Source organism: Lepidochelys kempii, chromosome 18 (assembly GCF_965140265.1).
Source record: "Lepidochelys kempii isolate rLepKem1 chromosome 18, rLepKem1.hap2, whole genome shotgun sequence".
NCBI lineage: Eukaryota > Metazoa > Chordata > Testudines > Cheloniidae > Lepidochelys > Lepidochelys kempii.
The window spans coordinates 7374358-7443550 of record NC_133273.1 but is presented as its reverse complement, the minus strand read 5'-3'; the positions used below and the strand labels follow the sequence as shown (position 1 = coordinate 7443550).

General features: G+C 58.1%; 1 protein-coding gene across 1 annotated transcript; it reads left to right on the top strand.

Annotated features, from left to right (window-relative positions):
- Positions 1-29364: 29364 nt before the first annotated feature.
- EPHA2 (EPH receptor A2) lies at positions 29365-66818 on the top strand. The gene is made up of 17 exons (XM_073316537.1): positions 29365-29550; positions 38700-38767; positions 42040-42700; positions 51797-51952; positions 52831-53163; positions 53758-53882; positions 54301-54460; positions 54906-55005; positions 55651-55706; positions 56416-56541; positions 56777-56959; positions 57538-57599; positions 58528-58737; positions 59932-60081; positions 61084-61277; positions 62628-62783; positions 65464-66818. Exons 1-17 carry the CDS (start codon positions 29466-29468, stop codon positions 65567-65569), a joined length of 2931 nt encoding a protein of 976 aa, XP_073172638.1. The 5' UTR covers positions 29365-29465; the 3' UTR covers positions 65570-66818.
- Positions 66819-69193: the final 2375 nt, after the last annotated feature.

The following is a 69193-nucleotide window of genomic DNA, read 5'->3' as shown; positions in this document are numbered from 1 at the left end:
GGATGTGCTGCCGGCAGTGTAGGGGTCACCCTCCACCCCGGGGGGGCGAGCGCTTCAAGCCAGACGGCACCCAGGCTCCGTGTGGCGATCTATACGCCATCCCCGCTGGGCAGAGCTCAGCACAAACCTGGGCAAAAGGGCTCGGCATGGCCGGAGCAGCGGTGCGCCTCTGGAGCTGGGCCGTGTGCCTCGTGTCTAGTTAGTAAACACGGGTATGTCGGTCCCACTGGGATTATGTTTGTTGTGTAAAGAGCAAAAAAAGCCAACACCTGAATTGCCAAGCAGCCGTCGGGTGCTGGCCTTGGGGAGAGCTGGGAAGGTTCCCCAAGAGAGGAGACTGGGCCCCGGTTTTGTGTAATGACTTCTTTATCAGCTACCCCGTGGTTATGAGATCACAGAGCTGACGGCGAAGGTCTGCACGGTGCGACCGTCCCTGGGGCATTGGGCTCAGATCTGGGCACCTCCTGGCCTGCAAAACGTTGGAGAGAGCTGAGAGGAGGGCAACAAAAAACGAGCGGTGGGCTGGAGGGAGGGACTCAGGCCTTGTCTGCATGGGGAAATTTACCAGCATTACTGTAGCGGGATAGTTACACCGGATTAAATAGTCTTGTAACTCTCCTTTGGAAGAAAAGTGGCCTTAATCCAGTTTAGAATTATGGCTGCTTTTATTCCAAATGAGAGCGGGCAGGAGACTGATGCAGTTCAGCAGGTGCCCCTGGGGATCGCTGGAGAGGGACTAACTGGCCGCTGCAGGTGCGGAGTCAAGGGAAAGACCCGTTTGTTCGCATTTCGTCCATCGCCCGCGGGCCAGGGGGACTTTATTCCCTCCTGTGATTGGCTCAGTCCAGTTTCAGTGACCAAGCTACCGGGCTCCCACCCTTCCTCCACGCTCGAACAGATCTCACTGCCAGCGGGTCTTTCCAGCCCACAGTTTGCTTTTCTGACAGGGTCGGGGGAGATTCATCCCATGCCGCCTCATTACATCCCCTAGGACCACTCAGTGCCATCCTATTTGTAGACTCAGAGCATTCTCGGGCCAGAGGACCTGGCTAGGGAGTGACCTTCCAGAGAAGACCAGGAGACGCCAGAGTCTGTAGGAAATGCTTTAAAACCTTCCTCTTCGAAAAGATCATTCGTCAATGCCATGGCACTCCCATCCCTGACCCCATCCCCCCCTACACCGCAGTACTGGCATTAGCCCTTTCGGCCCAGCATTGCACTGAGAGTTCTTGTTTGGCTGATTATCCACTACAACCCCCAAATCTTTTTCAGTGTCACTGCTTCTTAGGATAGAGTCCCCAATCCTGCCCCTAAACCCCAACACTGATACCCCCTCCTATCCCTACCCTCCTACCAACCAACCGGAAACCTTCCCCCAACTGAAGACCCCCCCCAAAGGGAGACATGTCAGAGACTCCAGGAATCCCACTGGGCACTTTGCTATTGCTATAAATTTTTCTTAAAAGATGCCCAGATACTGCGGTGATGGGCAGCAGGACAAAACCATTAGCTAGATTAGATGGATGGGCACGTATAGGGATAGATAGCTCATTCCGTGTCTCCCCTAGGTCATTGCTTCGATCCTTAGTTCCTTCCATTGTAAGTAAATCCATGCAGCACCTTAGCTGCCTGATCGGGATGATGGGGAAGCCGAGTCTTTGCTGGAATCTCACACCAAGCAGAGGGAAACCAGCGCTCGTTTTCTATTGCTCCTTCTACAAATCCTTGGGCCACACCCCCCACCACGCCACACCTTGTGTCCTCATTCCCGGTCCCTCAGTGCTACGTGAGTGTAACACGCTGCCCTATCAGACCGGGAATGTTTTACACCTCTTTGCACCGGTGTCAATGGAGCCACAAGGTGCACGGCCTGAGAGAGTTGGACCCTGGGACTGTTAGGGAGCAATGGGATAATGGTGCTGCAGGGCGGTTGCAAGGTGGGCCCCAGGACTGTTAGGGGTGCAGTGGGATAATGGTGCAGCAGGGCGGTTGCAGGGTGGGCCCCAGGACTGTTAGGGGTGCAGTGGGATAATGGTGCAGCAGGGTGGTTGCACGGTGGTTCCCTGGGATTGTTAGGGGTGCAGTGGGATAATGGTGCTGCAGGGCGGTTGCAGGGTGGGCCCCAGGACTGTTAGGGGTGCAGTGGGATAATGGTGCAGCAGGGTGGTTGCATGGTGGTTCCCTGGGATTGTTAGGGGTGCAGTGGGATAATGGTGCTGCAGGGCGGTTGCAGGGTGGGCCCCAGGACTGTTAGGGGTGCAGTGGGATAATGGTGCAGCAGGGTGGTTGCACGGTGGTTCCCTGGGATTGTTAGGGGAGCAATGGGATAATGGTGCTGCAGGGCAGTTGCAAGGTGGGCCCCAGGACTGTTAGGGGTGCAGTGGGATAATGGTGCAGCAGGGTGGTTGCACGGTGGTTCCCTGGGATTGTTAGGGGTGCAGTGGGATAATGGTGCTGCAGGGCGGTTGCAAGGTGGGCCCCAGGACTGTTAGGGGTGCAGTGGGATAATGGTGCAGCAGGGTGGTTGCACGGTGGTTCCCTGGGACTGTTAGGGGTGCAGCAGGGTGGATGCAGGGCTGGTGGCACAGAGCACTGTCATGGCCTCCTTCAATCCCAGCCTTCCCTGGCAGGAATGGCTTTAGCCAAAGGCTGTGCCCACTCCTGCCTGGGGGTACGGTGCCACTGACGACCCCCTGGAGCCTCACCATTCCCCGGAGGCTTTGAGATCGCCTGCTCCTCCTGCTGCGTGGGACATTTCCATTGCTGCTTTGGTGTCCGGCGGCTCAGTGCCGCTGTTAGCAACCCGGGCCTTCAGCCAGTAACCCTGCTGGTCTGAGCAGCCCGGATATTAGCCTCTTCCATTTGCAGGTGGTTTCGGTTGCTAATTGCTCACTGAGCAATTTACTCACTGAGTAAACTGAGCAATTGCTCACTGAGTAAGGAGCCTCAGGGAATGTTCCTTATGCAACAGCCTCCATCAGGAGAGGAGGAGGAAGTGAGAAAAAGGTCATTGCACTTAAGACCTATTGACCTCCTTTGGAGTTCCTCTGCCCAGGAGCAGGGCCTGGCCGGGGTGTGGACAGAGCACGGGGCAGCCACTCCCTGGCTGCAGGGAGGGCACGAGGACACCTGGCAGCAGGTCAGAGCTGTGTGTGCATCTCCCCTTTGGGCCCTTGAATGCCCCCGGTGATGTTGAGCCCTAGGCACAGAGCCATGGCTGCCTGCTGGCTGCAGCCTGGCTGTCTCTGGCCTGGGCCGTCACCCCGCCAGCAGGCAGGGACTGAGAGCAGCAGGAAGGACATGAGTTTGGGGGTGAAATAGGAAGGAGCTGCCCGGGGGAGAGCAGCGGGGACACAGAGCTGGGCTTGGCAGGATTCAATTTCTCTTGTTTATAATTCTGACCAGTACCAGGCAGGTTTACAATGGTGCCAGTGGGGCCTGGCCCACATTCAGAGGGGGCCCCCCCCACGCTGCCTGTGCTCTGCCTGAGGCCCTGCCCACTGCTTGCTCCTCTCCACCCCCCCCCCACGTGAGCGGCAGGCAGGGCCTTGGGGGGAAGAGGCTGAGTGGGGGTGGGGCCTCGGTGCAGAGTGTGGGCAGAGCAGGGGCGGGGCCACGGTCCGGGGGGGGGGGGCCCACAAACGATTCATCCAGCCCTGATTCCCACAGATAACATCACTGTCTATTTGATAAATCCGGCCCTGATTCCCACAGATAACATCACTGTCTGTTTGAAAGCATTTTTAATTGTTTCTAATCCATGTCAATGATTATTTAATGACAGTCACTGTTGAGATTCAAAAAGTCAGAGCTTCCTCACACAACTTCGCCATGTCACATGCCAACAGATACACGGCAAAATATCCTTACATCAAACTCTACCGAGCTCTCAGGCAGCACCTCTCTCACTTGCCGAGCGGCATGTTTCCATTCGCGATGGCAGCATGTTGCCCTGGGTTTGGGTGTGCCTGCTGAAAGTGACCTTTACGGATAAAAATCGAATCCTGCCAAGCCTAATTATGACGAGGCGAGGAGGAAATGGCGCCACCTCGAGGTGATTCTTGCCTCGCTCCTGAAATGATGCAAGGCCAGCATTGTGCTGTGGCCATACCAGCAGGAAGGGGAGCTGAGCAGAGCAAGAGTCTCCAGGCTGGGACGGTGGAAAGAGTCCAGCAGCCCTGGCCCCTGGGTTCAATCCTTGCTCAGTGCAGTCAGAAAGGGGGCACCAGGACGGCTGCAAGAAATGGGGCATTTCATGGTAATTTTGCCCCGAAAGCATTTCAGGGAGTGAAAATCTTTCTAGCTCCCCTGCCCCCGCTGCCCAGTGTGCGTGTCCTTCTGGTGCTGACCCATTACAAGGCCTCTGTTTGGCCTGGTGGTGACGCAAGGTGGCAGGGTGGCGGCACCCCCATCCGGCTGCGCTTGGCAGCGCCAGCTCCTGGGCTATATTTAACCTGCCACTGGCGTGACCCTGGACTCTTGCTGCAATTTCACCTGCTTGGGCTTCCCTGCGTGTTTCATTAGCTGGGCTGATCTGGCTGCCTGTCTCCTGCTGTCTCTTCCCGCCCACTGTCCCATTGTGCCTCTGGGCATCCCAAGTGAGGAATCCCGCTGGGTCCCTTCCCCCTGCCAGCTGCTTCCCAGTCCTGCTCCCTGTGTCAGTGGCACCAAGAGAGAGCCGCCCCCACGCAAAAGGCCAGACACCGCAGCAAATGGCCAGCTCTGCCCCCTTACTGGGAATGGATCTGCCCCCGTGCCCCAGCCTCCTCCCAAGAGCTCTCACGCTCCCTCTTTGCCAAGGTTTGGATTTGAGCTCCCCCTTTATTCCACCAGTGCTGCTGTGCCCCAAAATGTTTCTTGGCTTGGTGCTCGCACCCCAGCTGGCGTCTGTGGCATCCACAAGGTCGCTTTCCGAGCAGTTCCTGCCAGGCAACATTCATGGTGTCGGCGTGGTGGCTGGCGGGGCCTGCCCAGCTCTTCTGTGTACCTGAACCCGTACCATCCTGCTGCCCTCCTGCCAACACCACTTGGAGGGACCGATTGGCCGTGGGTGTCACTGACAGAAGGGAGGTGGGTCTGGGGCCAGAGGCACCAACCTCCTTGGCTTCATGCCACCAGGGGTCGTGCCTGCCCCATGGGCACTAACCCAGAACGGTCTAGGTAGCAGTGGGGTGCCTGACGTGCAATTTGCTCTGTGCCACTTGGGTCTGCAGCATCAAGGTGAGAGCGTAAAGGGACCAGGCTCCCTTCCCCTCCATGGTGGTCACGTCTGGGGCCTGGTGAGGATTTCTTCCTTTTGCCAAGCTGGGTCACCACCCTAGAGAGAACCAGGGGGCGTACCCTGTCTGAGGTTAGAGCAGGAAGACGGGAGGAAGGACCAATCTCCCCTGGTTCAGCCCCTCCCGCTGCGTGACCTTGGGCCTCGGTGGGCTCTTTTCATGGAACGCTCCGTGTAGATGCAGTGGCCACGCTCATGGCCAACCCAGCGGCGATTGAACCAGGGACCTCCAGCGCTAAGCCCGTGAGCTGCAGCACCGCAGCTGGGAGCCGTGCCCACTCACATCCCCTGCAGAGCAGCGTGGAGAGGGACCCACAGCACACAGTCCCCAGTGGGTTACATAGACCCGGCCTTGGTTCTGGACCAATTCGAGTGGGTATGGCCCGGGGGGAGCACCCACCCGTGCCTTGGTCCATCAGCTTGCAAAGGTCCAAAGAGCCCACGTGGCAGCCCTCCAGCTGCAGAGCCCGGGGCACAGCATAGCTGGTTCCTGTCCCAGCTTGCCGCATGGCGGGGACCTGCCGTGGAGATGACAGAGCGGAGCAGTGCACGGGCATATGTGCTGAGGAGGCATGTCGTGGCGCAGCAAAAGCCAGGCATGGAGGGGCAATAATCCGAGAAGCAAGTGGGAGGCAAAATGGCTCCCAGAGGAAAATGAGGGGTGTCCTGAAAATCAGGGGTGTCCCAGAGGAAAATGAGGAGGCTGCTTGTGTCCGCGTGTGCCCAACCCCTGCAGCCTGCCTGATGCTCCCGACATCTCTCTCCCCCGCGCCCCAGCGAAGAGTGTTGAGTTGACACCTTCAGTTATTGCCACAGGCTGAGGCTGGATCAACTCAGCCCCTGCACGGCTGCCTGGGGCTCGCTCCTCATTTAAAGGCAGGCATGCAGCTGGCTGGGATCTGGCCGGGCTGCGTGCAGCTGGCTGGGATCTGGCCAGGCTGCGTGCACCTGGCTGGGATCTGGCCGGGCTGCGTGCACCCGGCTGGGATCTGGCAGCGTTGCGTGCACCTGGCTGGGATCTGGCAGCGCTGCGTGCACCTGGCTGGGATCTGGCAGTGTTGCGTGCACCCGGCTGGGATCTGGCTGGGCTGCGTGCAGCTGGCTGGGATCTGGCAGCGCTGCGTGCACCTGGCTGGGATCTGGCCGGGCTGCGTGCACCTGGCTGGGATCTGGCAGCGTTGCGTGCACCTGGCTGGGATCTGGCTAGGTTTATGTGGCTGTCGCTGGGATCTAGTGGGGTCTGGCTGCAAAGGGCCCAGGGTGACGAGTGCTATTGACAGGTAAGAGGCTGCCCCTCACACCCCTGGCATCCCCTCCTCCCCTGCCAGCTAATCCCTGGCCTCCGCCAGCAACCTCTGAACTTCCTGTTTGTGTTGCTAAGGCCGTCGCCAGGGCCGGCTGAAAAGGAAGTGTCAGCCTCATCAGGTCTGGGGGATAATGCGGCCTGGCTACAGACTGCCGGCCTTGGCCCGGGACCGCGCTGGGAACCAGCTCCCCTATTCAGCGCCTGAGCCCCGGGGCTTTGCGCGCTTTGTCCGCCTAACAAAACACAGGAGATCGGCTCATCCCAGGCTGCTTTGTGCTGCCAGCCCCTCTCGCTGCGGGCGGGCGGCTCGCAGGGCGGATCTCGCTCCCCCCGCCCCTGGTTCGGCTGCGCTCAGCCCTTGGGGAGGCGGTGGCACAAGGCCCTGGGGCTCTGCTCCCCCTGCAAAGGGCCCCACAGAGGTGGGCGCAGGACAGCCAAACAAAACCAGACCCCCCCCATGGCACGGCGAGGCCGTGCGGCGTCACACTCGGTTCCTCCCGGCGACAGCCTCGGCACGGCTCCCGCTGGGTGCAATGTCTCCAGTGGCGCTCCAGGCCCCTGGTCTGAGGCCGTGCAAAGGGGCCACGCTCTGCAGTTATCGCTGCTCTTGGGGCCTCCTAGGATCGTAACGGATGTGTGGGTACCTAGGACTCCCCCAGTGGTCACGGCTAGAACTCAGTCCATCCTGTGCCAACAGCACCCACCCCTGCCTCTTGAGCTAAAGGAGAATCCCCACGAGCGGTCAGCAGTACAAGGCCAGGACAGGCAGTGGAGCAGTTCTGATCCCTTGCAGCAGAGGGCAGTGGTGCACACAATATTGCTAGCTGACCGAAGACCCCATTGCTTGGTTTCCACGCGTCGCCCTTTCTCTTGCAGTGGCCACATCTCCTCCTGCCCACTGGGCTGAAGCTGCTGCCCCTTTAAAGAAGTGACACCTCTTGCCCTTTACTCCCATGCTGGGATCCAGCCGAGGGGCCGAGCCACTGGCATGTACCTCCCATGAAATGCCTGGGTCCCCGAGGGGGAAAACATCCCCCCCTCCCAGCCAGAGCTTCCACGGATCCTGCGGCACCTTTCCCAGCCTGTGCCGACAGCCCCGTCCGTGCCAACGCGTGCAGAGAAACAGCAGAGATGGGGCCAGGGTGTCTGAAGGGTGAGGCATGCAGGCAGCAAGGGGTTAAAGACGACAGGCGAGGGAACGTTTGCCATTACTCACTGAGAGCCCTGCGAGCAGATTCCTAAAGTGTGATGAGCGGAGCTGGGCTCTGCTGAGTCATTGCCAGGCATGCTCCGGAATGGGGCAGTGCAGTGCCAGGCAGAGAGCTGGGTGAACTGCCCCAGTGCATGGTGGGCAGAGAGGGACCCCAGCCGTAGGATTCACACCCCCAGTGTTTGGATCTGGGGCTCTGGCCCGTCTCTAACAGCAAGAGAAGGTTTCATGAGCATCGGGTGTTGGAAGCAGCTACCCAGCTGGAGGGATTAATGGGGCAAGCCAGCTCCCAACTCCCCCCAGCAGGAGAGAGATGCATGGGATGCCAGCACTGTCCCCACGCAGCAGCCCCGAGGGGCAGCAGGGCTCGCCTCACTTGGGGACGTCCCAGCCAAGCCTGGTGCAATGAACAGAGGCTACCTGCAAAGGGGACTGTACCAGAGCCGTGCGGGGAGGGGCAGAATAGACGTCTCGGCCCTTTGGGGTCTCTCATACCCCTCCCTGGGTTTCCCCCTTCCCGCTCTGCACTGCGAGCACCCGTCCTTCCTCCCACGTGCAGTGGGCCTGGAATGCCGGCTGCATTTCTCCCGGGGGCGTGTCCCGCTGCGGCTCCTCTGGGGTGGGAAGGCGGGCTGTGTTTGTGGAGGCCAGTTGCTAAGCAGAGCGTGGCCCTGCGCTGTGGGGGCGGTGGGGGGCCATGGGCTCCTCGGCCTGGCGTGAGTCAGCGGGAGGAGCCACTCTGTCACCTGCAGGAAATCCTGGTGGCTCAGCCAGGGCAGGGGAGGAATTTCAGGCCATATATAGAGCAAGGCTGGGCTCTTGGCCCGCAGAGGGGGGGTAAATCTGGAGCAGCGGCTCTGCGTTTACACCACTGGGACCCATGGCAAGCGCTGCCACCTTGTCTGCACTTGGCCTTGGCATCAGATTTGCCCCCATTGCTGCACCCATGGGAGCCCTAGCGGAGACAGAGGGCGGAGAGGAAGCCGGGCCGCCTCCCCTGCCCAGGCGCTGTGGGAACCCCTGGCACTGCTCAACCCAGCCGAGGGGCTGCCCTATGTTGAGCCCCTGCTGCAGTGGTCCCTAGGGGGTGCTGCATGGGTGCAGACCCACCCACACTGGCCAGGAGCTAGTGATCCACCCCATCCTGCCTCCAGCCCTGCCCCTGCTCTGCCCAGAGCCTGCCCTCAAACGGCCCTGGGCCAGGGAGGTGGCATCCAGAGGGCAACGCTGGCTCTGTGCCTGGCGCAGGGACCTTCTGCCCCAGGGGCATTCCCTGTGCTGTGGCACCTTTGCCCCGACCTGGCTGGCACAGACAGGCCGTGGCACATTGATGAACCAGGCGTGTGATGGGAACCACTCCCACAATCCCCTGGAGCGCAGGGTGCAGGCAGCCATGGCAGCTGCCCCATTATGGCCCAGCTGTGCTGTATGGCTGGCGTGGCTCCTTTCTCCGTGGGCTGGCATGGAAATTCCTCGCTCGCCTTGTGCACTGGCCTGTGGCACCCTTTCCCCCACATCCCTGCTGCTTGCCTCCTGCCGCCAGACATGTATTTGCTTTAGATCAGGCCCTTTCCCCCATTTCTTTTATCTTCCCCAGCTTTGATCTTCCCATCAGCGGCTTCCATCCCTCTTCATATTTCCTTTATCTTTATTGTTCCCCTCCCAGCTCTGCCCTCCCAGCTGCAGGGTTCCTGGATTCACAGGCCTGTCTCCTCTGGTTGGCGCATCAGGAGGGGAGCCCCGATCAGGGGGGTGTAGCCATGCCAGGCTCAGCAACGGGAAGAGGAGGGGGCCCCAGCATGCACTCAGCCCTCCCCTAAGGCCTCCGTGGAGACCCCATTCCAGTGGTGTGGGTGGAGGGGAGCAGCTGGATCACTCAGCAGTGAGGTGATAGGAGGGGCCAGTACCCGTGGCGGGGGGGGGGGCGGGGCAGCAGCGGCAGGGTGTAAGTGGCACAAATCTGGTATCTGGTGTAAAAGGGCTGTAATGCACATGCAGAGGGGAAAAAGAGGGGGAAAGATTGAGGCTTCTGGATTAATGTCCCGGTATACCACTCTGACAGCCCCCATTACGTGTCCCCCTCCCTTTGCAGCCCCCACCTGCCAGATCCCCGCCATCTCAACGTTCCAGCCATTGCACCCCTTTTCTGATCAACCCGCCGGCCAATTCATCATTGGCCGGCGGCTCAACTGCCAGGCTGGTGCAAAGGGCCCACATGGGCCAGTGTAAACCCCCAAGACTGGAGGGCAGCAGCAGGGGCAGATTGGGGGGTGCGGCTAGGGCAGAACGGCACGGGCTCCCCGCATCTGTGGTATTAGGAGCCAAGCTAAGGTAACCGTCAGGGCTTCCCACACCACCCGGCTGCCTCCCAGCTGTCCTGCCCCAGGGTGATCCAGGCCCCTGCTGTGTAACTTATCCCCTCTCTCTTCATCGCAGCTGATTGGTTCATATGGAAGGGGGCTCCCCCATCTGGCAGATTCCAGGGAGCTGCTCCCCTGCCTGAGAGCCCCAGGGTCCCCTGCAGGAGCAGGAGCAATTGCTCCTCTCACCCCATGGCACGCTCCATGTCGCCAGCCCGGGGCTCACACTGACACCTGGAGATCCACCTCTGCCCTCCTTGGTGCCAGGGTTGATGCCAGTGCAGTTACTCCAGATTTATGCCAGCATAACCGAGATCAGAATCTGCCTCTTAGGGGCTTTAATTTACTCCAGAAAGCCACAGACCAGGGGTCAGTGCCCAGCGCTCCCGCAGCCGCCCACTGTGGCTTTGGGAAAGTCCCCTGCCCTCTCGGGGGCACAGCTCCCCATCGGTGCAGTGGGGCTAACGTCCCGGCCTAGGGGTGTCAGAGCGAGCTCCGTTACAGGGTGTGAGGTGCTCAGATCCTCCAGTCCATGGGGTCTGTGTGCACCCCTCAACAGACAGAACTGGCCCCAGTGCTCCACTTTCCCCAGCGCTGAATGGGGGGGGGCCTGCAGAATGAGTCACCATGACGAAGCCCAAGAGGGGACTGCTTTTCTGTTTGTGCCCCCCCACCCCCCTGCAAAGCTGGAGGGGTCCCTACAGCCCTTTCACTGTGGCACTTCTCTGCCTTGCTAATTCCGCCGGCCCTTCCTTGCGTTCATTTCCTGGGGGCTCTTTGTTGGGATGATCCAGGCGGTTCACAGCTTGGCAGCCTCAGCTCTAAGCTCTTCCAATCCTCCTGTGCGATTCTCGGGGTCCTGCCCTGTCGGTCACCCCGCTGGGCGGCAGAGCACACACAGTAATGCAGCGGGTGAGCAACGGGCTGCTCAGCCTGGCTCCAGGACCCCGGGGTTCCCTGCCCGTTTCCACAGTGGCTCTAGCCCTTCTCACGGGCTTACCCCATGGCATGTGGCTGTCCCCAGAACACTGTTTCTTAAAGCTCCCTGACCCGCTCTCCAACTCGGGATCTCTCTGGGGCCGCTGTTCTCCTCCAGCATCGCTCCTCCACCCCTAAATCTGTGATCACAGGCAGAGAGGGGACGGGCCCAGATTCCCAGATTGTGACACCCTGGGAATTTCCAGGGAGCCACGTTTCACGCTTCGGCCCTCTCTGATCTCCCATCCCGTGGGTGCTGGCAGTGGTGGGCTAGGAGCCGTGAAGCCCTGGCTGAGGGACCTACAGCATGCAGCCTGCCCAGATGTGCCTTGGACCAGCCTGCCTCTCGGATCCCGCCCGGGGAATCCAGGCGACCAGAAGGAAGCACCTGTTTCGCTCCCCGGGCGACAGCTGGCGAGCTGCAGGCTCTGCTCCTGCACCCGGGCTATTGTGTATTGTGCTACACAGCCGCTTCCTCCCCCACTGCAGTGCACACAGGAACTGCTGGGGAAAGCTCCCCCACCCCCATGCTCCCTCTCTGGGCCCCTCCCGGGCTGTGGGATTTCACGTTGGCTAGGCCTGAGTCCTCCCCGCACCCTATCCCTTTGTCCTCCCGGCTCTTGGCTGCAAATCTGATCAGGGCTGAATTCCAGCCAGGGAAGGGTCAGAAGCTGCTTCTCGCAAGGGCAGAGACAGGGTTTGGGGGAGTCAGGGAAGCACTTAAAGCCCCTGGGCTACGCCCATTGAAGACCGGCAGGCTCTTCTGTGCCATGAGAGGAGCCCCTGGCACTGCCCATGGGCCAGTCTGAGAGCAGGAGCTACAGGGCCTTATCGCACTCCCCCACCACAGCAGCTGAGGGCCTCCCTGTCAGACATTAAGCGAGACGGTTGACATCTGTCATGTGGGGTTTGGTCGCTCCCCAGGGTGACGTGTGTGCCGAGGAGTGGTTTGTTTTGGGAGGGTTTTCGGTTTTACTGTACATGTTGCTCTGTGTGTACTTTAGAGAAGGAGGTGAAAGAACTGCACCTAGCACTGGGTGGGGACGTTTGGGCCAGTCCCTAGGCCCTGGGGGCGTTTGCTCCAGTCTGGGATCGGGCCTGCTTTGTACAGCCCCCTTTAAGCACTGGGAGCCTTGTATGGCCTCGAGGGGCCGTGGCTTAGCCGGAGCAGCCACACGGAGCCCGGAGTCATGGTGGCAGCATTGCGGAACTCACGAGTCAGGCCCGAAGTTTGAGGGTTTTTAAAATAATTGTGCGGGGTTTTTCTGGCTTTAAGTCCCACTCAGGTCCCATTTTCAAGCTTTTCGCCCCAACCACAGGGGCTGAAAACCTGCTTTTTTACCCAATGGCAGCTGAGATTCTCACCACATCCCGTGACTCTGGGAGCTGGGGCTTGATGGAAGCCCACCAAATGCCATGAGACTCGTGCTGAAATCGCAAGAGCTGGGGACGCGGCCACTGTCCTGAAAAGCACATGGGACGTGGCCACAGTGTCTGTGAGCTCAGCACAGCAGCACTTTTCACGCCGGGGCAGACCCAAGACACACGGCAAGGATGATCTGGGCCCTTGTTCCTGCCTGCTGGGACTCAGAGCAGATCCAGTGGGCCAGATTCTCCTCCCGCTTCCCCTGCATTTATCCCATTCATTCCAGTGGGGTGACTCCTGATTTACACCTGCGTGGAGCAAAAATCAGACCCTTTGCATGCGGCATACCGAAAAGCTGGTTGAAGGCTGGAGCCAAACCCTGGCCCCAAATACCTCCAGCCCCAAAGGGATCCGGATCCTCATATGGGCCCAAATCCGGATTTTGTGGCCGGAGCCCTGCATCTCCCTGTGCTGCTTATCCTGGCACTGGGGGAACCTGCCCGCGACAATGCCTTTCCTAGCCTCCTGTCCTCCTGTCGGTGGAGATTAAGAGAACAGGAGGAGACAGAAGCTGACCGCGGCCGAGCACCTGCCCCATCGGGGGAGCCAGCTGTTCCGTTCCACTTGTCCAGACAGAGCGGAGCCGAACGCTAAACAGTCCCAGAGCCCAGGGAGAACCTTAAAGGCACAGTGCCCCAATTCGGGAGCCTCTCTGCTCGCTGGGAATGTGACAGTACAGGCCCTGGAGCAGCCTGGCAGAGAATGGGTCCTGGCTCCGGTGTGGAACTGGCCAAGGGGACTCCAGCGACATTGGGCCCAAGAACCCTGCTGCCCCAAAGCGCTGGGCTGTTTGGCTTGTGGATCTGGAGCTCGCTGGGAGGTTCTGGGCTGGAGCCTGACACCACCGATCCGGGCTGTCCAGATCTAGGCTGGTCCCCATTCCTGCCAGCGGCCTGGGGAGGTGCCAGCCGATGGGAACCCCCCCACACCCACACGCAGCAAGGACAGCTGGATACAGGGTGTGCATGGCCTGAAGCAAGGTCAGCGCCCTGTCGAAACCCCTGCTGCAGCCCACCAGACTCTCTTGCAGCCCCCCGCCTCCGCCTTGCAACAACCCCTTCTCCCCACACTTATGGGATCCAAGCTGCAGCCCAGAACCAAGGGCCCTGCTCCTGGGCTGCAGACAGACTGCATTGTGAACCCTAGCTATACTGGTTGGCTGGCCTGCAATGGCTGGTCTACCAGCCAGAGATAGCCAGGTGCAGAGGAACACACCCAGCCACAGCGCCTTCCCCCGCCAAGTCCCATGAGACAGGAGCCAGACGGCATCACTGTGCCAGAGAATCCCCCTGCATCGGTAAAGCCAGATGTGAATCAGCGACACCAGACAGGGAAATGGGGCGTTTTGCCTCTTAAGAGGGGGTGTATGTGACCATGTCTCTTGGCACCTTGTGCCCTCACTGACAGCCATGCAAGGTGAGTGCCAGATGCTACCAAGGTCAGGACAGCACCCAGTGGACAGCAGTGTAAATCTCTCTTCTGGCAGCAGGGGATCAGTATCTATGTCGTGAGATGCATTGGACCCCTGGATCCAAAAGACTCCAGGCCTCCTGCCTCTCTAGTTTTCCAGGCTCTGGGGAGGCCTGGAAGTTTTCTCTCCCTCGCCCCACAAGCTGGCTGTTTGGCCTCAGCAGGAAATGTGGGCGCAAGAGAAGGCGCTGGGGGTGTGTGCGCTGCTGTCGATAAAGCCGAGCACTAGGGTGAGGGTGTAGTGACCCCAGGACATCAAGGAACATTCTTGCAGCTCATCTCCCCAGCACATCAGGAGCCCTGGGGGGCTGGGAGAGGGGAGTCCTCAGGTGCCCCCAGCCCTAGATGTTTGGGCTCCCCACCCATCTCCAGGCTAGACCATAAGAGCATTCAAATAATCGATCTCAGGGGCAACCTCAGCCCCATTTTGCAGATGGGGAAACTGAGGCACCCGGCAGGGCAGCGACTCGCCCCTGGGCACAGCGTGAGTCGGGGATAGGACCCGCGCCTGTGCGATGGACCACGTGGCATGGACGGGAGGCTGCGTGGATTGTGTGAGGCTGGGCAGGAATCCTGCTCTGGCACTGCCAGGAAAGCAGGGGAGATGGCAACCATGGCAGGATTTGCCAGGTCATCCCCAGCAGCCTGCGTGCCCAGAAGCTGTCGCCTAGTCTCTACCCACGCCTTCTCTACAGCTGTGCTGTGCTTCCAGAGTGTGGGAGGGCTCCTGCCAGCCCTCGGTAATTCCCAAGCAGCTTCCTGGTACAGGCACAGCTCCAGGGGAGAGAAGGTTTGGCTCCTGTGCATGCATCTGCCTCCTCTTTCATCCTGCCCTTTCCTGAGCTGGGCACACCCTGCCCGGCAATGGATGCCAGTGTCAGCTAGAGGGCGGCCTGCCATGCCTGTGAAAGGGGCTCTCTGGCTGCAGGCGTTGTCTGGGGCAGGCACAAGGGCTGGGCTGGGAAGGTCCTGTCTCCTTGGCACGGCCATTTCGGGAAGCGGCTCCCTTGCGCTCCGTGGCAGTGGGCAGGTGAGTGACCTTCCTGTGGGCCAATGGCCAAGAACGTCGGGGAGAGCCGCTTTCTTCTGACACTGAACAAGGAGCTCTGGCGGCAGGAGGGAAGCAGCTTTATCCCCAAAGCTTCACGGAAGAGCTTCTGCCTCTGCTCTCCCCCGCCCCTCCAGCGGCCTGGCTCCTTGCGACACATTTAAAGAACCAGGGCACACAGTCTCACACCCTGCCTGCCCTGCGGTGCTGCCACTGGGGAAGGGAAGGCCTGGTTCCTGTTGGCCCCTCTGGTGAACAGAGGGTTAATAGATAAAGGGGGCTGAGTCTGGTGGGCAGGGGACTGGGGGCTAGGATGCCTGGGTTCTGTTCTCAGCTCTGGGAGGGAATGGGGCCTCGTGGCTAGAGTACGGGATTAGCAGGCTGAGCTCTAGTCCTTGCTCCAGGAAGGCCTGCCAGAGAAGGGGAGAAGGGATCAGGATGCTGGGTCTATTTCCAGTGCTTCTCCTCCCGTGCAGCGTGATCCTGGGCCCCAGCTTCCCCAGCAGGAGACGGGGGGCAGCCATTCCCTGCTGCCCCGTCAGGGAAGAGGGGTTAGGCATCAAAGCGCTGTGATCAGGGTGGGAAGATGCTGGGGTGGCATGAAGTACTGTTCCAAAGTCCCACCTCCTGATAGCCATGACCGGAGCAGCCATTCCATCGGCCTTTTGGCCGCTGCCCATTCAGCTTTAGCCAAGCGCCAGGAGCAGCGTCCGGAAGCTACAGGAATCGCAGAAACTCCCACGGCCAAGTGCCGACCCGCCCCGCCTCCCGTGCCGTCCTTTGGGGCAGGAAGGAAGGACTTTTGCAGCTCCGGGGGCAGGAAGCGCCAGCTGGGCCGGATCCGCATTCCAGCACACCCGATCGCTATCACCCGTCCTGCTGCTGGGCTGGCGTCCTCAAGAGAACGGCAGAGACCTGCGCCCTGGAGGTGCCAACGGCCCCCCACTGATCCTGGCAGGCATGGGGCCAGGCTCTGGACTCAGTTACTGGGGTGGCTCAGTGGGGTGTCTCTGCTTTACACCAGGGTAACTGAGATCCCAACCTGGCCCTCAGCCGGGGGCCCACTCCCCAAGCCCAGGTCTAAGGGGCCCTCTGCTGAGATGAAGTGAGCTGTAGCTCACGAAAGCTCATGCTCAAATAAATTGGTTAGTCTCTAAGGTGCCACAAGTACTCCTTTTCTTTTTGCGAATACAGACTAACATGGCTGTTACTCTGAAATCTGCTGAGATGGCCAGCTTTCACCCCACAGAACTTGCCCTCCTCTCTTGGGCCTCCCCAGCAGCTACCCCGAAGCTGCCAGTCCCAGTGGTGGAGAGGGGGTGACTGGGAGAGCAGCTGGCTTGCTGCTGCAGGGAGACTCGCCAAGAGCAGGGTGGACGCGAGCAGCAGAAACTCCTCCTCCCCCTGCTCTGGGGTCTCCCCCGCAGACCCGCCGGTGGGTTTCAGAGTACGTCTCTAGGAGGCTTAGACTATCCAGGTGAACCCAAGGGCACCTAGTGTAAGTGTGTGCACGTGTTTTGTGCCAGGGGTCTGCGTCTGCCCCAATCTTCTGGGACAACATCTTCCTTGCTCCCTCCCCTGTCTGTGAGGCACCGTGCGAGGTTGCTTCTCACCCCAGAGGTGGCTGCATCTCACCTGGGTTCTGCACCTGTGCAGTCACGAACCATGAGGATGACGTCCCTCATTGAACCAATGCAGAGAATGACACGAACTGCTCCTTCTCAGCTGTGCACAAGGTGGGACTAGTGACGGGCCGGACTCCGGAGCTTGGGGTTCAGTGCTTTTCAGAGGTGTTTCTGCATCTTGTCTGAATAGCGCTGGGTTGGAGTGCTCAGGAGGGATCCAGTCCATCTTGTGGGGCTGGACCCCCTCCCAAAGAGCATGGTTTTCTGAGAGGCAGCCCAGCCCAGTGGTGAGGGCCCTGGCCTAAGACCTGAGAGACCACTTTGTATTCCCGGCCCTGCCCCGGCCTGCTGTGTGACCTTGGGGAAGTCACATCACTGCCTTGTGCCTCAGTTTCCCCTCCCACCCTTTGTCTATCATGCCAGCTTAGCTTAAGTTCTTTTGGGCAGGGACTGTCTCACACAGAAGACTGGTAGATGAGAAGACCGGGCGCCCTGGAGGCTTGTGGGCAAGGACTGGCAGCCCATCATCTGTCGCTCCTGGGAGCGGGTGTGGCTGCACAGTGTCATTTGCAGACACCTTGAGTTAGCAGAAAGCCAGAGCAGTTCATTTCCAGGCTGCCCTACACCCCAGAGCCTGGCTGCTGGGGGGTAACCTCACACTCCGCCCTACAGAGCCGGGCAGCTGGGGGTAACCCATGCTCCACCCTACACACCAGAGCCGGGTGGCTGGGGGGAGGACACACACTCCGCCCTGCGCCCCAGAGCCGGGCAGCTGGGGGTGGGGTCACCCACCCTCTGCCCTGCGCCCCAGAGCCTGGCGGCTTGGGGTTTCCCACGTTCTGCCCTACGCCCCAGAGCTGGGCGGCTGGGGCGGGGGTCGCCCATGCTCCCCCCTGCGCCCCAGAGTGGGGCAGCTGCCTTGTGGTGGGGCTGACTGGCCCTGCTGAGGGAGGCTGGTGCCTGCCCACGGAGCGTGTTACCCTCGAGTCACAGGGCGTTAAATATGTGCCTGCCCAGTGCCTGGCGTGACGGGCCCCTGACCACAGCCGCGGCCACGGTGGAGACATTAATCTTTCCTGCTGAGCAGGGCCTCGGTCCCTGGCTGGGGCGCACGGACACTGCAGCGAACATGGAAAAATGACGCTAACCACAGCTTTCCCCCAAATGGCAGGAAATGTTTCGTTTGCGTCAGCTCCTACTGGACCCAGCCCAGCTTCCCGCTGCCCCTCCTCCCCCCGCAGTGGGACACAGAAAGGGGGGGCAGGGCGCACTTTCCGCCAAGCAGGAGTAACAGTTTGGGTACCGTGTTTCCCTGAGTCAGCGATCGGGAGGCCGCTCGTCGACGCTAATGCCAGTGAGGGAGCAGCCGGCTGGCGCGGGACAGGGGGAAGTGTGGGTCCAAGAGGGGACATGAGTGAGTTACGGGAGGCAGAGCCGTGGTGTGGCTAAGACGCAGGCCTGGCAGCCCAGAGCCGAGGCTCTGACGGTGGCGAAGATGCTGATGATTTGGTTGTATTGTGGCAGTGCTCGGGAATCCCATTCGTGGCTCCGGGCCCCGTTCTGCTAAGCACTGTATAGACAAGTAACAAAGGAGACAGGCCCTGCCCTGGAGAGTTTTCTGCCACTGTCTTCTTGGGTGAGCTTGGGCAAGCTCGCTGTGCCTCAGTTTCCCCATCCGTTAGGTGAGGATAACAATGCTGCCCTGCCTCCAGGGGGTTGTGTAAAGTGCTCGATCATTGGCTGGAAGGAGCCACAGAGTAGCCAAAGGTTCCTGGCTACTGATTTCTGGATGAAGTGAGTGGGAGCCAATCCTTCCAGGAACTCCCAGGGAGCTGCCGCAGGGATGAAATTGGCCCAGTGTGACCAGGAAACGTGCCGTACTACAGCAGCCCCTCGCAGGCTCCCTTAGGAATTGCGGCCAGCTGGCTGCCGGGGGTAGAAATGTCTTCCCAGCCCCACCTGGCTGCTGCACCGGCAGGGGTGGAAAATCCCCCCCCCCTTCTGAACTCTGTTCCCAGATCCAGGAGGGTCTTTGCCGCCCTCCCTAGGGCCCAGGCCTGTCCACTGACATCGGTGATGCACTTGGCCATTTGTAACAAAGGTGGCGGGATCAGACCCTCCATTTCCTTGTGGATTGTTTGCTGAATTCCTGAGGGTGGACTGTGCCCATTGGCCGTTGCTTCAGGGCTTCCCCCTTGGCAAGCTGGCATAAACCACTGGCTGCGCTCGTGGGGCAAAGGGATTGATTGTGGCTGTTTGGCTGAGGGGGCTGGCGCCTGTCACGCCCTATGATGTGCAGTCTGGAGTCAGAATCACACAGGATCTGACACAGGGGGCAGAGGTGAGCTCATCCGGAGCCAGACGCCTGGAGCTAGCCACCTGCATCCCAAACCAGGTGGTACCAGTCGCCCCCATCCCGCTAGGACGTCTGTTACTGAATCCAAACGCCCCGAAACCAGGGCACAGCTGGAAGCTGGATCCTGATTTTGCAGACTGGCCCCATCTTGGTGTATCTAAAGCATAGGCCTTGTCCACACACACAGCCTGAAACCAGTTCAGCTTAAATCGGTGTCTAAACTGGGTTAGCGAAGCCAGTGCCAGCACCTTTGTGAGCGCTTGAATTTCAGTTCCAGAGGGGCTGATTTTAGCTTAGCGTTAACGTCTTCCTGAGCACTGATCCATGGCAGGGTTGTACAGCTTCAAGAGGAGCCGCGCGGCTTCAGAAGTCAGAGGGAAGCCTGGTCCAGGGTAGGGGGCTGACCTGACCTGTCTGAGTCGGCGCAGTGGGGAGCCCCTGCTTTGTGTTGCCCCCGAGTGGGGTGCGGATGGCTGACAGTGGGGTGGGTGGCAGGATGGTGGATAGTGACCCCCCTCCGCCTGCCCGCCAGCACATCCAAGGCTTTATGGAGATTTAACGACAGAGGAAGCAGCCCTGTGTGACACCAGTGCCCTATTCAGACTGTTTGCGCCCTCCTCCCCCAGTGATACACAAACAGCTTCCTCCCCCTTCTCCCATTAACAGCTTTACGAGGGGGCCTGGGGTTTTCTCCCTTTGAATGAGCCGAGGCCCATAAAACGCAGGCCGCCCATGGCAGGGGCTGTGAGGAGCAGCACCTGGTTTACAAGGCGGATGCAGGAAGCGGGGGGCGCTGGGAGGCGATTTAGCAGGCCGGATGGTTGCGAGGAGGGGGGCCAGGCTGGCCCTCGGAATGCAGGCGGGGATGGGCAGAGAAGGACTGGCTCAGGGTAGGCATGGGTGCCCCACCTAGCTGGCACCTTATGGACCCGACTGCACCCACCTTTAATAAAGGTGGTGCCCACAAGACTACCGGTTCTAACACGCCACGTTCCATCTTGCACAAAGCAGCCAGCCACGTTGCATGCTGGGTGCCTGTAGGCATAGACAGTGCTGGGGGGCACCCCTCCCTCCTGAAGAATGCAGGGGTTGCATTCATGACTACAGTGATTTCCTTTTTGCACCTTGAAAACAGACACTTTGGTTTTGGGCTCCCCTCAGTCACGGCTCAGTGAGGATGGTGCAGACCTAAAACCACACACACCATGGGTGGAACGCACGAAGCAACCTAACTTCTGCTTAAGCACCTAACCCCCAGGGGTTTCAATGCAGCATGGCTGTAGCTGTGTTCATCCCAGGAGATGAGAGAGACAGGGTGTGCAAGGGAGTATCTCTTGTTGGACTAGCGTCTGGGGGTGGGAGAGACACGCTTTTGAGCCACCCAGCGAGCGCTCTTCTTCAGCTCTGGGAACCGTACTCAGCTTTCGAGGGAAGTTAGGAGGCTATGGGCTGGTCTGCACCTACGTCACTCAGAGCTGTGGAAAATTTTGCACCTTGAACACTATAGTTAGGCCCCCCTGGCCCCTGGTATAGCGGCAGCGAGGTGGGTGGAAGGAGTCTTCCACCGACCTAGCTACGCCTCTCGGAGAGACGGACTAGCCACACTGACAGGGAAACCCCCTTCGGCAATGCGGGACGCGTCCGCACGACAGGGCTATGACAACACAGCTGCAGTAGTGTAGACCCTGCCGTAGTGTATCATAGAATCATAGAATCTCAGGGTTGGAAGGGACCTCAGGAGGTCATCTAGTCCAACCCCCTGCTCAAAGCAGGACCAATCCCCAATTTTTGCCCCAGTTCCCTAAATGGCCCCCTCAAGGATTGAACTCACAACCCTGGGTTTAGCAGGCCAATGCTCAAACCACTGAGCTATCCCTCTGTGTAGACAGACCCTAATGAGCTTTGCAGCTTGCACCCAGTGCTCCCTGGCAAGCTGACCCGTTGAGCCTCTTGCTTGCACCCTATAGTTGCTGTACCCCTACTAGATCCGTCTGGAACGCGGCTGTGGGGAGAAGGGGGGCAGCCAACAGCCGGTCGGTTGATACCTCTGGAAAACAATTGCTTTTCGGGTCTCTGTTCCTCTCCCCCGACGACTCTGGCAAGGAAATGGCGGCCAAGAAGATGGAAGCCCTTTGAGCCCACCCAGGGGTGGATGGGCCTGGGGTATGAGGCTGCAAAAGGGAAGCCAAGGAGTCTTGCCGAGCGCCATGATGGCTGGGCTTTTCCAGGAGGCCCGCGAGGCCCTTGAGCAGGAGAGGGGGGGGGGAAAGGAGAGCAGAGAAGAGCCAATCAGGAGGCTCTGAAAGTCAGCCCCTGAGGAGTGACAGCTGGCTGGACCTATCCCAGGTCTCTCTAGAGAGGTTTAAAAGTCCCCATGTGGATCCACAGCCTTTGGGAAATGGCCAGGCTGGGTGGCTCCCAGCCATGCACAATTCCCCATCACAGCAAGGGCAGAGCCCTCCCAACCAGGGCAGCAAGGAGCCAGAGCCCCCTGCAGGAGAGCCCTACCCCCCGGCCTGACTACCAGAGCCAGTGGGGCAAATGGAGCAGTGCTCACCTGGCTGGAGAAAGCCTAGGGTCCGTTTTCAGGGGATGCCCTGCGACAATAACTGGAGTGTGGCAAAACACCATTCAGCCGCTGTGATTTTAGCCCCTTGCCTACGCCCCTGAACCTAGAGTCTGCCAGGGCCTTGTCTCTCCCCAGACAAACAGCAAACCCCGGGACTGCGTTCGGCTGCCCCGTAGGCGGCACGTTGGCCATCCTGGGCCTCGCTATGTTGCAGAAGGAGCCAAACACCTTCTGAAGCCAGCGGCCTCCTTCGTGGGCTGCCTTTAATGTCCCAGTCCGTGTCGGCTGCTGCCCCAGCCAGTGCAGATCATAACAACGGCTCTGCTCTGGAGCTGGGGAAGCTCCGGCCCAAGGCTGGTAAAGCTGGGTGAAGATCCTGCTGCGTGAGGGTGATTCTTTGCGCTCTCCCTGCTCTGCTCCCCGTGGCTCCCCCAAGCCCGGAGGGGGAGCCTTCCCCTGGTAGTCACACTCTGAAATATTCTTCCAGGGGACCAGCTAGACGGGCCAGTGAGCAATAGACGGTAAGGAACATGTATGCACGGAGACCCAGTAATGGGCAACATGGGACCCAGTGGGCTTTTCTGTCTATCTCGCGTGGCTCTGAGGAGATGGAGGCCCCAGAGAGGCTCATTACAAATGGTGCTGGACAAAGCACTGGGGCATCATGGTAACGGTGATGGGGGCCGCTGTGCTAGGAGGCGGGAGATGGGCCTCAGGAGCCCGCTGGGCCTTTCCCATCTCTAACGGCTCTGCTCCCACATGGAGTCCTTCCCCAGTGTCGCCCAGCAGCTGGTGGTCCCTCCCCTGCCTTGCTGGATGGGAGCAAGGAGGGGCCTTACCCTGCCTCAGCACATGGTGAAGCAAAGAGCCTGGAGATAAGGAGGGAACCGTCATTCTAGACTGTAGGAGGAAGGGTGGCCTGGTGGGCAGGGCGCCAGCCTGGGGCTTGGGCAACCTGGGGTCTATGCCCTGCTTTGCCACAGGCTCCCCGCGTGACCTAGGGCGTGTCCCTGAATAAGAGATTAAGCACGGTCCTGTCTCTGTGGGGTGCTATGGGGCGCAGGACTGGAGCAGTTCCTCCTCCTGCGACGTGACTAACCCACCATGGCGCAGCCAAGGCAAAGGACTCGCAGCCACTCCTGGCCCAGCCCTGCTCCACTGCGCACTGAAATCAGGGGGAAAAGCTCCCGCTGACTCCCCTGGGCATTGAGTCAGGCCCTCAGAGCAGGAACAATGGGCTCCCCTTGCCCCTACCCCACTCCTGTGCCCGGGCCTGGCTTTGGAAACCGGCCTGTTAGATTTGCCTGGCGACCAGCTCTCCAGGCTCCTCAAGGGACCTTGTTCCAGGGCTGCGAGCAAGGGGAGGGGGCTGGGATGAAAGGTTAACAAGCCGTTTAATTGCTGATTGCTGTGAAATGGCTTGACACAGGCCTGAAACGGCTTCCTATCTCCTGATGTGCGGCTATCTCCAGCTGCCTTGCTTGCTGACCTCCAAGCAGGGCAGGGGAGCTAAGTCCCTGTTAGCCAAGAGCTGTGTTATCTCTGGCATTTGCATTCCTGGCTGTGAACGGCTGCATTCCACACCCCAACCTGTAGCTTTCCAGTCCTCTCTGGACCTTGCAATCTGCAGCCCCTTGGTGAGGAGCAGGCTGGGAGCCTCTCCCCCTGTTTATTTCATTCTGCCTTCTTTCACACTGGGAATGCTGGACGTCTCACAGCCCTGGAGCATGGAATCGTCCGTCTATCTACAGACCAGGCACCGAATTCCCCCTGGAATGCCTCAGCGCTGAGCCAAATCCTACATTTTCAGCAATGACTAATGATTTTCAGCGGTCAGGTGCTGAAGATCAAGCCCTTTTAAGGTGTCTCAAGTTGCCCCCCAAGCAGAGGCACCCAAAATCACTAGTCACTCTGGAAAACTGAGCCCACTTAAACTCCTAATTCTGTCTCCTCATCTGTCCAGCCCTAGGCCTCTCTGCTGAAACTGCCAGCGCAGGGGACACTTAGCACCAAGAGCACTGGTGGGTTTGGATTCCCACTAGGAAAAATGTTGAGTCCCATCAAACTCATTTCACAGAGGCCGGTGAACAGCTTAGTAGACGGGAACAGCCCTTTCCCGATCCTGAGCTTGCAGGCATGCCAACCATTGAGCTGCAGGGGAACACTGCTGCATCTTATTGCCAGTTCTCTGAGCCACCCGGGACCCCTTGGGAAGATGGGTCAAAGCCCTACATATTTCTGTGCTTCTTTGGCTCCATTTAAGCCTCATTTCCTTTGCGCTAAGCCCTGTTAATGTGCAGCTTTTGGAAGAAGAACCGCAGATGATAATTAAAGGAGGTAACTAGCAGCTTTGAGTTTTAGTCTTTTAAAATCTTTTCTCTGCGGGCTGGGTCCTTCGCTGTCTCCAGTGGGTCGTTTGGCTCTTGACCAGATGTCAGCCGTGCTTTCGCTCCTGGCTTCTGGCTCAGGGCACACTGTTCTGGCCCAGCTCCGGGATAAATAGCGATGCAGAGCGAGATTAAGACGAGGGCTAGATAAATGAGGGCAATCAGTTCTTGGCCGCTCTGGGGTAAACCGTGGTGGAAGGGATTGCGGTAGAGGAGGAGAATGAATGAATGGTCTCGACAGAGATTTGGGGAAACCAGGAGTCCTCAGGGCATTTTATGGAAGGGAGGAGAAGTTTCCTGTGGAAGCCCCACAGAACCTACCTCAGCCCCACACTTGCAGCCTTGGTGGCACCCGCATCGACCTGGCGGACAAAAGCTGTCCCAGATGATGTGGTTTGCTCAGCCAGAGGGGGCGCTGCTGAGTGAGTGACAGGAGGGATTCACTCCCTTCCCAGCCGTCTAGCTTCGCCCATCTCAGGGAGCCACAGAGACCAAGACTTGAACCCAGGTTTCTTTTGGGAGCAGTGGAGAGGGGAGCATGCGGAGCTTCAGGGCTGAAGGTTCAAGCCCTACCTTGCACCCCACCATCAGCACATCCTAGATCCAATGCAGAAGCACTGGGTTTGCTGTCCTGCACAATCCCTGCCCGAGAAGCTCACAGATGTTGCCACCTCCCAGCCATGTTGATCTGGATGTAGAGGTGAGGTCTCCTTTGATGATAGGACTGAGGGTGATGCTTTGGCCCCTGCCCATGTGCTGAACTCCCCCCCAGGATCCCCTGTGGGCCCTGGGCTTTCCCACACACTACGGTTCCTGCAGGCTCTCCGCCCAGCCCCAGGTAGGTGCCAGAGTCCTTGGGAAAACTGATTGGAACAGGGCAAGAAAAATTGTCCGGTTGCTAGAAGGATGAAAGGGGAAGGGGAGGGCGAACGGGCTTGTTAGTGTGCCGAGATAAGTTGCCACTTAGCGGGGTCACGAGTCCATGGCCTGTGTTTACCCACCGGCCTCTCAGGATGTGAAAGGCTGGAGAGGGCATCCTCATGAATGGCCCCTTGTGTGCAGGGATTACCCCGGTGAAATGGGGCTGCTTCCAGGGCCCCCATGGCTCAGCCCCTCCCTGTGTCCACGCCAAGGCTGCCAGGTGGATGCCAAGTACCTGCCTGGCCACGCCCCCTCTGTGGCCACTCCCCCTGCCATTGAAAGGAGAAACACAATTGGATAGTCTGTCTCTCTCTCCCCCCCATAACGCTGTCAATCAACCTTTTTCTGAATGAATAAAACGTAAACTGACTCAGTGGCCCTGGTCCTGTTTAACTCTTTCCTCCCTGCACTCTGCTGTCTTTTTACAGTGAAAGTTGTCACATGACTGCAGGAGCTGGGGTTTTAAGAAAAGCACCAAATACCACAAGACTTGCACTAAAATCATTGACACTGGCAACCCTGGCATAGGTCCAGAGCTCAGGGTGGGAATAGCACAGGGAGCAGCCGGTCAAGATCAAAGGCCTCAGCAGAGCTGTTCGGGCCTGGGAAGGCACGCGGGTGGGAAGGCAGGACTGGACCGTCAAGGGATGTGGCAGAGAAGGACGGAGGTGCGGCAGCCAAGCTGTTGGGACTAGCAAAGCAGAGGCTGCTGCTGGTCAGAAATAGAAAGAGGCATTGGCAGGGTTAGGATGGGGCAGGCTGGAATAGCGAGGCTGTTGCAGGGCAGGCGTATGGGGGAAGGTCCCACGGCACCTGGCTCTAACTTGGTCCCTTCCTCACTTAGACGGACCAGAGAAATCAAACCTGGAATTCCAAACCAAAAATAGCAAGAGACCCGGCAAATAGCACGAGAGCCTCTGGCACCGAACCCAGAGATCAAGGTGTGGCTGGCAAACCCCAGGCAGGCGGGAGTTACAGTTTCACTTGCTGGCTAATGGGTAGGATTTTGCAGGAATCTACTTCAAAGGCTACCGTGAAACGTGCCCGATCCAGGCAGGAAGTCACCTCACCTTGAAAGCAACTGGAACCGGCAGCAGACTGCATGAGGGGAGAGAAAGAGCAGCAATTAATTACCCCACAGGGACTTCAAACAGCTCAGTGCAATGAGCCGCTGCGCCCACTCAGATATTAGCAGAGCCAGCCGTGCCCGCTTGTTACACCCCATCTGAGCACTAGCAGGGGGAGCAAGGGGATCATGCTCCATCTGGGACCGATAATCCTGGAGCCAGGGATACTGTAGGTACTATCCTGGCGTCTTACCATCCTACTCATGTGGCAGAGGATCTCTTGCCCTGCAGGGTGAATTCCATTGAATGACACCGAGTTCCTGTAAAAAATGACACTCCCTCCCTTGAGGACTGGAAACTTCCTGAACCTCAGGACGGTAGCAGCTCTGCAAACTGCCGCACAACTGTGGGACTGCACCTCACTGCTGTTCGGCAGCCCCTCTACGATTCCAGTCCCGGGGTCCCCACACACATCTCTGCCGACGCCCCTCAATCCTGACCTCCAGCTCCTGCTAGTCCAGTCCTGAGTTTCCTGCTCCCAACAGCTGTCAGTGCACCTTAGTCCTGATCTGAATCACACTCTGCATGTCTAGTTCCTGAACCTCATTGATCTTTGCTTGGCACTTTGCAGGGACAAGTCTGGTCCCCATTGAAGTCCATGGAGCAGCATGTCATGTCTAACCAAGGGCAGAATTCAGCCCATACAACGCTCAGTTTTGTACCAAATCCACGCTGCTCTATGTCAACTATGGAAAGGAGATAAGAGGATAACATTACCCTGCACAATGTTGCTGAACAAATGTTGCAATTTCATGTTAGACGATTATGTGATGCAAGATGAAACCACCTGGTTCACATTGAAAACATGGGATATTTGAAACTCCCCACAGTCCTGAAATTTTTGAGCAGTTTGTGGGTATTGCTTGAAAACAGGATCAGTTCAGAATGCAGGGGAGCCTCATTCCTGAGCGCAGCCCCCCACTCCCGGCTACATTTCAAAACTTTTCTTCTTCTTCTTGTCAGATTGAACCCTTTGGGGCGATCCCTCAAATGAAACATGAAAACCTTGATTTTGTCCTGGGATTTTACATGTTATTCCAGCTAGATCCTCACCCCCAAATTATTAGTAGTATATTGCATCGAGGTCCCTCAGACAGGGCTCAAGGACGGATTGTGCTGCCAGTAATACAAAGACAGTTCCTACCCTCAAGAGTTCACAGTGTAGGAGCTAGACAAAACGTGACTGGAGAAACGGTGGGAGGACTAGGTAACAGCAGGGAATGGGGCGAGTGTGCAGTGGAAAAGTCACGGTGGTCTCTGCAGTCACAGGTTAATGTCCAGGTCTGGAAGTCACATCTTACAGTGATTTATTTGGGCTGCCTATCCTGCGAACCCTGGATGCATTGAACTCTATGGAAGCCAGCTGGGCCTCAATCCTGGTGCTTGTTGCATGCAAGCTGCCACACAAAGCCTCTTGGACTTCAATAGGAAGGCATCAAGCTGTGGGATCAGGGCCTTTCCTGCTGGAACCAAGCTGGCAGGATCAGGCCCAGCTGTAGTATGCTTTCCACTTGAATAAACCCCACTGGGTTGACAGGCCCTGCAGCAGCTAGGAGCTCAAGGCAAACCCTCGGAGGCTTGACTTAGGCCGTGATAAGGGATCATGGGACGTTATTGTAATTCACGCCTCCCGGAATGGTGTTGCCATCACATTACACTTCCCAATACACTAAACACGAGGTTAAGGCTGGAGTTTTACGAGCGCTTTGTCGGCTTGGAATGGTATTGAGCACCTCGGGCCCTTCCCTGGACTTTATGGGAGAGTTCCTTCTTCATTAGGGTTTATGGTGGCAGCATAAATACCACCCTTGATTATTTTTTATAAGGCTCGCCTATAATCTTTCATTTGTAAAGGCTGTTTGGAAGGGGCCCCTGGGGGGGCTGTTCTCAGCTGGTCAGAGTGCAGGACTGCGGGCTACATCAACTCGATATAAAATCACGAATACATAGTAGGGAATGATTCCACCGTGTTGTGTTTTGGTAGGATGGTTCCTAGTGCTAAGGAACAGATTCTGATCTCACGTCACCTGCTGGTCCCAGTGCTCAAGAACAAGGTTAAGCATGTGAACAGCCCCCTGGATCTTTGCACGACTCATTCTGGGCTTAAAGCTGACATCACTGTAGCCAGCACCTTGTGTGAAGCCAGCCAAAGTGGGAGCCCCAGTCTGCCCAATGTCTTGAGTCTCCTCCAGCCCCCCCTCAGCCATCACTCCAGGGAAGTCGGTGGAGTCCCACCAGTGTCTGTGGAGCCATTGGCATCAAGAGCAGAATCACAGAAAAATCATCCTCCGCAGAGAAGTCAGGACCTGCTTGCCCCCAGGCTTTGCTCTGGCATTGCTTCACTGCCTGCCGGTTTACTGGGGTGAGACACTGATGACCAGGTCAAATAGAATTTCAGTGGAATTTTCAGGCTGCTTTGGAGGGTCCACATGACACATGGCGTTGACAGAACAGCATACGGGGTGATTTTTCTGAAGCGCTTGGGGCCGGTGTTTCAAGTGCTCGGCACCCAGAACCAGAGCTGGATTTTAAAAAGTGCTCTGCCCCCAGCATGCTGAGTGCGTCTACAGCCGGGGTTCTGATTCTGAGTACTGGACTGGGCAGGTTTGAAAATCCAGCCCCTAGTGCAAGTTCTGCCCCAGGCACTTAAAAAAACCAAAAAACCAAAACTGTACCCAGCTGCAGGGGAAAGGATGAGACATTAAAAAAAAAAAAAAGATTTCTGAGCAGGTGAAAAGAAAGTCAATATCTCAGTGTAACAGTGTGAATTACATCAAGGGAATGTGGAAAGTTTGCTGGAGGATTAAAATATTACAAGGACATTTCCTCCCAATTATTTGTCTCCTTTGAACTAAACTGTGTGTGTGTGTGTGGTCAGGTGCTAGTGGGAGGCGAGGGAGGATATTTCTGTGTGTGTACCAGGAGTCCAGCTGCAAAAGGGTGCGAGATCTCTTAAATACATTCTACTTTCACACCCAAATGTGTCCTTGTCCCTAAGGAGGAGGTGGGATGGACAGCATTTCTCATCTTGCTCTGTTCCCAAGGATCTACCATATGCCCCCACCTGAAGCTTTGCTGCCCAGTAGGAGGATTTCCCTCCCCATGGGGTGAACAGGATGGCACCGAGATGAGAGGTGATAAAAGATCAAAGCTCCTTGCAAACGCGCTAGGTCTGATTACTCCCCCTTTGCTCGCTCATTTTGGTGCTGTCTCTTTAAGGCATTCCTCAGGGAGTGGCCTGGGTGACATCAGCTCAGGGCATGAATGAACAGGACTGAAGTTTCCCACAAACTCCCATTAAGTTGCTCATGGCAGGAGGGCGCAGATAAGGAACCAGCAGCCGCCGCCGCCGCCGGAGAGACTCGGATCGTCCCAACCTCTCCCGAGGGCCCGAAGCCAGAAACATGAGGAGCCGATGGGCACAAGCGCCCTTCTACTTCGCCCTCCTGCTGCTCCCCAGCGCCCTGCTCAGCTCCCGGGCCAAAGAAGGTAAGAGCGAGGCTTTGCCCTGGGTTTTTAAGCCTTGTTCCTCCAGATGCAATTGACATGCCGGGTCCCACCCCTCCCGCCGGCTCCCTGGAAACTCGGCGCCCCTTGCTGGGGTGGAGGAAGCGGGGAGGAACGAGTGTCTGTCCCTGCCCTTATCTCGGGTTGATCCGCCGCCGATCGCCTCGCGTGGGGCCCCCGACACGTGTGTGGGGCAGAGAGGGGCTGAGAGCCGAGGCTGGGGCCACAGCCCCCTTTCGTGGCTTGGAAAGGGGCGGAATGCGGAGGGGCCCGAAGGAAAAACCGGCCGTGGGAAAGATTTGCAGGGCACCGGGCAAGTTTGATAAACCCCTGTCGGCACCTCGCTGTCTCACAGGCAGGTTGTTTTAGCGGCGCCTGGGATTGGGTGCGACTCCGGATCAGGAGGAGCGCTCATACCAGCGCGGACCTTGGCGGATTGGCTAGGAGCGGGGATTAGCGAGGAGGCACATTTCGGCCAGCAGAGGCTGGGAAGTGTCACGCGTGGGGGTGGTTCGGTGGAGGAGCCTGCTGCCGGGGGTAGGTGGGAGAAACTCGCCCCGGGTGAATGGATCTTCCCCGCCTTCAAATACCCGGGGAAAGGCGAGGGGGCCCTTCTGCCTGCTCCGATTCTTTGGAAGTCCCCTGGCGCCCGGGAGAAGTCGCGATTGCCCCACTTCGCCCAGGGCGGCTGATTCAGGGCGATGTCACTCTTGGGCTGGAAGTGCGAGCAGTGACACCTCGGTTACACAACCGCCTGGCTCGCCCAGATTGGGCCGCACAAGCCCATGGCAGGGCCAGGCAGGAGGGGAGGGGGCTGACTCAGTGGTCGGAAGGTGCATGAGGTGTTGCGTTGCATGGTGTGAACCATTAAAGGGTGTGTATGGGGGGGGGGGGGGCGCTTTCCTTGTTTTGTCCAGAAGATTCCTTCTTTCCATGCAGTGTTTATTGAGAGACAGTGTTAATGTGTGGCCTGAATGCTGCTTTTGTAAAAATGTAAATTGCATGAGTGGTCTTTCTCCTGATTTTTCTTCCTGATTCTGAAGAAGTGAGCTGTAGCTCACGAAAGCTTATGCTCTAATAAATTGGTTAGTCTCTAAGGTGCCACAAGTCCTCCTTTTCTCCTGATTTAGAAACCCCCGGACACACCCAGGATATATCAGAGAGAGGGCCAGATTCTGCTTTCAGTGACACCAGAATAAATCTGAAGTTAACCCCACTGATTTTTAGTAAAGCTGCTCCAGATTGACTCTGGCCCTCTGAAGACAGAATTATTAAATTCCTTTTTTTTTTGGGGGGGGGGGGGCTAGAGGCAAATTGATCCCAACTTCCAATCCGTACTTTTACCATGTAAAGCTTCCAGCCAGGCGGGGCCGAGGTCCGACACAGAGCCTTTCCGGGGTTTGGATTGAGGCTTTTGGGTTTGGGCCCATGTCTGAAACATTCCCAGCGTTCTAGGATTTCACCTACACTCCTGGGGATTGCTGCCCTGGGAGAAAAATCAAAGCAGATTGAAGCAGAATTCCTGCCTGGAATATTTAGGACAATATTAAGAGTTGTTTAAAAATCAAATAAACTTTTCCCCATCCTTCACTCACCTCTTCGTGCTAAGTGATTACAATGACCAGGACAAGGGTGCTTCTAGGGGTTTGTCTTATTTCTGGGTCCTGAGTAAGCAGACGCACCTTCATACTGGTTATAACTGTGCATCCAGGTACTGCTTTAACGAGATCTGTTTCTAAACTGATGTAGTCATCAGAGGGCTACAAAACCCTGTGTGCAGACAAGCTCGCAGGGGTCAGTAACTGATCTGCGCAGTGGTCAGACTCCCACTGGCTTTGAGCTTTGGCTTAGGTCCAGAGAACAACTCCGGCACGCGGCTTGGCGGCTCCCCGGGATGGCTCCCAACTTCTGATCGGCTCCAGATTCAGCTCAGACCTTTCCCAACGCATGGGGCTGTTCCGATCTGATGTTTGAGTTCTCTCCATCATTGAGATCTGGGGCTACTTGTGAAATTCCCACCTAGAGCTGAACGTTGGGATCGAGGATGTTTGTCTGGACCTGTCTGTCATTCAAAGAAGCCATTAGAAAAGGGAGCAGCTGTATCGAACTCTGAAATTTTGTGAGTGTGTATCTTAAACAAAAAGTGTTGTAAAGAAATCCAAACCCTCGGCGTGGGCACGTGACACCAGGATGGTTTTGGTCCCATGCTGAGTTATTGGATTTCTTTTAAAAAAAACAAGCCGAATGTGGCTTAGGCATGGAATAATACGCACACTTGGGCAGATGGGCTGTAATTGCTCAGAAAGAAGCATAAGAATCTATGACATAAATAGAGATTTAAGGCAAAACACACACCCTCCCCCCAACAATTGAATAGCAGCTGCTAATTTGGGGCGTTTGGATTTTTAAGCACTCAGCAGGGGAGCTCAGTTTTTGGGTGCCCAGGCTTTGATTTTGCTGCCTCTCGGTTTGGCCACCCACCACTAGTAGCTGCTTTCGGCTATTCAACCATCCTTAAAACCAGGCATCGCTACATCAGCTTCCCTGGGCAGCTTGATTCTCTCCCCCCCCAGAAGCAGCCGCTGGAAGGTAGCTGCAGGTTTTCAGATTAACGTTTGCGTTTGTTGTTTTCCAAGTGCCAGAAGTAATTGGTGTCTAATGTGGACTAATCTCTTTCCAAATTGCAGCTTCCAATTAACATTGCTGTGGAATAGAAGAGGGCTAGTTACTCGGTAAATTCCTGAGGTCTATTTTTATGCTTTTTATGCTGCAATATACTAGGGGAAATCAGCTGCTTTAAGAACATGTGCTTTCAATCAGTCCTTGGGCTATAACCTGAGAAGTATATTCAAGGGTGAAATTCTCCTCTCCGATCTGCATGACGGATCTTGACAGTACTATTCTATTCCCCCTTTGGAGTAACGATTCTGCATTAGGGAAAAAACCTGGAGTTCCTCCATATGTAAGGAGAGCAAAACATGCTAGGTGAAGTCCACAGTGGAGGGGCCAGAGGAGACCCTTGCCATTAGTCCAGAGCACGGTTACTACAGATAAGGTGCTCTGAGGGTCTGAATGCAGATCTACAAAACTAGAGAGCTAATCCCTGCTCTGACAACCAGCTCCCTCTCAGGGCTGGGCTGCATTGGCTAGAATAGGGTAGATAATTCTCCACCAAAGATAGAAGCTATAGTGTAGACAGGTCTCAGGTGTTCTCAGTGGGGCAACTCATGCGGTGGCGGGGGGGGGGTGTCCCATTTTATCAGCCTTTGTGGCCTTGAGCAGATCACTTAGCTTCTCAAATAGGATTTTTCCTTTGTTGATTTAATGTTTTTAATAGCCAATTAAACAGATTAAACAAGGCACTGAAAAGGGAGGGGGAGAAAGGATTTAAATGTGTGTGGGGGGAAATGGGGGGAATCTCTTCCAGCCTGTGAAAGCTTTGCCTGGATGACAGCACAAGCACAGACAGACAGACAAACAGACAGACCGACTGTGACTGGGGTTTTTTCCCCCTCTTGCGTAAAACACTTAAAAGGCGACTTGCAAATGAAACCTCGGAGCTGGGGCTGCTTCGGTGGCTGGGCTCGGCCCACTGAGATGTTTGTATTATTCACATCGCCTTCCGAATAGGCTGGAGCGGGAGATAGCTAAAGTTACAGAGCATGCATGGCAGATGGGGGAGCTTTGCTCACTGAGGCCCCAATCCGCCACATGCTGAAGTCCAGGAAAGCACTAAGCTCAGATCCTCAAAGGTATTTAGGTTCCTAACTCCCACTGGAAGTTAGGAACCTAGATCCTTTTGGGAATCAGGGCCTAAATGCCTCCAAAGTCAAAGGGGATTTAAACTGGGCCTGAAACTGGTGCTTGCAAAGGCTGGGGCTGTGAGTCAAGAGATCCGGCTTCCAGGCTCTGCCACAGATTCACTGTGCGGCATCACTGCCTCGCTCCATGCCTCAGTTTCCCCAGCAGAGGCGCAGGGGAGCAATCAGCCCTGCAGCTGCCCTGTCAGCTACAAAACGGGGCGATAATGCTGGGAGATTCAGATGAATCTTTGCAAAGTGCCGGAGGGGGAGGAAGATAAATGGGTGAAGAAAGCGGAGGAAGTAGCACCACCAGGCGCCATGCAATGATGGGGATGGAAACCAGCTGAGCCCACCTTTGCGTTGAAATAAGCCAGTGGGGTCTACGTTAGCTGGGCAGATTGAGATCCCCGGTGAGGTGTCGACTCCATGCACAGCCCGGTTTCTGAGCTCCCATGCAGCCAGCTCCTCCGGGCTGGGGGTTCCTGCCGAGAGCCGCGTTGGTGAGCCTGTACACACCACACCCGGTTTGCCTGCGGATTGCAGCCACCCTTATCTTTCATATGGAAGCGTGGCTGGTGGAGGGGCAGGTCCCAGCATGCGATGTAGCAATGCTCAGCGGGTCGGGCCAGGAAACAGGACGCTAGGATCGGTCACCTCCATGTGCTGCAAGGGGAGGGTGATGGTGCCCCAGGAACCTTGCTGGGTTAAGAGATAGCCAGCCCTTTCCAGGAGTGCAGGGCTCAGATCGGGACAGAAGGAGATGCTGGGTGGTGACTTTAAGCGGCACAGGCTGAGTTAATTAGTGTGGGGACCAGAGGGAACCCCAGGGTCTGTATGTAGCCGGCAGCCTGGAGGATGAATCCTCTTTGTGTTTATCACAGGCCCTCCTGTGCCCAGGGTGCTAAACTCTCCTCCCAACAGCTGCCCAGCTCAGGGGTGTCACTCACGAGACCCACCCCATCCCAGGCGCACAGGAGCCTGGCATACAGGAGAAAGCCCCTGTATCAGACCAGTCATCAGCGTGGCTTTAACTCCTTGGCTGGTCCTTCAAAACCTGCCGTGACTTGCCAGGTGCAACCTGCAGCAGGAGCAGGAGGGCGTGCCCTCTCCCTGTGTGGGCCAGGGGCTCGCCCCTGCTGCTAGCCAATATGCAGGGGGGTGGGACTGGTGCTCGGGGTGAGAACTCTCAAACTCAGCTCACTGCCAGGGTGCGAGATCCTGGCTGTGCCTTGCCTCACTGCCACGGGGGAGGAGGGGGCCTGGGGGTGCAGGACAGCCGGGAGAGACCTCCTGTGTCAGGGAGTGTATTCGGATCAGACCTGCAGCACTAGCCTCCCACATTCTTTATTCCTGCACAGATTGGGGTGCTGGCACCTGGATCAAAGAGATGGGATGGGAGGAGCCTGTGGAGCTGGGCTGTCCCATGTTAACCGGGTGGGCCTGAACACCACCCCCAAGCTCCCTGCTGGGGCTCTTCTTAGGCCTGGGTTCATCTGTCCCTGGATTAAAGGCATTTCCAGCCCTAGGACTGGTCTGGGGCCCAAAGGCAGGTAGCAAAAGATGGATCCACAGAACCAAAGGGGGCTCACTGCCCAGCCTGCTTCCCAGATCCAGTCCGCCCCACGGATCCACCCTGAACTTGCCCCGATCCAGGGACCCGCCCTTAACTGCACCACTGCAGGTAACGCGGAGGGGGCGCTCGGCTGGGATAAGCAGGGACCTGTGAAGAAGAAATGGGGTCTGCAGCAACCTTCAGCAACTGCCCTGGGTGGGAGCCGAAATGCAGGAGCTTGTTGGAAAAGCGGGGCCCAAGCTGGGTCACGTGTGGGGGGTGCAACAGGGTTTAGGGACTCTCTGGGGTGCAGGGCGTGGATTGCCTGATCTGTTTGGTCCTCCTGCAATCCAGCCCCACCAAGGGGCCATCCGGTTAGCTCTGAGGGTACATCAACACTGTGATAAAACGCAGCCACAGGTCTCGCGGCCCGGATCAGCTGTCTCGGGCGGCAGGGCTATAAACCTGCAGTGTAGACCGTCAGGCGCGGCCTGGTGCCTGGCCTCAGAGACCCCTGAGCCTGGGCGTCTACGCTGCAACTGTACAGCCCTGTGAGCTGGTGTCAGCTGACCCGGGCCAGCCGCGGGATTTTGAGTGCCATGTAGCCCTATCCTGAGACGTCGAGGCAGGGAGCACGCCCATGCCGCGGGCAGAGCCCAGCTCTTTCCGCTGCAAACCCCCCTCCCCAGAAGCCAGCTGGTGGGTAGCAGGAGCTGCAGGTGCTTTGGGAGGAGCAGAGGCCCTGCTGTTCCTCATGCCCACCTGGCGGGGCTGGCAAGGGGGCGTGTTTCTTTAAGGGAAGCTGGAGCAGGGTGGTCTGGCCAGTGCTGCTTTATAGAGGGAGGGAGGGCATGGAGCCAGCTGTGCTGCCCTGGGAGAATAACCATAAAGAGATTCCCCCCCACCCATCCCAGCAGTGAGTTATAGCGGGGTGGGCTGGGGGACTGCAGCCCGTCCCACGCAGCCTGGGGCCCCTCAGTGTCCAGGCTACAGCCCTGGCACCGAGACCTCAGGCTTGGCGCTCCTCCCCCTGGCTGCCCCTGGCTCTCACAGATCTGAGAAGGGAGAGTCGGGCCCCTTCCCCTGCCTGAACCCTAGGTTCCTTACAGCACGAGTCCGGAGCCCATGGGGTGCATGCGCCTCTGGCCAGCCCGATGCCCTCCACTGCTTGCTCAGAGATCCCTGATGCTAACACATTCCTGGCTGGCTGATTCACCGGGGCTTGGCAGGGCCCTGATGGGCTGGGTAATTGCTTCCGTTCAGGCCTGGGCCGCTCGCCCTTTGATTTCACTGCCTCTGTCATGCGGCTGCTGGGTTATTTATTTTTCTTTTCTTCTTTCCTTCCTCTTTTCAAATCCATCTGATCCCTTGGCAGGTTCCAGCCTCCGCCCCTGTGCTAATGGGGACAAGAGGCTCCGGCCCCGGCATGTCTGAACATGTCTTATGAGGGTTTGGCTGGCTGAGGACAGGGGGTGGCCATGGCACATCCCATCACTGGCCAGTCAAGGACAACAGTGGCCACTGCCTGAGGCTACCTGTCTGTAATGTGCCTATACAATGGTGCAGTGCTCCAGCTGGTGGGGTTAGGGGTGTATTTCTTTCCTGACCCCTGTGCCATGATCTGCCTTGTTGTCATTACCTTCACTTTGCATGGCTCCAGTTTTCACTTGTGGTTGCAAAATAGACTCGTCCTCTCAAAGACTCCCAACCACAATGTTTGCCTTGATGAGAAAAAAAGATGGCCTTGTGGTGAAAGCCCTGGGCTGAGACTCAGGAGGACTGGCTTCTGGTCCCGGCTTTTCCACAGGCTCCCTGGGTGATCTTAGGCAAGTCGTTTACTCCTTATGAGCCTCAGTTTCCCCACTTTAGAATGAGGGTAATCACACTCCCCCAATCACACTCAGGGGGTTATGCGGGTAAATCTGTTGGTAATGAATTAAGAAGTACTTGGAGTGATGAGGCTGCGGAAATGCTTAGAAATCCTGCAGCTGTGAGTTACACAGGTTGGCAGTACGGTGTGTGAAGATGGGAGGGTTTTGTGGTTACAGCAATGCTTTTAGGAGCCAGAGCTAGGAAAATGAGGGTTACCCCCTCCCCACCCCAGTCTTTCTTCCAGGCACAGATATCACCAAGCAAGGCCTAGCTCCTGGGGCTGATTCTGCTCTCACTCCCAGCGGAGTAAAGCAGGAAGGCAATGGGGTTACAGTGCTGCAAGTCAGGGAATAAGCAAGAGCAGAACAAGTGAGGTGAGGCTTCCTCCAGCAATCCTAGCCCAGCACATGTGCTGAGACCCAGAGAATGGAGACAGACACCCTCCACCCCCACCCCGTTCCAAGCCCCCTCGGAGGCAACAGGGTTGGTTTGCAAGCTGCAGCGTAATGTTAATGAATGGTTTGCAGTCTTGGCAGCTGCGAGCAGCCACTGGATCCAAACCGGCATCTGGAAGAGATTTCGTTCCCCCAGCGCCGTGGCTCCTTTTCACACAGTGGAAAAAAAACTGGAGAATGGGAACGCTAAAGAGGAAAACCCTGGAGGCAACAGGGATCATGCCTGTTTGGGGTGAAGGACCAGCGAGTTGGGGTGGGCGTGCAGCAGGAAGGGCTGAATTGGATGCTGCCAGCACAGGAGTTAGCAGAGCAAAGGGGCATCCTGCCTGCTATCCTGTCTCCGAAGCCGCATGCTTCCGAGAAAGGCATCAGACCTGCTACTGCAGTGATGGGGGAGGAAATTCCTGCCTGACCTTTGCTGAGCTGGTGCCCTGAAGCATGAGGGCTGGTAGCCTCGTAATTCTTATACCAGCTAGCGCAGATTCATCTCTGGCATAACACCATCATCTTCACTGGGGTTATGCCAGGGATGATTTGGCCCTATTGTCTAACCCGACCTGGCTTCCTCTTAGCCGTGAACAGAGCTGGGCCAGCCTGACCTTTGCCGAAACTTCCCTCCTGCACCTTTGGATCCTCTGCCCTTTCCTCTCCGGCTGCCGCCCTGTTCCTAAATAAAAAGCCTCTAGCTCGTTAGTCAGCTGCTCAGATAATGGGAATGAGGGCAAATAAAAAAGCAGCCCTGAGATAAGCGTGAGATAAGGGTGCTGGTGTCTCCACCCTGATGGTGACTGCCCAGCACTGGGGCCATGATGCTGCTGCAGCCCCTGCAGCTTTGGGGACCCAGCCTAAAGGCGCGGGGGAGAGTAGAGGCCAAGGCCATAGGAGGCAGGTGCCTGCGTTGAGAGGTTACTCCTGGGCAGAGCTGTCCTGCTCCGGCTCTGCGCTGAGCTGCAGGGCCACCCAGATTTCGTATTGCCCCACTCTGGGGAACAGCCACCATTGGCTCCTCGGCGTAGCCAAAGCCGGGAGCCAACACTTGTCGGGGCAAGGGCTGAGCTGAGCCATGGGGCTGGGCCCTTTATGGTCCCTTGTGGTGCCCGCAGGAGGCGCGAGAGGTTTGTTTAAAACAAAGGTTGCCGGAGCTTTGAGGGGGTGTGGCTGCTGGATCTTTAACAAAGAGGGGTTTTCTCCCCGCTGCACAGCAGGTGCTGGCGTTAAATAGGCGTGAATGAAACCAGCCTCTGGCCTTGCACCCTTGCTCACACCCATGCAAAGTGCTACGCCACTGTGCGAGAGTGGAGGGTTCTGATCTGGGGGGGTTTCTCCCTCGGCTGCGCTCGGTGAATGCGCCAGACATCTGGTTGTCTGTCGGTGAGATGAGGTGCCTGCGGCTGGGTTGTATATTCCCCCTCCCCTGGTCTAACCATGTTTGTTTGCTTTCCCTTTCAGTTGTCCTGCTGGATTTTGCCAAAGCCCACGGGGAGCTTGGCTGGCTGACCCATCCCTATGGGAAGGGGGTAAGTCTGAATCCCTAGCGCTAGGCGGGAGCTCTCGGGGGGCGGGGGGGAGGGGCTCACTCCCTAGATCCGCTCCTGATTCACCCTGAGGTTAGTGAGAGGAGAATCCGCTTCGACGTCTGTTGGGAGGCAGAGGACACAGGAGGTGTCCATGCCTCAATTGGTGACCAGACCCTCTGGGAGTAGCAGCCAGGGCTTAGAGAATTCTTTGCCTTTCCTTTCTGGATCCTGCCCACCCTCAATTAAGTTTAAATCCAGAGTAACCACTCTAGTGTAAATGACAGCAGAATCTGGCCCAGCAATGCTGGCTAGTGATGGGTGGGGAGTTTTTCAAACTCAGCCCTCTCCTCGAGAGGGAGTGCCCACCTCTGCCATTGGGCGTGATGTGAATTGGGTGGGCTGTACAGGGTATGTTTGCTTTAAACATAACATGGGCCCAGGGCCAAAGCACAAGTTGGAGAGCGGGGCGGTTTGTCCTTCCATAAGCAGGTTCGGTTTATTGTCCGAAGATGGGGGTTGTGATCTCGTCCGTGATCTCAGGGGGCCTGGGGAGAAGGCTGGGCAGCCCTGGGGCTTTGGGTGGTGGCTTTAAGGGCTCACCGCAGTCACTGCTTTATTGCAGCCCCTTTTTAAAGTTATCAGGTCAGTTCAAACCAATCCGTGCATGACTCTGGCCCTTTGAGAGCCCCTTTGCTGTGATGAGCTCAAAGCACTTTTCAGTCGGGATTAACCTCCCCGCCCCCACCCCACTTACGCTGGTGAGGTAGGTCACTGTGATTGTCCCCTTGTACAGATTGGGAAACTGAGGCACAGGGAGGGGAAGAGATGTGCTCACATCTTGAGCCAGTGGAAAAGTCAGGAATTAAATCCTGGTCCCCTGGCTCCTGGTCCCCCCGGCTCTAACCAGACTCGGTTCCCTGGCTCCTGGTCTTCCCCGCCCCAAGTTCTAACCAGACCCAGGTCCCCTGGCTTCTGTCCCCCCACTCTAACCAGCCTCAGGACCCCTGACTCCTGGGCCCCCTGCTCTAACTGCTAGACTTTCCCCTTGAACGCTGTGGCTGGAGGCTGTAATAGAGCTGGGCTGTATCGGCGTATTTGGAGAAAATCGGCTCATCACTGCCTGCTGGGAGGGGCCACGTCTGGATTCCTCCCCCTCCCCACCGAGACTTTCAGGAACTGCCTCTTCCCTGTTCTCCAGCACCCTGGCTCGGGGACTGCCCCTGCGGGAGGCGGTGGTAACCTCCCGGGGGAGGCTCTTGGTCAGAAAAGCAGGACGGGGATGGGAAGGAACCTGAATTCTTGGCCCTAGAGGGGGTAGAGCTGTGCTGGGGGCCTCAGGAAAGAGCTGGGCCCTGCCCGCCGGGAGCTGTCCTGTGGGGCAGCGCATGTCCCGATGCAGGGAAGGGCACGGTGGGCATTTCTCCCAGCAAGGAGCCCAAGATCAGGCTCTGGAAGGAAGGCATGGCCTTGCTTGGCAGGTCTCTGTGGTGGGGTCTTTGGAAGCAACGTAGGCTAGAGATCAGGTAGGGTCTTATTGCTGCTCGGGGTGGAGGGCGGGGCACTGCACTTACTGACTAAGACCAGACCCCCAGTGGGAGTTAGGCATCTATGAGGATCTGGGCTTGAGTGCACACAGGCAGACCAACCCTGGACCGCCCCAATGCCTTCACCCCCCATCCATTGACCCCTCCTCTATACGGCCCCAGGTCGCACATCCTGGGCCAGGCGCTGAGCTCCAGCCATCCAGCGTGCCACCACCGATGCTAGAGAGACTGCTGTGGATTTCCCTGAGGTCATTGGGATCAGAGCCTGCCCCCTCCCCCGTTTCCTTGATCAGGGAGCAGAGATCAAGGTGGGGGGGTTATACTCTGGGGGCCCCCGTGGCCACCCCATTACAGGGGGGATGCGGCGCATGAGGGGCTAAGCACCAGCTGCAGGGTATCAGCAGAGCTGTGTGGGGAGGCTCAAGGCCAGACTAGCAGGGGCAAGTCTGCAGTGGGGCTGCAGGAGTGAGCGGCTTCGGCACAACGGGGTGTGCGGCACCTAGGGCCAGTATTCAGGTCAGTGCACTGGGGACGGGCCGGAGGGCGGCTGGAGCTCTCAACACACTGAACATTCAGTCTTGGGGGACTCTCTCCTGCGGCCCTGCCGGACTGCCAGGAAACATTCCAGCCCCTGGCTCCCCAGGGGGAGCCACATGGGGTGGGCAGGGGGCGAGGAGGCCAGGGGGTTGCTGGGTGGGATCAGATGTCCCTTGTTTGCAGCAGTGCGGAGACCCCCAGGGTGGCTGCCCTTTCCTCTTCCTCCCCCAACCCGAGCAGCTATTTGTTTTGGTCTTTCGTGGCAGGTTTCCTATCTCCTGCCCTCCGGTGGGCCATGTCAGGAGGTTAATTGGCCAGTGTGTTCTGCCCTCCGCCCGCCCGCAGGACTGTGCTGACAAGTTAATCCCCTGGGTTTGCTAAACCTCGGTTATTTCCAAGAGCCAGGTGGAACCCGGCTGGCTCCAGCCGCAGCCCCAGCCCCGCCTCCGCCCTAGCCATGCTGACAGCCTGATCTCGCTCCCAGTGGAAAGATACTCACTGATGTCAAGGAGCGCTGGGGTCAGAGTGTCTTTGGCTGGCCAGGCTTCCCAGGAATGGGATGAGATTTAATTTAATTTCCAGCATCTGGAATAATTTGGGAGCAGCGCCCCCCCGTGGACGGGGTGAGAACTGGTCGACAGCACTGGCTCCAGCAGGGAGTGGGCAGCTTGGTCCGAGCTCTGTGTTTGCACTTTGCGGGCTTGTATTGGGCACCCAGAATCAGAGGCCCCTTAATAATGTGGGGCCTGAACCACCACAAGCCTCAGTTTCTCCATCTGTAAAACCAAGGTTGGTCTCTTGACCTGACGAGCGCACCGGAGGGTCGAGGGTCAATATCCATCCATGGACAATGGCAGGGTGTCTGTAGGAGGACAGGCAATAGGCAGCGGAGGGGGTGGGCTTGGGGCGAGCATGCTGAGACCGGGTGTAATTGCAGGGCAGTATTGGGATCAAACCGCCCGGGGCTGCCTTCAGTTGCAGGGCGGAGCCGAGGTAGGGTTCACCAGGTCCCAGCTCCCCGCTTCAGGGCATGAGCCAACCTCCAGCTGAGGGGGTCAGGAAGAAACTTAACCAGGGGCCCTGCAGGGTTTCTTGCACCTTCTTCCGACCATCCGATAGAGGAGCTGGGCTCGCAGTGCCTAGGCTCCAGCCCATTTTGCTCTCATGTAACCCCTCGTCTCCCCCGGGCAGTGGGACCTCCTCCAGAACGTCATGAATGAATCCCTCATCTACATCTACTCAGTCTGCAACGTGATGGAAGGCGACCAGGACAACTGGCTGCGGACCAACTGGATCTACCGCAGCGAGGCTGAGCGCATCTTCATCGAGCTGAAGTTCACGGTGCGGGACTGCAACAGCTTCCCGGGTGGGGCCAGCTCCTGCAAGGAGACCTTCAACCTGTACTACGCCGAGTCAGATGTGGACTATGGCACCAACTTCCAGAAGCGCCAGTTCAGGAAGATCGCCACCATTGCGCCCGATGAGATCACCGTGCGTGACGACTTTGCCTCCCGCAACGTCAAGCTCAACATGGAGGTGCGCTCAGTGGGGCCTCTGAGCCGCAAGGGCTTTTACCTGGCCTTCCAGGACATCGGGGCCTGCGTGGCCCTGCTCTCCGTCCGCATCTACTACAAGAAGTGCCCCAGCGTGCTGCAGAACATGGCGCTTTTCCCCGAGACCATCGCCGGCGCCGACTCGCAGGCGCTGGCCAAGGTCAGGGGCACGTGCGTGGAGGACGCGGTGGCCAGCGAGGAGCCCAGCATGCATTGCAACTCGGATGGGGAATGGCTGGTGCCCATCGGGCAGTGCCTGTGCCGGGCGGGCTACGAGAAAGTGGAGGAGAGCTGCAAAGGTAAGGGCGCCCGGACGGGGGTGCACGTGGGGGGGAGTGGGGGGGGAAGATCTCGTGTGTACGAGGCTGCTGGGGCTGGGGCAGCACGGGCAGGGGCTGTGCAGAACTCCCCAGGCGATATCAGTGTTATTGTGGGCTCCCACACTCAGCTCTGCTGGTGCCCCCCAGTCCCGATCTGCACCCCCCACCCCCACCCCGCTTACTATTCTCAATCCGGCTATTCCAGCCCTGAGCGCCCTCTTAGCCCCCAGATCTAGTGATGCCTCTCAGTCCTGACCCCCAGCCCTGGGCCTGGGCACACACAGAGCTGACAATCAACCTCAACCCTGACCTGTGGCCACGTGATATCTCAGCCCTGGGCTCCCAACACAGCTCGGCTGATGGCCCTGAACCCTGCCCCGCAGCCCCCCTGCTCTCCCAGCCCTGGGCAAATGCTTCTATTTCCATTCATTCTCTTCTCTGCCCTGCTCCCCCTTGGGGGCGCCCCACTGGGCCGGGTCTCAAGGCTGTTTCCCTGCTCCGGGAGGGGCACCAGCAAACCGGAGAGCAGAGATCTGAGCCTCCCCGATAAAACCCTCCTAAACAATAGGCATCAGTGTTGGGAGCGGTGGGGGAGGGGGCAGGGGGTCCGGCCATGGAGCAGATGCCTGTGCTGGCCTTGCAGCTCCCTCATGACATGAGTGGTGAGGAATGCAGTGGGAGAGGAGCCGGCAGGATAAACCTCGGCAATGCAAAAAGTGGTGCTGGGGGGTGGGGGGGAACTCAGACCTTGGCAGGGTGGAATCGACCATCTTAACTCCCTCCCACACATACTTGCTGTCGACCCTCGACAGCTCGGGGGGGAGTCCGGGGTCATGCAGGTCAAGGAGCAGGGAAGGGTTTGATTTATGGGGATTAGCTGCAAACAAAGCAGTCACGAGTCCTGGGACAGTGGGGTGGGGGTGGGGGTGGGGGATGGAGCCGTTCTGCGGCGGGAGGGGGCTGAAAACCCAGGCCATGTCCCGCCTGGTGCTGGGGCTGTTCTTCCTAGCCCAGCACGTCCCCCAGAGACACCCCCTGGGTGTCTATTGGCCCTGAGTGTCTTTTTGCCACACCCCCCCCTCCCCCCGACAAGCCCAGCATGGGCAGCAGCCCGGCATGCCCCTGCCCCAGTGCCCCCCGGAGGGATCCCTGTAGGAGAGACTCCACGGCCCGTTCAGTCCTCAGCTGCCCAGCTGCTGTCAGCTCCTTGCCTTGGGCCTGAGAAATATCAGCCGCCAGGTGTGGAAGAGGAGCGGAGAACGGAGCCCTGCTCTGCCCTGGTGTCTGTGGGGGCCTGAGCCGCATCTGGGCTCTGGATTGGCCCCCCTCCCTGGATCAGGGCCTCGCTGGCCCCACAGGAGGGCAGTTAAGGTGCCAGGGGTGAGCCATGTCACGTCTGACAGCTGCTGTGATCCAGCTGTTCCCCTCCCCTTGGGCTGCCTGTGCCCTCGCTCCAGCACCACTGCCCGGCTCTGCGGCTCAACCCCCCGGATGGTGGGGCTCATGGGCCGTGCAGGGCCTACGCCCTCTCCGCCTGCTGTGGCCGCCCGGCTCCCTCCGGCCCAGCTGGGTGGAGGATGGTGCTAAGCCCCCACATGGCCCAAGAGCCCCCTGGCCAGGCAGGGGGAGCTGGGATGGGGGGGAAGGGAGCTGCCCCTCCCACCACAAATTGCTGAGCCCGGGGGGCTGCTAAAGGCCGTCCCGTCTTAGTACGGCCTCGGCCAGCTCTGCAGCCGACAGGAGCCTCTTGACCTCAAACCACAGGCTCCTGGGGTTCCATTTTCTCCCTAATTTCCCTTGTGCAAAGTGGGAGCTTGACAGGTCAATGCATCAGGCTCCCTCTGACACCTGCCTTGGGTCACAAGTGACTCGAGTTTGTTGGTCTCAGCCCTACTCTTGGAGGGGAAGGTGTGCTCGGGGACCTTCAGGGACAGGCCCAGGACTGTTGGAGCAGGGGTGGGGCGGGGGCGTGGGTTGGCATTGTCCTTACAGTCCCTGAGCCCAGTTAAGCTATGAATCCCTCTGTGTCTGGAGAACTGCACCCAAGGAGAGGCCAGGTGTGACTGGGGGTCTGGGGATCGGGGTGGGGGGTGTTTATGGATCTTGCTGCCTGCCTCAGAGACAAGAGGTCTCTGGCAATTACCAAGGAGGTTGAGTGGCAGCTATAAATTGCCCCAGCCTTGCGACCCTGGCGCTGGGATGGCCTGTGAGACACCAATCTGCCTTTTCCAGGGGCTCCAGGGAAGCAGCAATAAATTGGGAAGTGCCTTTCCCCAGGTGCACTGTCTCCTGGCCGGGTTCCCCGGCTGCTGGGAGCAGGTGGGCTGGGATCAAGGCCTTGGGGTGCGGGGTGTGGCGTCTCTCTGGAGATTCAGCTCTTTCAGATGTTTGCCCCCGAGTCAGGAACAGAGGATTGCGTCTCTGCTTCGTACACAGGAGAATCCTAGGGCTACAATAGCAGTGGAGGGCTCAGCGGGATTGAGGGGGGCTCACAGAGCTGTGGATGGGGAGCTCAGGGCTGGTATAGCAGGTGGCTACGGGTCAGGATTGAGGGGCACTGGCAGAACTGCCCACATGGGGCCCAGGCGTGGAATGGCAGAGTTGTGGGTGGGGAGCCCAGGGCTGGGATAGCTGGGGGCTGCGGGTCAGGATTGAAGGGTGCTGGCAGGGCTATGTGGGGAGCTCAAGGCTGGGATAGCTGGGGGCTGCGGGTCGGGATTGAGGGATGCTGGCAGGGAGCCCAAACTTGGAATGGCAGAGCTGTGTGGGGAAGCTTGTCCCACCCCTGCCTGGGCCATGCCTGGCTTAGTCCAGGGTTGTCCCAAGCCCAGTCCAACCATGTCACGGGCTGGTCAGCCGCCCCTGAGTTGTGGGGACTCTGCCCTGGAGAAGCGCATGGAGGGTCGGTCCCTGCGCTGGCCACCTAGCAGGGCCTGGGTCATAGACCCCCGAAGTTAAAGGGAGCTTTGTGCCAACTCAGACCCTGCCTGGTGCTGAGCCAGCCATGGCTGCTGTCAGTGGGAGTGGAGGGCGCTGGGCCACAGTATTACCCTGGGATCCTCACGATGGACCTGGGCGCCCCCACAGCCAGCCTTGGACCGGCGAGTCCAGGGGAGAAAGCAGCCGGATAAGGGGTGATGGGAAAGCAGCAAGCTGGGGTTCACCCCCACCCCAAGTTTACCTGGGAGGGCACTGTGAGCAGAGGGGCCTTCACAACCCACACACAGAATAGGCCGTGACGGGGGCACCATCTGCTGCCAGCCCCCGCTCCCTGCAGAGCTCAGCCTTCCCGGGGGTGGAGAGGAAGGGAATGAAACAAACAGGAGATAAAGGGTTGGGGGCTAGGGAGGGAGTGGGAGGGGCCTCCTCCATTTTGTTGGGGTCAGGAATGTGATGGGAGATAATCCATGGGTTTGCATAAAGCTTCCGTTCAGTGCCGGATCTCCAGCCAGATAAGGAGCCTTCCAGCACCGTGGGCGCTCTGTGAACCGATCCCATCGCCTGATGCCGGCGGTTTTTGCGCCTTCCTCCCACCCCGGCTGGATACGTCCCGGCATTAGCGGGGCCTGGGCTCTGGCGTTGCAGGGGAAGATAGAGGGGAACCCAGCTGTGCCAGCAGCCCCTACCTGGCCTTTTCAAACCATGATCTGCTCCCTGCACTTCGCTGTTTGCCAGCGGGCCGTGATGGAGTTGGGGTCAGGGCCAACCTGGCCAGCTCGGTCTCCGGTGGACACAGCTCCACTCCAGAGTGCAGGGAAATCCGCTTGGTAAGCCTGGCCCCTTGGGGGATGGCAGCTCCCTCCTGAAATGCACAGCCTGGTGCTGCAAGGGGCAGGCTGGAATCAGCTGGCAAGGCCCTGGATTCCAGGGGGGCGCGAGCGGTGCAGCCATGTGCGTGCGTCTGAGTGACCCCATCTCACCCTGTGCCCCCTTCGCTCAAGCTGTAGGGCCCAGGTGCAGCCCCCCGCCCCCAGGGTGCCAGTCTCGGGGGGCAGCCCTGTGTTGCCACAGGAGCACTAGGCTTGGCCCAGGATGGGGGGTGGGGGAGAAGTTCTGCCCCCTCCCCATTGAGCCCACTTCTCTTAGAAGCACAGATCACCCCGGTGTGTAGCCATTGAGGAGGGGATCAGGGGGCAAAGGTGGATCTCAGAGGGCCTGTACTGTCCCCCCTTTCCCAAGCCAACAACCAAAGGGAAAGGGTTGTTCATACAGACTCCGCTCCCTCTCCTCAGCCCGTAGAGGGCTCTCCGGCCCCTCCCTGGTACTGCGGAGGTCACCCCAGAACTGCAGGCCGTGTACCCCCTTTCCTCAAGGCCAGGCTTGACCGTGGCGTAGGCCCAGTGGGTCACCATGGTGACCGCATCCTTGCTGCCGTCCAGTCCCCTCTGCCTCCAGCTGGTACATGGTGGGCTTCCTGGGGTGGGGTGGGCCAGACCCCCCAGGGGAGCTTTCCTCAGCCAAGGACCAAACCGCCCCATGCTGACATTAGGCAGGACTCTGCTCCCTTCCACTCCTCCTCATTCTTTCTTCATCAGCTGCTCAAAGGGATATGCATAGTGCCCCCTTTCCATTCCTGGGCACGCTGAGAGAAGCTTTAGGGCAGGACCCTGTGGTGCTCCCCCCAGCAATGCACCCTCATTCATCCTGGCCCCCACCCCTCCCCCCTTGGTAGCCAGCTGCACAGCGAGACCCAGCGGAGAGTGCCCGGGCGCCAAAGCATGTGTGCGGAGTGTAGTTGCACAAGCATTCCCCGGGGCATGTCCCGTGCCAGCCGGCCTGGCTTGCCAGTGCCACCCACTCGAGCCCCCGACCCTTTGGCATTGACAGATGTCTTCCCTCCTCTCCTGGGCAGCTCGGTGCCTGCTTCCCCCTCCCCCATGTTCTTGTTTGTCAGCCACACTCCATCCGTCTTCCTCTCATGCCTTACTTGTGTTTTCCCCTCCCTCCCCCCAGCCCATCCGCCACCCCCATCCTCCTGGGAAAACAAGACTTGCTAAGGGTTTGCACCCCCTCCCCAGTGCAGACACTAGCTCTATGCTGGCTGAATGGAGGCATTGTGTCTGCAGGAGTGTGTATGTGTGTGTGTTGGGGGTGGGGGGTATAGGGACCCCGCCTGTTGATGTTCTCCCTCATTAAGTCAGACAGTCCTTTGGGACTGTGACCCATGCGGGCTGACGCCTCCCTTTGTCCCAGGCAGGCCCTGCTCTTCCTGCTGTCTCTGGCGGTGAGTCAGACGTGCTTAATTGACAGGCCCCGCAGTGGGTGTCCTTGGCCTTTTGGGGGTCCTCTGCCAGCTGCGGCGGAGCGAGTCCTGACCACGAGGCCCAGATGCGGCTCACAGAAATCCAGCACCCAGAGCGCGGCTGCCCCTTCATTTGAGCCCAGTGGTGCAGCCTGCAGAGACTCGAGGCCACAGCGTGCAGGGCAGGATGGCTGCCCACTGGTGCAGCTCCGCTGGTATCACAGGGGAGCACGGCACGGCACGCCCTGGGCTGCCCCTTTGTTTGGTGCCAGGTGGAGCATTGCATGCTGGGACCCATAGTGTCTATGGGCCACCCCTCTGTAGGAACAATGGCAACTGGGTTCACTAGCACCTTGCCTGGGAGCCCAGGAGGCCTTCAGATGCGCAGAGCTTGGGTGACAGGGACGTAACCGTTCCACACTCCTCTCCCCCCCCACCCCCCCAACCAGCTCACAGCAGTTACCTGGGGCTCTGGGACCTGAGGAAGGCTACAGTGTTATGGGGGCTACCCCAAAGGTTGGGTAGGACAGGCCCCAGCTGCTGTGGGACCATGAACCCTCAAGGAGCCTCAGTTCCTGGAGGCCCTCCATGGAAGCTCAATGGGGGGTCGTTTCTGGCATTGCGTGGCAAGTGTGAGGCCTGTCTGCGTGCTTTGCGCCCGTCACTGTCTGTCTGATTCTGCCCCCATGCCTGTAGGAGTTGAGCGCCTGCGGAGTGCCCTGGGGGCAGGGAGGGAGGGACTGGCCAGTCGGTGCCACTGGCAGGGCTGCACATCCTGGCAGTGGCTCCCAACCCAACTGGCTTCCTCGCCCTCAGGGCAGGCCAGCGAGCACCTTGCTCCCCTGGCCACTTGCCACGTGCCTGTGAGCTGCCCCTGTGATCTCTCCCTGGTCGGATGGAGGCGCTTCCTGCCAAAGATGGGGGGCGGGGATGGAAAATGGAATTTGCCCTTTGTGCAGAGAGATTCTCTGAGCTCCGGGAGCATTGCTGGAGCCTACTGGCCTCTGTGAAAGGGAGCCCAGTGAGCAGGAAACAAAGGAGTTTATCTCGGGGAATAAACACAGATATTCTTAGCCTCTCCTCCTGCTGCCAGAGTCCCACCCCCCCTCCATGAAAGCTTCACCCCCACCTTCCGTCTAGGGGATACAAAGAGGAGTCCATACCCTGTGCAGCTCACAGGGGTCTGAGTGAGTCAGACCCTGCATTCTGCATCTATCTATCTATCTATCTATCTATCTATCTATCTATCTATCTATCTATCTATCTATCTATCTATCTATCTATCTCCTATGGTGGAATCTCCCTCCTTTGAAGTTTTTAAGGTCAGGCTTGACAAAGCCCTGGCTGGGATGATTTAGTTGGGGATTGGTCCTGCTTTGAGCAGGGGTGGGACTAGATGACCTCCTGAGGTCCCTTCCAACCCTGAGATTCTATGATTCTATCTATCCCCATACACTCTATCTATCTATCTATCTATCTATCGAATCTCAGCCATCATCAGTGTTTAATAGTTGGAAGTTAATTCCTATAAGTCTAATTGCTCCAGAGAGGCCCAGGGTCCCTCCTGCCCCCTCCCCATCCTGCCCTGCTCTGGGGAAGGAAGGCAGCCTCGGCACCAGTGAAATCCTGACAGGTTTACTGCCCTATTGTTTCAAGGTGCAGCCAAAGCCACACAGCGGGGCAAGGGGAGACCACACATGAAATAGGCAGCCTCGCTTTGGGAGAAGTGTTGTTTTTTTCTTTAATGGCCGGGAAAAGAGGCAGTCGGGAGGGGAAACTTTCCTAACATTAGGGCTGGAGGGGTACTTAGCTGCTGTGGGGGAAGGGGTTTGTGAACATCTACAACACCCCTTCGCATAACCCCCCACCACTGCGGGCACAGCACCGCTGGGCTGGCCTGCAGGCCCCTTGTTTGCTTAGCTGCCTGCAGATGGGCTCTGGGGCCAGGGCCGTCAGAGCATTTGGTCGAGATCTTTGTGCTTTTATTAAAGAAACACGACAACCGAGAGGGGGGATCAGTGCCCAGCATCACTGCCCCGGGCAGAGTGGAGGAAAGGGCCTTCCTGAAAAGCCACGCCATGTGGCTTCCGAAACCGCTTCCTCTTTGGATTGCTGGAGGAAGCAACCCTCACAGCCTGGGGCGGGGTGAAGAGGCGGAAATTGGGTTCCTGTGGAAAACCCAGATCGGATGGGGAATGAGTCAGGCTTCCCCCCACCCCTGCTACTCTCTTTGTTCAAAGATACCAAAGAAAAGAAACTAACTGAGTCTGCAAACAATCCCAACCCAACCATTGGGGCGGGGGCGGGGGGCGTTTGTGTGTGGGGTAACTTAGCCTTTTGTTGTCCCATGGGGCCCCCATCACCTTGAGATAGGGCCTTGTCTACACAGTTCTTGTGGCACTTCAACTCCGGTCTAGGTCTAGTTACAGCGGGACCACCCCCTTGTGTGCAGGCCATAATGGTAGAAAGGTGCCGTAGACTGGTATAGCTGGAGGGATGGGGAAAAGGCACACCCGTATAAGGCACCTCTGTGCTGGTACAACTGTGTGCACACTGGGGGTTATACTGGTGTAACCACACTGGTAAAAAGTTGCCCCTCTAACTGGCAGGGTTAAAGCGGGATAAAATCAGCATGTGGATGAGGACTGTGTTACCTCCCAAAACCGAGTGAAAATTAATTTGTGGGTCCGTATCTGCCCCTGATTCCCCCTGGCCAATTTCTGTGGTTTGTCAGCCACATTCTCCTGCATTTACACACGGTTTTCTCATCCCTGTTGCTGCGGAACCCCCCCCCACCCAGTGTTGGTGGGAGCCATAGGCTTGTTCTCTGTAGCGCGGTTATGATTGGTTGGCATTACGGTCAAGACCCCAAGCAGACAGTGGGGGCCCGTTATGATAGGTGCTGTACAAACTGCCCCGCCCCAAAGAGCTGACAGCCTAAGCGTTGTCCTCTTGTTGCATGTATCTGGATCCGTTCCTACTCTGGGGGCTGCTCTCTGGAGAGCGGGAGTCCTCACGTCAGTCAGCGGCTGCTCATTCAGGTGGGGGCCCTGAGCAGTCCCCCTCCTGGGGTTGGCTGCAAGCCTGGAGGGGGGAAGTTTGAAGTGCCAGGTTGGGGGAGGAATGTACTGATCTTGGATTGGAAACGTGCGTGTGTCTGTTGGCCTGTCCCATTAATAATACCGGAGGAGAGGCTGGGCAGGCACGGAGGGGAAATCTCCCCCATCTGCCTTCGGTGAGCCGGGACTGATGGGAGCAGGAGTTGAGGCTGCAGAGCTGCCCCGATCTCTGCGGCAAAGGGGAGATCTGCGTCTGGACGGAGGAGGTTAACACCGAAAGCTAAACCTACCCCAGGCCTCGGAAAGTCCAGCCCTGTCCCCACACCCCGGCTGGTCTCCACGCTTACATTGTGGCTCTCAGTTACTTTTAGAAAGGAAGCCCCCAATCCTGCCCCTCCTGGAAACATCCACCCCATCAACGTGCCTTGGGGGGCCAGCGTTGGAGGCTGTGCATACCCACGGTAGTGCCCCACACTGCCTCCTTCCCCCTAACTGCAACGCCACCTCCCAGCATCCTGGTTGTTAGGCCGTCCGAGGAGCTATCCCCGGGCTCTGCAGACCCACTGGTCACCGTCTCCTTTTGCAGTCCTTCCCATGTTTCCTCCATCACTTTGCATCTCCTGCTTTCTCCTGGATCCCAGGGGGTCAGGCCATGCTCCGGGGAGGCTCCATGAGAGCAGGATGCGTTGCCCAGTGCACATTCAGGGCTGTGAATGGTTGTTACCCCCATGAGTGTCCGCATTGCCTAACCTGTGCCTTGCTCTCCCCTCGCAGCCTGCCCTGCTGGGTTCTTCAAGCCGGACATCTCCGCTGATGCCTGCTCCAAGTGTCCCCCGCACACACTCTCCTCTCCTGAAGGTTCCACCGAGTGCCCATGTGAGGAAGGCTATTTCCGGGCGGTAGAGGATCCAGTGTCTTTTCCCTGCACCCGTGAGTATGAGACCTTGCTGTGGTGACAAACCTCTGCTATTATCACCCGCGTTCCCATCCCAGCTGCCCCTGGGACAGGTCAGAGCCTGCTCCATTTTCCCGACCTGTAATAGTAACCCTCAGCTCATCTAGACCTGTACTGACCCCTAAGGATCTCAGGGCGTTTTGTGAGTATTTGTGCTTTCAGCGTGGGAGGTAAGTAAGGGCTCCTCCATGTTTTATAAGTGGAGAAACTGAGGCACAGAGCAGTCAGGTGACTTGCCCATTGTCACACAGTGAGCCAGTGGCAGAGCTGGGACTAGAACCCAGGAGTCCTGCCTCCCAGTCCCCAGCTCTGAGAACCAGACCGCCCTGCAACTCTTTCCAGTAGCCCACGTAAAGCTCCTCCCCCTCATCCTTATGAGGCTGTGAATCGTCAGGCTGGCTATGAGACAGCCCAGTCTAGACCCTTAGATCACCTCAGCCCAGTGAGCACCACCCCCTGAGAGCTGGGATGAACTCAGTCTCATTGCCTGCCATGGGAACACCCCAAATGACAGGAAGTCCTGCCCCTCATGCTCAGTGAGACATCCCGCTCCTTTGGGGGCGGCACTTCTGGTAGTGACATCATTCAAATAGCGAATATATTGGTGGGGGCAGCCACAGGGGATGAATCTGGCTGCTCTTCCCCAGGGGGGGATGGATCTGGCTGCTCTTCCCCAGGCTGGGGATGGGGCATGTCGGTTGGGTCTCCCTCTTCCAGTTCCAGAAGTTCCAAGCTTGTCACTCCAGCTCCTCTCTGCTCTGGGAGCCATGTGCTCTCTTTACCCTGCCCCCAAAAGGAAATGCCCTTGGCACCATCACCCATGGCACTATGACCTTTCCCCTCCCCCATCCAGGTCCCCCTTCCGCCCCCCACAACATCATGGCCATCGGCTTGGGTGCCAAGGTGCAGCTGCGCTGGTCCCCGCCCCGCGACACGGGGGGCCGTAAGGACGTCACCTACAGTGTCACTTGTGAGCAGTGCTCGCCGGAGTCGAGGGACTGTCGGCCCTGTGACAACAGCATCCGCTACTCGGACCAGCCCCAGGGGCTGACCAGGACGTCTCTGACTGTCAGCGACCTGGAGCCACATGTTAATTACACCTTCACGGTAGAGGCCAGGAACGGGGTGTCCGCCTACGGCACCAGCCACAGCTATGGCAGTGCGAGCATCAGCGTCAACCAGACAGGTAAGGGGCGGTCAGGATGTATAACTGGTGGGCTTGTATCAACATGCCTGTTACATTTGGCTGGGGAGGTGGGATTTATATACAGATGAGGGATAGCTCAGTGGTTTGTGCATTGGCCTGTTAAACCCAGGGTTGTGAGTTCAATCCTTGAGGGGGCCGTTTGGGGATCTGGGGCAAAAATTGGGGATTGGTCCTGCTTTGAGCAGGGGGTTGGACTAGATACCTCCTGAGGTCCCTTCCAACCCTGATATTCTATGATCCTATGAGGGAGGTGCACTGGTTAACATGGGAAAGCTGTGAACGCCAGGTATGGGGTTTGGTGGGGCTCGGCAGGCATCAGAGAAGGGGTGAGATCGGGTGCGGTAAAGCAGCTGAAGTCACCAGTGCAGCAGAGGAGACCATCTGCTGGTGAGTATGGTAAAGCAGAAGGACTTGTGCATAGTTAGATGTTTGGACTGGCCATGCCTGTGTATGGGCAGCTCTGCCAAAGCCTCGGGGGCTGCTGGGCCCCACATCCTTCCACCCAATGATTGAGGTGATGGTTTCACGCCTCGTAGCACCCACCTGACTGTCGCCTTCTTCTCCACTGGCCAGAGCCTCCCCGGGTGACATCGGTGAATTTGGACAGCCAGACTGAAACCAGCCTGAGCATCTCCTGGACCGTCCAGCCCCGGCAGCAGAGCCGCGTCTGGAAGTATGAGGTCACCTACAGCAAGAAGGTAGCGCTGGCCATTCACTTTCCGAGCTAGTCACGCCCCTCTGGGCTTAGAGGGCAGGGAGGGAAAGGAGGGGGGCCCACAGCTTCCTCGTGGATCTGCCCATAGAGCCAGTTGGAAGGGGAGGTCCTGGCTCGGATGCACAAGCCACAGCCTGAATCAAGCTGTTGGAGTGGCCCCCAGGAATACTCAGAGGGACATCAGGTCACTGGGGGTGCCTGGTAGTGAAGCCAGATTGTCCTTACTGGCTTGGCCTCAGCCACTGATCCTTGAGCCAGGATGATGCTGTCACTGGCTCGCCCCTCTCCCATCCCGGGCTGCCAGCAGGGCCCAGTCTGCACATGCTGGGTTCTGAGGCACTGCCTGGTCCCGCGAGGCTGCTGATCTTTGTGGTGGGGGTTGTGTGTTTTGCTTTCTGAAGATGGATGAGAACAGCTACTCGGTCCTGCGCTCTGAAGGGAACTCGGTGACCCTCTCCAAGCTCACACCGGGCACCAAGTACTTGGTGCGGGTCCAGGCCCTGACACAAGAAGGCCAGGGGACCTACAGCATGGAGTATGAGTTTGAGACGCGTGCTGAGGGTGAGTATGTGAGGGAGCGGCAGATCCCACTGTTACTACCTCCATTTCCCCAGCTGGGGAAACTGAGGCACGGGGAAGAGAAGTGACTTGCCCCTGGCCACGCAGCAAGTCGATGGCAGAGTCTATGGGACTAGAACTCAGGTGTCCTGTCTCTGAGTTCCCAGCTCTGATCAGTTGCCACACGTGGCTTCCAACTCCTTGTGCCCCACCTTCGAAACGTACCGACACTCAGTGCAGGACAGAGATCAGAATGAAGGGAGCCAAGAGCGACAGAGGGAGCGAGTGCTCACTCTGCCTGGACATAGCTAAATCTCAGTAGCCGAAGGACTCCTCTCCCGCCACCCTTGGAGAGGCCTGGGCAGAGCCCGGCCAGTAAGGAGCCATGCTGGGAATGTGGGGTTAGTTTCCCCGTGGCTTCCTTCACCGTCTTTCCTTCCTCCTGCAGGCTCCGAGGGCATGAACACGGCGGCCATGGTCGGCGGCTCTATCTCTGGGATCATTTTGATACTGGCCTTGGTAGCTGTCGTCCTCTACCTTCACCGAAGGTATTTGCATCCCCCTTTGTCATTAGAGCATCCATAGCCCAGGAGTGGCTGCCTGTCCCTTCCCCATTGGACCTCCCTTCCCTCACAGACGCTGCACCCACTGGCCTGGAGCTGCGGAGGGGGCAGTATTGGGGCAGCTAACCTGAGCCTTGCTGCCAGCCCAGGCGTTAGTTACCCCGTGATTCCCCGCTGCTGACCTGGCGTCGTCCGCTGAGACGTACCTGGGCAGGGCTGGGTCCAGCTTAGGCTGTGTAAGAGCAACCAACATGTTTGCTTAAGGGTCTGACTTTTTGCAACCCAGACATCATGGCAGGAGAGCCCGGATGTGAAACTGACCAGAGACAGAAGTGAAACAGACTAGTCTGTTCCCACTAGGCCCTCAGGTCCTTACTCACTGGTTACCCAGCCTGGGTGTCACTGGGAGCTTTGTCCAAGGAAGGGCTGAAGGCAGGACTCCCCAGTATCTGGTCCCATATTAAGAGTCAGGGCGGGCGGCTGGATCAATCTGGGGTCTCTTCAAGACAGCAAAGAAGGATGTGGGGGAGATGAGCTTGTCTGATATGTTCTCTCATGGGGGGCTGCTGGTCATCTGATTCGGGATGCAGTGGGGAACATCTCCAGGCCTAACCCTCCTTGTTGTTGTAGGAGAAGGCGCTCACGGACCCGTCAGTCGTCCGAGGATGTTTACTTCTCCAAGTCTGGTGAGTGAGAGACTCCAGCGGCAGCTGGGTGGGATCCACGCCACGGAGTCTGCTCCTGGGGGCTGGCAGGGAGCATGTGCCCCTTAGAGACGAGTGTGGCAGATCCCAGCTCTATGCTCAGCTAGCTCCGCCAGCTGGGGCAGGGAGGGTGGAGACAGGGCCCCTGCACCCCATGGAGGCTTACCCCACAAGGTGGTGCTTACCCCACAAGGCGGTGAGCAGACCCAGCGCAGTCCGTGTCTTTCCTCATCTGCCCATGCAGGGGCTGGGCAGAATGTGGCCCTGCAAGCCCCGGCCCCCTGTGAGAGGCCTGCTGGCCCCACAGCCTGCTGCTGAAGAAAGGCCCTAGTGTGAGTCCCCGGTGGTGTCCATGCGGGGTGTAGCTCGGCTGCACTGTCTGTGCTGTGGCCTCTCGAGCCACCTCGAGAGCGGGGCCCTTGGAGCCAATCCCAGTGAGTGAACAGGAACCCGCAGTGTGACCCGTAAATATCTGTGCAGGCTCAAGGGAGACTCTGCCAGCCTGACGTCGGTGGAGCCCCTGTCTGCAGCAGGGGGAGGAAACGGGTGTTGGGCTGAGGAGGCCGGGACGGCTGGGCTTCCAACGGCCATGAGTTGAACTGTACTTTCAGTAGGATGAGATCTCGCTGGGGTCCTGAGCCCCAGCCTCATGCCTGCTTCCATGTGTCCCCTCCCTCCCTCCGCCCCACAGAACAGCTGAAGCCCCTGAAGACCTACGTGGACCCTCACACCTACGAAGACCCCAACCAAGCAGTGCTGAAATTTACAACCGAGATTCACCCCTCGTGCATTACCCGGCAGAAGGTGATCGGTGCAGGTAGGTTGCTCCCTCTTTCTGCTGCAAGCGGCTGGTGCAGGTGGGGCCCGCCTTCCTCAAGCAGGCTGTGATTGGTGTAGGAGGGATATGGCCTCCTGGTGCAGCCAGTAGTTGAAGGGGTTTTCCCATCACAGAAGAGGCAGATGGGCATTTCCTTTGCGTTGCCCAGCAGTGGACATGCCCAGGTCTGCAGTAGCCTCAGGAAGATCACCCGCTTCTCCTTTTCTCCTGCCAGGCGAATTCGGGGAAGTTTACAAGGGGACACTGAAACACGGGAAGAAGGATGTCCCGGTGGCAATCAAGACCCTGAAGGTTGGCTACACAGAGAAGCAGCGCATCGACTTCCTGAGCGAGGCCAGTATCATGGGCCAGTTCTGTCATCACAACATCATCCGGCTGGAGGGCGTCGTCTCCAAGTGTAAGCACCCCCCGATCCTGTACGCCCCCCATGGCCCCTTCTCACCTGAGGGATCCCTGGGTGACAGCCAGTAGTTTTCCTGCCAAGAGCACTGATTTAGCTTCAAAAATGGCAAGGTTTGTGCTGGGGCGACTCGTGGAAAGTCGCTGTTCTGAAAACCAGTTTAAAAAATCCCCTCGCCCCTCACTACAGGACTTTGAGCAGGATCATTCCTACCAAAAGGTACCCGAATCCTGGGGTTGCACCAGAACAGCTGCTTGAAGCAGAATGTGGTGGCCAGCTTGGCTACTAGCCACACTACAGTGGACCCCTCCCACAAGCATGACCCTTTCCCAGTCATGTTCCCTGCCATGTGCCCATCAGCGCAGATGACGCCCACGCTCAGCGGAATCTTGATCACCTTATCTGGGCTTCTTCTCCTGGGAGGCTGATCCAGCCACCCCTCCGCCCCATGACCAGCACCCGGCTCCCCTTCCTGCTCTGTGTGCACAAACGCCCACGGGCTGTCACCAGGCGTGCTGGGGCCTGCGGGAGGGAGCTCTGCCAGGACTTCTCGTGATTTACCCTTTTCTTTTCAGACAAACCTTTCATGATCATCACTGAATACATGGAAAACGGAGCCCTGGACAAGTTCCTGCGGGTAGGTGTTGTGGTTCCTCGCTCATGAACAGAGAGTGGAGAAGCACAATTCAGTCCTAGCTAGGCCCACTCATTTTTAAAGGGATGCTGTCGAGAACTGAAGGCCACACCCTCGGATTTCGGTTTTGTCAGATAACAAGGAAGAGAATCATCAAGATTTACCAGTCAGGGTGAACTTCTGCCTTAGTTATTTGCTTTTTCAGTTTTTCAGGTGTAAGCATGTGGGCTGATGAGAGTCTATGAAACTCTCCACTACAGCCTTTGCATCCCGGGCATCTCCACCCTGGGCTAGTGCATTCCAGATGGGAGGTGAAACCGATGAAACTGAGCAGCCCCCGTCCCATGTCTGGAGTTGAGCAAAATGCAAAATTAAACGAGCTGCATCAGTGATGCAAAGTCCACTGGGTTGTCAGAATGCTCCTGATCTGAATCATGTGAGTGGGAATACAAGGCAGGGAATTGGCTCTTTAAATGTCTGCTTTTCTTACCACCACTTAATAAGAAAAAGAGCCGGACTGTCTAACCCAGTGCTCTTCAATATTTTTTGCTCAGCAACCCACAAACCACCATATCCCACAATCCTTTGCAGGTGCAGGGAAAGGACAGTCAAGCCCGTAGATTTACATGCAGTGTGCTGTAGGGGAGCCAAGCCTATAACTCCTGGGGTTCCACATGGGGTTAAAGACCCTCCCGGCCCTTCCTTTGGGTTTGGATTCGTGTCCCCCTCATTGTTCTGTGCACTGATGGGCAGCCACCCTCCACCCCAGAGGTGGCTGCATTCTGGCTGCATGGCATAGATATAGTTTGTGGCATGCTCTGGGTTCAAGGAGCCATGTAAACGCGAGATGGTGATAGGAGCACAGTGCCTGCGGGGAAAGCGATTGGCTTAACTCCCTGCCGTCCTGAGCACATCTCTTCTCGTCATGCAGGAGAAGGACGGTGAGTTCTGCATGATCCAGCTAGTGGGCATGCTGCGGGGCATCGCTGCGGGCATGAAGTACCTTGCCAGCATGAACTATGTGCACCGGGACCTGGCTGCCCGCAACATCCTCGTCAACAGCCAGCTGGTCTGCAAGGTGTCCGACTTCGGCCTATCCCGCGTCCTGGAGGATGATCCCGAGGCCACGTACACCACCAGCGTAAGTGCTGTCGACTGCACTACCCTGCTCCCCTGGGGTCATTGGGTGTCTTCTGTGGTTGGGAGACTGAGTCCTCCTGCTATTCTGGGGCATAAGGCCCCCAACATCTCTGGCTACATAGCTCTGTCAAAGCCCCTCAATCCCAGCCCGCAGCCCCTCCTGCTATTCCAGCCCTGCTCCCTGATTTAGGTCCATGGATGCCCCTGTATCCCAACCTGCAGCCCCTCCTGCTAATCCAGTCTTCAGGCCCCCCCAGCCAGCTCCCCTGATACAGCCCTTGCTTAGGCTTGCAAGAGAGTGGGAGAGAGGACAGGTAACACCAGACAGGATCCAAGAATTGGCAGCCGCAGTAAATCAGAATTCAAGTGTAAGGGTCCCTCCGAGCTGGGGCAGACACAGCAGGGTTGACGATGGGACACAGGGCACAAAGTGAGGTTGGAGCCAGCACCATTGCGGCAGATCCAGGCCTGACTGTTCCTGGTGCTAGCGGGAGTTTGGAGAACGCCCCTGCTGCTCCCACTGCCCTTACAGTGCTCCCCTTGGCCAAGAGGAGTTTGTTCTGTCTCTCCCAGGGAACAAGTCCCAGCTGGTGGACACAGGGGAACGCAGATGACTCCCCCCTTCCCCCCTGGGGCATGGGCTGATCCCACCCCATTCTCAGGATGGCGAAGGGCAGTAGAAGAGTCCCCAAGATCACGAAGGGAGCCCCCCTGGAAATCTGCTCCCTCAGCCACGGTGGGTGGACAAACCCCTGGGCTGGGGGCAGCTGAGCTCCTTCCGGCATGGAGGGACTGCAGCCGGGGCCTGTGCCTGCCTCTCTTTGTTGGCGAAGGACCTACACTAAGTGGGCATGTTGGCTGGGGCTGATGGGATGTCAGAGAAACTCTTTCTCCCCACACCCAGCAAGGATCACGTTTCCGCCTGCACTAGAATCCTGCAGCGCATCAGTTACAGTCGGTCCCCGTGGGGCTGCGTGGCCATGAGAGCCCGCCTGGCTCCTTGAGCCTGAGCCCAGCTTGGTCTGGGCCCTGCTGGTGCGGCCCCCCGCGTAGCCCCCTCTGGGTCCAGCAAGCTCCGGCATGCCCAGTCGTGGGCACAGGAGGAAGCCCTGTGGGTTGCACCCTCCCTCGGTATAAGCCAGGGATGGAGCAAGCAGGCAGCAGTGTCAATCCCTGGGCTGTGTGGTTCTCGCAGGGCGGCAAGATCCCCATCCGCTGGACAGCCCCGGAAGCCATCTCCTACCGGAAGTTCACCTCGGCCAGCGACGTATGGAGCTACGGCATCGTCATGTGGGAGGTGATGTCCTACGGCGAGCGGCCCTACTGGGAGCTCTCCAACCATGAGGTGAGCACAGCTGGCGGGGGACGGGGGCAGAGCCGGCCTGTCTGTCTGAACGGCCCTATGGGGATGGACAGCTAGACTCCTGCTGGGAATGGCCGCTGCATGTCCGTAGAGTGGGGATCCGGCCCCACGCACCAACTATTCGCTGTGCCCACTGCCCTGGCACTGACAACACAATGGTCGGCATCTGGGGGGAGGATAAAAGTGTCTGTCTGTCCATGTCTCTCCACCCATCCATCACCTGTCTTGAAGGGCTTGGATATCCGAGAGGCCTGGATGGAGGCACGGGGAGGGGCTAGGGACCAGACTCCAGCCTGGCTTGTTTGTCCAATGCTGCCCCGTCTGATGGTCCTTTGTGGCCCATGTGAAATGCACTGGGGGGTCCAGACTTCCGGGGACAGATGCCCACAGGACAAAGCCCACCGCTGTGGCCGGCAATAGCAGCTGCAGGGCCAGGGAGCGAATGGGCCATGAAGACGGAGCTCCTCCTTTGGGCTGAGCAGGGGACACATCACAAGGCACCGCGGGGGAAGCCTGCACGGCTGTTAGCCTGGCAGCACCATGGTGCTGCCTCCTTGGGCATCTGGAATGGGTGTGGTTAACATGGCAAGGGGCTTTCCTGAGCCCCCACGACGGGCAGCATGAGGCCCCGCCTTACTCAGCCTGGTGTATGCTCCAGGCACAACTTGGGTTGCTCGGCGGGTGATGAACAAGGCGCTCTGACCACCTGTGGGGCTCTCTGGGATGGTCTGAGCCATGTGTCCATTCTCAAAGCAAGAGACAAGGAGACGCTCCCTGTCTAGCCAGGGATTTATGGGAGAGCTCCCCGCCTGCCTGCCCCACATGCCTCCGGGCAGCTCTCCGCAGCACCAGGCTGGGAGGCCACCCCCTTGACTGCAACGCATGGCACAGAGCTAGCTGCGTTCGCCTTGCCAGCACGTGAGAGGTGAGTGCCTCTGATCTGCAGGCCACGTCTCTCACCCTCCGTGCGCCTTCCCTTGGCAGGTCATGAAAGCCATCAACGAAGGCTTCCGGCTGCCAGCCCCCATGGAGTGCCCTTCCGCCATCTACCAGCTGATGATGCAGTGCTGGCAGCAGGAGAGGAGCCGCCGGCCCAAGTTCAACGACATCGTCAGCATCCTTGACAAGCTCATCCGGGCCCCCGAGTCGCTCAAGACCATGGCGGACTTCGACCCTCGGTAGGCAGCTGGCCACCAGCCCTCTCCACATGCCCCCTGTCCGGAGCTCACCCACCGGGCCCTGGGCCCTGCTCAGCCAGAGCTTGCTCTGGGTGGAGGGTGGGGTTCGCAAACCCAGGGCAGCAGGAGGCAGCTGGTCCGAGCCGCCTCTGCTTCCTGAGGACAAGACACTGAGCCATGTACAGCTGGCACCATCGAATAAGGGCCTGGCAGCAGGGGCTCAGGCCGGGCTGGTCCCAGAGGAGGCAGGGCAGCCGACCAGGCAACGTGGGCGATAGGGGAGGGTGTTTCTGCAGGGTCCTGGCCTGCAGAGGGTGGGAACCGCAACAGGAGCTGTGAAAGCAAGCGAGGGCTGGGTGCAGCGCGCCAGTGTCCCTGAGCGCTTTGTGGCACTGGCAGGAGGCTGCTGCAGGGAGGTGAAGACCTGTGCGCCTCGGGGTCGGGGAATTCCAGGTGGTGCTAATGGGATGGGCTGCCAACTGGCTGGTGCCCGGGGGCAGGGCTCGGACCAAGTGTAGGGGACGCAGGGCCAAACCCAGGCCTCGAGCCAACAGGGCCATGCCAAGGCTGAACCAGTGCAGGCCATGGGGCAGCAGATGTGGGACGCCTGGAGCACAGACTGGCAGGGGTGGGAACCCTCTCACTGCAGCGTGCAGGCAGCCAGGGCTCTCCCACGGCTTCTGTCCCCCATCGCGTCCCCCAGGGATCCCCTTGAAGCCAAGCTCCTGTGAAAGCTGTGAAGCAGCTGGGCCCAGCGAGCCCCCACCAGACTAACAACGAGCAGTAGTTAAAAAGCATTTAGCATTGACTCAGCCCTTTACAGACATGCTGCAATTAAGCCTCCCAGCCACCCTGCCCCATGGAGCGGGGATTTGTTACCCCCACCTTCCTCTGACAGATGGGGAAACTGAGGCACGGCTCAAGCTCTTTATCCATGGTCACCCAGCAAGCTGGTGGCAGTGCTGGGTTGGAACGTCAGGGATCCTGGCTCCCGGCCCTGTGCTCAGTCCATCAGTGCATGCCATCCGCTCTCCAGTCCTGACACGTCTGTAGCTCAGCACCTCCTCCCATGGGGTTTGACGCCTTTGAGATGAAAGAGAGGCGTGGCGGGGGCTTGGAAGCATGCCCCTACCTTGAGGATGGGATGTGTGAATCTCCCTGCAGTTCAGGGGATGGAGGATGGGGGTGCTTTACCCATGTGGCTCATGGAGGAAGGAGGAGTGACCTGTTGGGTACCTGCCCCCATGTCTTGCTCCCCTTGGTCTAACTGCCCTGGGTGTTGGGCAGAGGAATCCATCCCTGCCCAGGGGAGATGGGACGCTAACGTCTGGGGGCTTTGTGTCCTTGCAGGGTGTCCATCCGCCTGCCCAGCACCAGCGGCTCGGAGGGCCTTCCCTTCAGGACAGTCTCTGAGTGGCTGGACTCCATCAAAATGAACCAGTACACGGAGAACTTCCTGTCGTGCGGCTACAACGCCATCGAGAAAGTGGTGCAGATGAGCAACGAGTGAGTCACACTCCCCCCTCTGCTGCCTTTGTCTCACGTCTCTCTGAGGGCTTCCAGGGCAGGGCTCCGTGCGGATCTGATTGCTCACCACAGGCCCAGTCCTTCACTGCGGGCAGGCTCTGGCTCCGCAGGCAGATGCGTGCACCAGCTTCCCACACTGGCTGCTTCGTGTCTTGCCAGGGCGAGTGGGTCCTGGGCATTCCAGCACTGGCCAGGTTAGACAGGCTGCAGCAGGCACCGACCGCGAGCCGAATTGTCTCTGCCTGTGGCACTCGGAAAAGAGCCAGATCACCTGGCTCTTAAAGCCCCGTCAGTTTGATCCTTGCCAGCCACCGGGACTGAGCCCTGGGTGTGGGGGAGAGAGCTCTGATCCAGGGGCAACACTGGGCCTGGCACCAGAGTCCCCCTTGTGCTGGTACGTAGGGCTGTCAGGCTGATGCCCGCTGAGCTGCTCTTCTTCTCTCCAGGGCCGAGCTGTCCCTGTTCCCCTGGTGAAACCTCTGGTTCCCTGCCAGTGTCGTTCTCCTGCTCTTGTCGCCGTCTGGCATTACCTCCCCCATCCGTACCTGTTTTCTGCCCAAGGAGGGCAGGATCCCATCAGCTGTCCCTGAGAGAGAGTGGGGGAAACCTGCTAGCTCCCCACCCCCCAGAGTTTCACCTTTCTCCAGCACTCCCAGCTCCAGCTGGCCCCAGAAGAGGGGGGCCGGGCCCGGAAGGCTGAGCCCAGAGCTGCTGCGTGCACTGCACTTTGCTAACCGCTGCCCCCTCCCCTCTCTGCATTGCCCCCGTCCCCGGCTGGGCCAGGGGCCGACGCGGGGAAATGGAGCCTCCCTTCGGGCTCTCTCTTTCCTTAGAGCTGGTGGTCTGGGCTCAGTTTTGCCCCTCTGCCTTCCCTGCTCCCAACCCCCGCAGTGGTTCCTGGCAGAGCCACGGGAAGCCGCGTCCTTCTCCGTGCTGGGACCCTGCTCAGAGTCACCCAGGAGGGAGAAGCGCTGTCATCTCCCCCCTGCTCTCCCCCAGGCACTCTTGGAAGGAGGGGAGGGACCCTCTTTTCCTTCCCTCCCCCCTCCAAATTCTCATCCCCCAGGAAATAACAACACCCCAAGCCCTGTAGATTAAATATAGCCTGTGTGAACAGCAGGGCTGGCTGGCTGCTGGACCAGGCTGGGAATGTTTTCTGTATGCCCCAGGGACAGAGATGGGGGAGAGCATCCGGGGATAGCTGCAGAACATCACGTTCCCTAAACAAAGCTGGCTCAGCTTTGCCCAAGGGGATTCTCTGCCGCCCAGCCTGGGGAGCCTCTGCCTGCAGTGCGTCTGCTCTAAATGCAGGGGAGGCAGTGTGGCCTAGTGGCTAGGGCACTAGATTAGCACTCAGAAGACCTGGGCTCTATTCCCAGTTCTGCCGCCAGCCTGCTGGGCAAGTCACCCCCCTCCCCCACCCCCCTGACTCAGTTTCCCTTTCCACTCTAAGCTGTTCAGGGCAAGGGCTGAGTCTGGGGCTGGATTTCTGTTGGGGCCTCTCGGTGTTCCTGGGCTGCCAGCAAGGCTGGGGGAGTTTACCCATCTTCTGGAGCTGGCTGTTTCCAAGGCTGGAAGGCAGACTAGCTGGACTGCTGGCCTGTTCCTCTATGTTTGTAGGGAGGCAGCATTGTCTAGTGGCTAGAGCATAGCACTGGGCAGGGGGCGTGTTGGATCTGGTTCCTGGCTCTGCCATGCCTGTGACCTTTGGCAAAACCACGCCCACCTACCTGAGTTCCCCAATGATGACAAAGCTCCCTTTGTGAAGGGCCTGGAGACATGCTGCAGAGCCCAACGAGACTAATTGCCCTTGTTAATTACCTGTGGAGGTGTGTGGAGCTGCTTGTTTTCTCTGCTGGCCTTGCCCTAGCCCACAAGGTGGCTCAGCGATGTCTCAAGAGGTGCTGCCGATCTGAGCACGCACCCTGTAATTAACTGGCTTTACAGGGAAACAAGGGAGAGGCTTATTAACAGGCAGGCTGGTCTGCCCTCCCCTTATTGTTCAAGCGCTGGGGCTGCCAAAAGGAAGCAGTGTCAGGATAGGGCATGAGAAAGAGTCTCCCAGCTCCAGCTGGGAACACAGGGCCTCCCCCAAAGCCCACTGGAGCCTGGGAGTCTTTCCTTTGGCTTCACTAGCTTTGGATTGGGCCATCGGCAGTTGTCCGCAGGGAAGGATCAGGCTGGGTCGAGGGGGAAGGAGAAGACGAGAGAGGAACGGGGATGAAGATAGGGCAGGGGGAGATCGTGAGGAGGCAGGAGAGGACACCAGTCCTCAGTGGTGGTCACAAGAGGTGCAGGTGGCTCCTTGGTCCTGAAGCCAGTTCAACACCATCAGCTGCGTAGTTTAGGGCAGCCTCAAGGCTGCTCTCAGCTCTGCCAGCTGGCTGTGACCCTGGGAGGCTAATGACTAGACAGGGATGGCAGGGGCACAGGCGCACTCCAACCATGCCCCCTTTCCCTGGCCATGCCCCACACGCTCGGGCTGCTAGGCCAACTTTCGTGGCCGCTTGGTAAATGTGAGATGAGTCCTTCTCCCCTTGGGGATAGCAGGTCAAACCAGCTTGGACCGGAAGGCCGTCCCTTGCCCACTCCTGGCATTCATGCATCATGGTAGCAGCTGGGCCCGGCTGACATTCCCCTTTGCCTTTTTGTTTCCCAGCGACATTAAGAAAATCGGGGTGCGCCTGCCGGGTCACCAGAAACGCATCGCCTACAGCCTGCTGGGGCTGAAGGAGCAAGTGAGCACAGTTGGCATCCCTATCTGAGCAGAAGCCAGCCCCAGCCCAGGCCGCTTCGCCACCTGTGTGGAGAAGGAATCGCTACGGGAGAGAAAGCGACACTCAGCAGCTGGGCAAACTGGGAAATACTTGAAGTGGAGAATTGAAGTGCGCTTGGCATCGTTCCCCAGCCACGAGCCTCTGAGGACACTGACCGCCTGGATGGCAGTGCCCAGAGCAGAGTCAGCCAGTCTCTCATGCCATTAGTATTGGGTGATCTCTAGCGTGCCTAGACACTGCAACCGCTGCTTTGCAATGTTAGCCGGCTCCAGGGGGAGGCGCTAGGCCCAGCCTGTTCTGAAGGAATGCCCTCCTTGGGTTTGGCCAGGGCACCAGCTGCCATCCTTGGAAGGCCTTGCGGGCAGCCTCGTGGCCGGATGTCAGGCAGGTTCTGTGCTTGCTGAGGTGGCCCGTGGCGAACTCTTCCTCCACCTGCTGCTTGCACAGAACTGGCCAAAGCAGAGCGGGGCTCATCGGGCTTGTCTTTTGTTCCCTGCTTTGCTGACCCTCTCCTGACTGGCGGGAGTGTGTGGATTTTCCAGAATGGCCTCCATTTCTAAGCAGAGGGTAGGCCGGGACTTTGCTGTGACAAAGCAACATTGATTTTTCCTTTGCTCTTTATAAGAGGATGAAGATTAAATAAAATGATAAATGATAACGTTTAAACTTCAAAACAACCAACTTTCCAGGTGCAGGGAACCTGCATCTTGGCCAGGCTGAACCAAAGCCTGGCTTAATCTATTTCCTTGCTCACTTCCTTTCACCGGGCACCGATACGCTGCTCCCGTGTGTTTGCTTTTTAAGCAACTGGCTGTATCAAGGACCTTTTGCTCAGTAGTTTTATTCTCCTGTCTGTACCACAAGAGAAGGGCAGATGCCAGTGCCTTAAATTTGACATTGCTCTGGTAGCAAGTGAAGCAGCTTTGCAGATGACAGTTGATAGCTGTGCCCAAGGTCTTGTAACCATTTTCCTTCTCTCTATTTATTCTTCCACTCCGCTCCCCACCCTGTGCTCATTTGTGTTTTGCTAGATGCCCTATGCTAGTCTGTCAGTGTTAACTTTTTTAATGTAATTTATTATATTTTTTTATATTTATTGATGGAAATCAGAGGGGTTTTGCCCTTTCTCAAAATTGCTGTTCAGATTAAAACAGGCCAATGGAACTGAGTTTACTCATGGGTTCCAGGAAAATTTGTTCTGCGATTTTAATAAAATGTGCAGGGTTTTTTTAAAATACTTTCCGTTGAGTGTGCAGTCTTGTGTGGTGCAGGGAACACACAGGGTTACTTTATTGCTTGCACCACATTTGGAGAATCGACACAGTAATACAGACTGACCCGTTGCTTGGGTCATCAGCTGGGATTGACCCCACAGCCCCTAGATTCAATGCAGAGACCTTCACTGCGTCAGCTAATTTATTAAAGCATGTGACGTTCCCTTCAATGGGACTGAAATACTTGCTGATGTTAAGCATGTGGGTTAAGGGAGTTTTTAAAAGGCATAAACAGTCGCTATGTAACCAGCTCCCACTTTGAGATGGATTTCTGGTCCAGATGCAGGGACTAGGTAGGGCGCAGGGGAATTCTGGGGGGGCGCTGAAAGACAAGCCACGCTTGAGGGGAGCTAACCTGCGTCCACATTACAGAGCGATCCCGTTAGCAGCTGATGGGTTGTGCTCACTCCGATTTTGCCCTATACTCCCGCTCTGGCCGGCCACCTCAAATTCACAGCAGCATCGCACTTGAGTGCCAACTCAGGTGATGCTGCCATGCAGACAAGCTGACCTGCCCGGAGTGCGTTGGGCATTGGAACCCAAGCTGGAAGCAGTCGCCAGGGGCTGCCCACTCTGGAAAGAGGGGCAGGGGGCACACACTGTAGGCTTTGGGCTTGTCGACACCCAAAAACTGTCTCCCTTGGATTGAACCTGGCTCGTTAAAGCAGTACAACCCCACTGGTGTGGATGCAGTGGCACTGATAACCAGTATAGCTAGCCCCAGATGGGGAGGAGAATAAGCTATACTGGTATAAAGCGTTTGCATGCTGTTTTAACTGCATCCACACAAGGAGTTGTACTGGTAGAACTATCAGTAAAAATCAGCCCACCCCCTGCCCACGTGGTTCTACTAGGATAAAATCTCTGCATTGTCCCCATGGGGTGATTCACTGTACGGGGTGTGATTTCTAAAGCACAGAGAGGGGTTGCACATTAATTGGTCCGTGGAGCCCCTGCTGGTGTGCACTAAAGGTTCCCTGATGTGCTTTAATGCAGCGCTGTTTCACACTGCACTACGTTACAGCTTGTCAGCAGGGTCTACACCGCCCAGCTCATGCCCAGCGCATCACTGTGCTTTGGAAACCACGCCTGCGGAGCGCATTACCCCACCATGTAAACAAGCCCATTGCCGATGTGTGACCTCCCTCCATCCTTCCTGCAGAAGCTTGTCCCGAGCTGCTGAGCTCCCCAGCAGGTCAAATCATCATGCCAGCAGGTGCCAGGTTCAGTGTTTGCTGCCAGCTTAGCCAGGGGTTGTTGCATGTGTATCGGGGGCTCCGAGGGCTTCACTCAGCCCAGCTGGGTGGTCAGACACCTCCGAGGTGCGACTCTCATTGGAGATTCACTCTTCAGACCAAATGAGAAAAGGCCAATACAGTTTGGGTTCTGGACAGAGGCCCGGTGGCACAGAGAATCCATTGTGCCCCCCCTCTGCATGGCTCGGGTGAGGCCCCCCCGTGCAGCTCTGTACCCACAGTGGAGTTGCACCAGTGCCAGACTTTGCACCAGCACAAGATCTCCCCTTGCGTGTCCAGCGCCGTGCAGAGAGGTGTCTGTGGGTTGCTTGCTGTGTGGGAACGTGTCCGTGCTCGCAGTAACAAATTGGCGCTGCCAGCTGCCCGAGCCAGTTCTTAGGCAAAGGAGATTTATTTGCATGGCCGAGCCCAGCTTAGTCAGCAGCGTCCTCCTAAGATTGCAAAACTGCCTTGGAAGGATTGCGTTAGAGCCACAGCTTACAAATCGCTCCAGCCCAGCTCTGAAGCTGAATGCTCCTAAAGGAATAAGCCAGGCTTTGCACATGAGGACCTAGCTGAAGGCCTGTTCCCATAAGGACGACTCCCAAATGACAGGAACAAGATAAAACTGGAAAGGCAAAGGGCAGTGCTGGGGTCAGCACATGGGAAAGAGTTTCCTCCGCACAGAGGCATATGCAGCCTCCCAGAGAGACTGTTTCTTCGCAGAGTTCTGGCAACGATTTGTGGCAAAGACTGACTAAGATGGCAGTAGTTTAATGGGGTCCGTTTAATGGCAAATTAAACAGCACAAAGGGACCAATCAATTAACCCGTAAGCTTCCAGGGCCACTCAACAGGAAGCAGTGTTTGCCTCTGGACTAAGGGACTGGCAGTTGAGACTGTGGGGTCCTAGTCCCAGTTCAGGCCCCGATCCACAAAGGTATTTGAGTCCATAGGAGTTAAGCACTTCCTCTGAGGATCAAGCCCTCTGCCACTGACCGTGGGCAAGTCACTTAATGGCTCTGCACGTCTGCCTTCCTTTCAAAGGGGCCTACCCTGTGGTTCTCCCCTAAGTTGATCCAGCCGAGCTGAGGCAAGCACAGT

Excerpts from the sequence above, each read along its gene's own strand:
- EPHA2 (XM_073316537.1), top strand. The coding sequence starts at position 29,466 with ATGAGGAGCCGATGGGCACAAGCGCCCTTCTACTTCGCCCTCCTGCTG. Across the intron at positions 53,883-54,300 it reads AGGTCACCTACAGCAAGAAG|ATGGATGAGAACAGCTACTC; the intron begins GTAGCGCTGGCC and ends TGCTTTCTGAAG. Across the intron at positions 62,784-65,463 it reads GTGGTGCAGATGAGCAACGA|CGACATTAAGAAAATCGGGG; the intron begins GTGAGTCACACT and ends TTTGTTTCCCAG.